Source organism: Pseudochaenichthys georgianus, chromosome 18, assembly GCF_902827115.2.
Source record: "Pseudochaenichthys georgianus chromosome 18, fPseGeo1.2, whole genome shotgun sequence".
Classification (NCBI taxonomy): domain Eukaryota; kingdom Metazoa; phylum Chordata; class Actinopteri; order Perciformes; family Channichthyidae; genus Pseudochaenichthys; species Pseudochaenichthys georgianus.
In genome coordinates, this window is record NC_047520.1 from 7,445,117 (window position 1) to 7,517,205 (window position 72,089).

The 72,089-nt window shown below is 40.6% G+C and overlaps 1 protein-coding gene across 1 annotated transcript; it reads left to right on the forward strand.

Annotated features, from left to right (window-relative positions):
* Positions 1 to 7,152: 7,152 nt before the first annotated feature.
* On the forward strand, positions 7,153 to 9,569 carry LOC117464055 (uncharacterized). Its single transcript, XM_034106582.2, has 4 exons — positions 7,153 to 7,482; positions 7,649 to 7,835; positions 8,113 to 8,240; positions 8,410 to 9,569. Exons 1-4 carry the CDS (start codon positions 7,270 to 7,272, stop codon positions 8,731 to 8,733), a joined length of 852 nt encoding a protein of 283 aa, XP_033962473.2. The 5' UTR covers positions 7,153 to 7,269; the 3' UTR covers positions 8,734 to 9,569.
* The last annotated feature ends 62,520 nt before the right edge of the window (positions 9,570 to 72,089 follow it).

The following is a 72,089-nucleotide window of genomic DNA, read 5'->3' on the forward strand; positions in this document are numbered from 1 at the left end:
ATCAAAAAAAACTAAAAGGGAAGCAATGAACTCATCCAACTGTGCTAACATGTGTTGGACTCACTACAGCAAATGGGAATATACAAATCCTTTGTGACTCCAGAAAGTCCAACGATATTGCTTCAAACCCTAATATCCAAACTCTGGTTAGTTTTGTAGCACCATGGACAATATAGGGCGGCTGGCTCTGCCAAGATAGAACACATGTATGGCAATGGCAGATATCTTTGCTCTGCTGCATCAATGTGGATCCTTCCTTTTTAAAACTGGACACTATGAGTTCCGGCAATGTTAATGGAGTACACTTGTAATGACAAATATTTGTATTTAAAGCTCTGCTCGTGTTTAAGACCCGTCCAATTAGCAGCGACGTACCTATACAATGTTATTCCAACACTGTCAAAACTATGCTTTCTTTCTTTTATCTCTCATTTCCCGATATTACGTTAAAGGAATTCATATTGTAAGGCCGGTCTACGTGTAGAAAGGCCAGGCAGCAGGAAGTATTGAGCAATAAACTAAAACCCTCATGTCTAACGCCTTGATGCTATATAATTCTTCATTTCAGAATTGAATTTCCCTATCCAGGTATTAGCTTATCTACTACCTTCTCCTGACTCAAATCTCAACTCAGTAATCCCCAAGTCAATCACCATTGAGAGTTTTCTCCCCTCCCTGCTCCTCAGTCTTTTATCTGAACCTGTCCAAAGACCCCCGTCACCACATGCTATCGCCTCGGGGTCAAACAAATGGAGGGAATGTAGACAAATGTGAAGGTGGGAACAAACAACTCCTAACTGCCCGAGGGCCCCCCCCCCACTCCGAGTTATTTTTTGCTGGTACTGTAATACCCTTCCAGGAAAGTAATAACTTGATCTCAGGGAGGCTTATGAAGAGGAGGACTTCTGTTGGTGGGTTCTGACAGGTCTGCTGGAACAGGGCTTTATGTGTCCCTTTCATTTCCACACTGCTTGTCCTTGCGAGTGCCAGTTGATTTGTTGTCCTGCAAATGTGCCATGTGGGCGGCACGCAGACAAGTCCTGGGGAGCATTAATCTTCAGCTGAGGTTTGTTGGAACTTTCTGAGGCTATTGTGAATTCAACATCCTGAAGGTTCGTTTCATACAAGATATATAGGCAAGCACTGTTTTTTTTGTTTTACATAGAATAAACGATATCATAACTTCCCTGGCTAGTGGCTAGTTGTTCTTTTATTGTAAATCTAAAAGAGTTTTCATGAAAACACAAACAACATAAACAGCGGGCAGCACTCCCTAATGGAAGCATCAAGTCGAGAAGCTTACACTTACATGTTTGTTTATGAAATTGCCGGTTGTGGTCAAGCTGAACAATCAGAACGGCCTCCTCACAGCAAATTCGCCAGTGTGAAAATCCTGGTGTTAGAGCTTTTCGGGGTAAAGTGTTGTGGTTTTGGTGTTACATTTAACATGATTAACACCGCCTGTTGTTAACACACTATATAGTACAGGGTTGGATCATGGTGTTAAACATATTTAACGACGGATAGTGTGTTCTCTCAATCCGGGTACTTTTACGTGATGTGCCTGAAATTATTTAGATCTCCGCCATCATTTTGATGCAACCTTCAGTCTCGAGAGACCGCAGTCCGTGACGGTAAGTTATCGCTACGTTTCATAATTTGTTCCCCAGATAGCTTACATTAATTTAGCTTGAAAATACAGTTGTGTGTGGTAGGTAGCGTAATTGTAAATGTATTGTTTTCATTACTAGCTTGCTAACTATTACTATTTGACTGTCATGACCAGGTGCAGGTGCACAGACCATACAGTCAATGCTTGCTTGCTAAACTAACTGTCGAATTAGATATGGATGTCGAATTAACCTTAGATATGTAACATAATATGTAATCATTACGAATACTAATGTATTGCACATGTCTATCGTTAGTTCGACAGCGAGCTAACAAGCTCTAGTGTCCGTAAAAATGTTGTTCGATAATTGCCGCCTTTTACTTTTCTAGCATCAGTCCGTCTTGCAGCAAGTGTGATCGCTTGGCCTCGCCCTCGACAGACAGTGCAGTCAGTGAGTGACGGTAAGTTATCTAGATAAATAACGTTACATTTAATTTGTTCCCCAGTTATCCAACATTACTTAATTTAAAAATAATGTTACAGTTGTGTGTGTGGTAGCTAATAATGTTTACTAGCTTGCTAAGAATATTTGTCTGTACTGGCCGTGCACCTGCTTGCTAAATGCTACCCAGTTAGCTAGCCAGTTAGCTAGCTGGCTAGCTGTCGAATTACACACAGATGTCAACTTAGATAACATTAGCTATGTTACATACTATTATGTCATTACAAACACCAACGTATTGCACATGTCTAACGTTAGTTCGACAGCTAGCTAGCTAAGAGGTTCTGGTGTTGGTCCTTATCGGTATAGTTAGTCGACTTCGCTAACAACTTTTATTTTTCCAATTTCCTTTCTATCACTATCTCAGTGTCACCTAAGCAGCCATCAGTCGCCGCGGGTTTCGACCGTGTGGTCTCGACAGACCGTGTGACTGTAAGTTATCTACGTTTCATTGAATTTGTTCCCCAAGTGAAATTATTTAAGTGTATGTAGTACAGTAATACAGTTGTTGGCTAATTGGCTCCTTTTCCTTTCTAGCACGTGTTCTTCTGCTCCGTGCGGAAGCAGCCATCTTGTGTGGCCTCGACAACAGACTGCATGCAGTGAGTTATCTAGATAACGTTACATTTAATTGAATTTGTTCCCCAGTTAGCTAACATTAGTTAATTTCCCTTGAAAATAATTGTAGTTGTTTGTGGTAGCTAATAATGTTAACTATATTTCTAAGAATATTTGCAACCCAGTCTCACGGCATACATTTAATCTATTGATTTGTTTTCACAAACACGATTTTCGCATTTGTTTTGTGACACACAGAACGATTTTTCTTTTCTTGGAAAACCAGAAGCTGTGTGGTTCATAAAAACATGTTCTTACTCAATATCTTACCCTTAGCCTAACCCTTTTATTTTAAATGGTATAATGTCGGAGGAAAGAAATGGCTCAGAATACTGAAATCTGTATTTGTTGTCATCTTTTTTTCCTTGTAATTTGGCGCAGGCACGAAACATATTACCAATACAAATGCATTGCTTCTAAATATTGTTCTGTGTCAGAATACTGAAATCTGTATTTGTTTTTAAAATCTCTTTTTCCTTCTAATTTGTTATTATTTACATTGCTTTTAAAGTCGTTCTGTGTGACACGAAAAAAATGGGGAAATCGTGTCTTTTTTTACTATAACACGAAATGCCGTGAGACTGGGTTGCAACACACCAACACTGTGCTTAATTTGGTCCCGAAACGTTTGTCATGCACAGATAGAAGCCTCAGCTTAAAGATACAAAAATAAAAGAACGGAGCATAAAGTAGAATTTCTTTATCTAAAGACAGTTCCAATTTATATTATGCCACCCTTACACAATTGGAGTATTTGCTTGCTTAAGAAGGGGAAGTTGTGATGCATCATAATAACTTGTGGAATAACAAATGTTGTGTTTCTCCATTTTACCCATATAGGGCTCTTGCTCTTCTCTTCAGCTGAAGATGATAGTCAAAGTGCAATACCAAAACCAAAAGAAGTACATCAAAATTCCAGAAGCTTGTTTTGACATCTTCATCACTGAAGGCAAGTAAACCACTTCAGAATCGGAATACCTTTATTAGTCCCACAGAGGGGAATTTTGCGATCCACCCTCATTAACCTACTGTTACATTAGATGGACATGATGCACTGTTGAGGCAGTCCCCCCCCCCCCCCGTGTGTGTGTGTGTGTGTGTGTGTGTGTGTGTGTGTGTGTGTGTGTGTGTGTGTGTGTGTGTGGTGTGTGTGTGTGTGTGTGTGTGTGTGTGTGTGTAGCTTCTGCTTATATTTGGTCTTCAATCCTTTTAGTGAAAGAGAGGTTTTCCATCCATGTGGACAGCATCTTATCAGTGGAGGATGAGACTGGCACAGAAGTGGACGACTACGCATTTCCAGATCTACTCACTACCAGTGGAATATGCTTTGTCATCAAAGATGAACTGAATGACAGTGGTGGTGAGTGACGACAATAAACCCTTTTCTCAGCAGCTATGTTGACGTCATAGCAGGGTAAACACAGGTGTAATAGATCAAATGAATTTTGGCCCGATCTATTTAGTGTGTCACAGCCATTCCAGTGAGACGGCATATTAGCAGGGCCCTGGCCTGCCTACATCCTAAATTACATCTCTGTTTACGCTGTGAAAAGGGTCGATTTTACATTTCTCAATTGTATTGTATGCTAATTATCCCCATGCAAGTGTCAAGCACACCACACATTTCATTGCTATAAACAATACTATCTTAAAAGGTAAAGTATTGTTTATAGGAATCAAATGTGCGTACTCCACTGATTTGGTGAAAATACATAATTTTGTACTTACTTGGGGTTCTTGTTGAAAGCCTTGTTCTTAAGCTTTTGCTAGACTAAAAAACACCATTGCTGTCTTAAGTATTGGTCCCAAGTAGAGTGCGCTCTTGTGGACAAGGACTTTGGGACTCATACTTGCAATGGAGGTTTTCAGTGGGTCTGTTGTATTTTTGAGAACACTTCACCAGTAGATTACATAAAGACATGACAAAGGAAGACCATATAATTTCAATATTCATATTTAATATCTCTTGTGTGATGACATTATTTTCCAGAGCCATCCTCATCCCCCGCTTCAGGCACAGATACTATTTCAGTCACTTCGAAAAGCAGCAGTGAAATCGATTTCTACAGTGGCACTCTGAAACGCTTCAGAAAAGAGGAGGAGGCTTTGCAGGGTCCACAAGCCAAAGATGTGAGTGCATATTCAATATGTCATGTACACCATTGTTTTACATTTTAGTGACGTCTGTCCATCCGTGTGTCTGTACCAGTAGATTGCTCATAAACCTATACTGCTTACTAGGGATGCTCCCATCGATCGGTCACCGATCGATATCGGCCGATACTCACTCTCTACCGATCGATCGGTGCTCTCTAAACATGCCGATCGTGAGAGCCGATCGCATGACGTAAAATACATGACACTTTTCTCTGTGTGCGGCAAAACAAGCTCGCCAAAATGGCTTCAACGGTCTGGCATTATTTTAAGGTGTCTGAAAAAGACAGTAAAATAGCGGAATGCAACGTGAAGCAGAAATCCTGCAGCTCCGCCCGCCGGACCGGTAAGCGGAGCGAAACACACAAGAGTTAGACCTAACACACTTAGCTATTTTATCTACTTCTGGAACAAGCTAAACTAGTTATTATAAATATATTTATTCTTCACTGTCGGGTCACTCATTACTAGATCAGTGAGCTGCATGAGATACTGACAGGCTGTCAGGAGGGAGAGAGAGAGAGGGAGAGAGAGAGAGAGAGAGAGAGAGGGAGAGGGAGAGAGGGAGAGAGAGAGGAGAGAGGGAGAGAGAGAGGAGAGAGAGAGGGAGAAGAGGAGGGAGACAGAGGGAGGGAGAGAGGGAGAGAGAGAGATTCCGCTCATTTCTCCCGTGTTATCAATATTCTCCAAAGTGAATGTAAACTTGAATAATGTACATCATTTGAATGTAATAATTAAGTTGATTGTTGTTTGTGGAAGCTCCAGTGAATGAGCCCATTAACTGAGTTTTAAACATCACTTTAAATGGAAGATTTAAAGTGATGTTTAAATCTTCCATTTAGGCCCCGCCCACGCGATCGGTATCGGCCGATACTGATTCCGGCGATCGGCCCCGAAATTGGCGATCGGAGCATCCCTACTGCTTACTTAACGGGTGTCATTTTTGTTGCGTTTTGTTTTAAGCTGATAAAACAGGTTCTGCTGACCAAACCAGGAGGAAGTGATGTGCTGAAGGAGTATGAGGAAAAAGGAACAATTAGTCCTGCCACAAGAAAAGTGATGGTGAACATTCTAGTTGCAGACATGGTGCAGAGTGAGGGGTAAGATTCTAATTTGTTATAGCTTTGCATGAAAGTGTCATGTATGTATAGGCTAAGTGTGGATGAAGTTGGTGCAATTGTATTTCTACATAAATTGAGTTCATTAGGTTTATATGTTCTTAAACTGAGTCTCTTAGACTTAAATGAATTAAATGTTGAAAATCACTGTTTTTTCTCTACAGGAGAATCCCTCAGCGACTGACCAAAGAGAAGTATGCACTGGGGATTGTTACCCTGTTTCCCTCGCTCCAAGATCCACATGGGAAGACAGGCTATGTGAGTTATTCTTGATTATGATCAAAGTAGACTGTTTTAGATGGCTTACATCAGGGGTATCAAACTCAAGGCTCGGGTGGCCAAATCCGGCCCGTGACTTCATTTTCTGTGGCCCCAGCAAAGAGCTTGCAAAGAATGATATGTTTATTATATGGTTACATGATGATTTACAGAAGCACGTTGCCCATAAACTACATGTCCCATAATGCATCTCAAATTTGACTTTTTTTTTCAGAGTTTGACTTTTTTTTTAAATGTTTCTTTTTTTATTTCACCTCCCTTTTTTTTAAATGTCACTTCTTTTTTTGATTTTGACTTTTTTTCCAGAATTTGGTTTTTCTTTTAAAATTATTTTGTGACATTCTCATTGAAGAGATTTGCAATTATTTGCCTTAACTTCTACATTCAGACGTAGTTAATTCTGAAGTTATTACCCTATCTGATAATAATCCAATGCAGAGGCAATAATGTAATATATAATACATCATTTTATATAGTCTTAAAGTTACAACCTGCCCTTTGAGTGCAACCATAATGCTGATGTGGCCCGCGATGAAATTGAGATTGACACCCCTGGCTTACATGGTTCCTTGAATGCTGTGGGATTTCTATAACATGCTACTGCATTTAAGAATTCCTGTAGTTGTATACATACTGTAGGGTAGTTTAATTCATTTGGGCGGCTGTGGCTCAGGAGGTAGCGCATAGTCCAATGACTGCAGGGTTGGTGGTTCAAATCCCGTCTCCTCCTGTCCACATGTCAAAGTGTCCTTAGGCAAGACACTGAACCCCAAATTGCTCCCAATGAGCAGGCCTGCACCTTGCATGGCAGCTGCCGCCATTGGTTATGTGAATGTTTGTCAATGGGTGAATTGTCAATTTTGGAGCATTTTTATGACGGGCAGAAAGGCGGTGGGTTTCTAGCGTGGCGACTGAAGTCCGTTCAGAGAGCAACGCGACTTCCTGTGAGGTCCAAGGATTCCAGAATAGAAGAGAATGGAGGCCCCATGCTAAGGAGAGAGATAGGCCACTGTGATGATCATCCAGATGAGCAGAGATTTCAAGAACTCATATCTGTGATGAATCATACAAACAACAGAGAAGTCATCATGAAGAAGATGAGAGACACACTGGAATATAGACGGCGCCTTGTCCACGATCCTGAGAGATCCTCCACTGTCCTTTCAGTATTCCCGCGCCTGCTGGACACTAAAGGATTGGTAATATTTTATTACTCCTACTTTTGCTTATTATGAATGTTATTTTGATAGATGTTTTAAGCAACCTTCAGTTAAATGGAGATGATCTAAATCTGTGAAATTGGCATTGGTAGTAAATTGAAAACCTGATGGTGGTTCTTGCGTTTGTGCTGTATATGTGTTTTAGATTCTCCAAGACTTCAGTCTCCTCTTTGGGTCAGAAACTCCATCCAAACTACTGGAAAAGTGGCCAACCTCCTTCAAAGCAAAGGTCATCCAACAGGCAGAAATGCTGACTTCCACACCCTTGCTGAAGCGCTTGTTGTTGTCTGCCAAGAACCAAAGGGCTGATGAACCATCACTGGAATCACCAGGTATGGTTTTAGGAACTGCATTGTCATATCATGTCATATTGCCTATTGTAAATGGTCTATGTGAGGCTGGAGGGAGTGTATGACCACACAGTTGGAGAATGCCAGGGTACAGTGGGTTTGGAAAGTATTCAGGCCACTTCACTTTTTCCATACTTTATTGTGTTGTGAGACTTCATGTCTTGTATTTTGCTTGTACATGCACTATGAACTGTTGGACATTATACAGATTGGTAAAAAAAAAAAAAAAGAAGTTGATCATTGTTCTCTTTTCTTACAGAGTGGGACAGTGATATGGCATCCATCCTCCTCCTTCTGCACCTCCTGTCACCCCAGCCTGCGGGAAGGAAGAAAACCCAGAAGATCAGTGTAGCTCAGGCCATTGACCATCTGGTCGTATTTCACAAGGTATGTGGCAGGTTTAAGAATGTTAGATCTAGCCACCAGAACTACTACAGAGAGCTGTCACTATGATAAAGTAGGACTAGGCTAGTGCAAATATAAACTATTCCTAAAAACACACACATGCGCATAATTAGCCATGTAAAATTAAAATGTTGCTTGCCTTGTCCTTCAGTCCTGTAGGAGTCTGGATGAGCACCTTCAGAGCCATATGGACACGAGCCAGCCATATCTTCTTGCTTCAGGGACCAGCAAGGAGGCTGTCGGCAACTTCTTCATTCTGATTGCCAAGAAGCTCATCCCCTGTGAGGCTACCACTTCCTTAGCAGCAATTGATGAACTTTTTAAGCTTCACTTTGTCTTAGGCACTAGCTATGATCCAGCACTCAAAAGCATGTACACATTTCTGCAAACAACTGTCTATAACATAGACGTTGACACCACCAGTGAGAGCCCCAAGGTCAAGGAACTGAGAACTAAGTTTGTGAGTAATGTATAAGTGTTACATATGCAGATTATTGCTTGATACGCCTGGATCCTTAACTCGGCACATTAAGCTTGTTCATGGCTTGTATCCAGGAAAACATTTTTATTTGATATGCGCTCAGGATGGCTGCTCATTGCAGTTCAAACGTTTTTTAGGTTTTAAAAAACACTTGAAGAAATACCATGATAAGGATGGGGTCGTTTCAAGCAATAATCCTTAATCACCAGTCCAACAAGCTGTTATTCTCAGGGAAGACATTTTACATGTTGGTGATTCTGACATGGATCAAAAAGGTCATTTGTTGCCTGGCACGGCAGGCAACAAATGACCTTTTCGGACCTCCACGGACCTCCACTGCCATAGAGGGTTATTTTTTATTTTTGTACATATACATTTTTGCTGTTGAACAATATTGAATGTTGGTTGAATTGCATATTGTGAGAATTTGTCAGTCTTAAGAGACATGGAAAGTTTATTTGTTGAGCGTTTTCATGCCTTTAATGTTGTTAAGCAGGATAGTCTTTCAGTCATCAAACCTGATGCACTGCAATTTCATAAGCCTTTTTATCTGCAAATGTCTGCAAGTACCAATGACACCCTTTTTTATATTGTCTTAGACAGCTATGTGCTGTAATTTGTATTTATCCCCCCACCCCATGGGTGTGTGAGGTCCAAAAAGGTTGTTTGTTGCCTGGCACGGCAGGCAACAAACAACCTTTTCGGACATCCCCTGTCAAAGAGGGTTATTTTTTTATTTGTTGAATTGCATATTGTGAGAATTTGTGCATTGTGAACATTTGTCAGTCTTAAGAGACATGCCACCATTCAAATAAAGCACTTGGCATATATGTTATCTGGAATGATTTATTGGTCATTGTAACTTTTAACACCAGTTTGTTGTACATCATAATACCAATACCCAACATTGACACTAGATTAGTGTTCATTTTGAACTCCCAGAGGTGTTGAGGCTAATGCAAAATGCAACACCAGTATAATGTGCATTCAACACTAGCTCAGTGTACATGTTTAACTCTTAAAGGTGTTAAATGGGAGAAGATGTATCACTACTGTAGTGTTACTCTACACCAGGACAGTGTTGAATTGCAACACTATTAGTGTACATGTTTAACTCTTAAAGGTGTTAGATGGAAGAAGATGTATCACTACTGTAGTGTTACTCTACACCAAAACAGTGTTGAATTGAAGATGCAGCCAACACTGTTAGTGTTGTTATTGGCGTTGGTGTTCAGTGTTGGTGTTCACATCTTACACTCTTAGTGTTGGTATAGTAACACTGTGATAGTGTTATATTGTCAACACTTTGGAAAGTGTTAATTTAACACTTTGCTGGTGGTTTCAATATAAACTCTTTCATAGTGTTAAAATTAACTACATGGGTGTTGAATTTTAGATTTCAAATTTGCTGTGTGTGTCAAAGCAAGCCTTTTTTCTTTGACAAATTATAGTATAGCAAACTGTTGATTGGGTTTTTTTAACAGGCAAGTGAACCTGAAATGACAGGTGCGAGGAGACAATTTACAAATCCAACGTAAGTGACAGCTCTGCAATCATTCCGCCCTCGATTCATTTGCCGCCGTTCACGTTCAGAGGGCTCCATTGGTACATGAAAATGAAAAATCTCATAGAGCAAACAAATATATGGCTGTGTAACTGTTGCACTCCATACATTGATTAATAACTCTGAGAGGCTCACCGCCTCATCGGTGCACTTGCAATGATTATTGATTGCCTGTAATTGGACTGTCGAAACGCTCTCTTGTAATATTGGAAATGAGTAAAGAAAACATGTACATGCATAGTGTTGTTTAGTGGAGGAAGTGTTTAGTAAATGTACAATACTACTCTTTAAAAATACTCTATTGGAAGTTAAAGTCCAGTCCTTCACTAATTTCACTATGAAAAGCTCTCAACTGAATTTCTTTGGTCACTTTTTTTGATCAATATGGTTAGACGACTCGATCACAGAACATCCCAGCACCATTTAAACAGTAGATTAATAGAGAGCTTTTTGGATTTGTGTTTTTTCTAACTGGTTTTAAACATGAGAATAATAATAATAATTTAACCTGAATCTTGTTCTTAACTGTTGTTAATATATTCTGCCATAAAACTGTCACTCAAATCTGATCCACACAGTCCTGGTGAAGCTAGAGTTCCTGAACTGCACCTTGATGGTTGCTTATTTAAGCAAACATATTACATTTATATCAAAATACTTCATACCATGTGTTTTAAAGGGGAAATGTCACTCTTCTTTTCAGGTTCATACTTATATTTCAGGTTTCTAATAGAACATGTTTACATGCTCTGATGTTAGAATTTTTCCCATAATGCCGTGTGAATATACCAGTATTCACCCTCTGTCTGTAACCCTCTGTTTTAGCACCCATCTCTTTAAGCCCCACTGTATGTTCTGATTGGCTTGCAGGAAACATTTCAAAGGTAGTTCTAAGACGTTGTTGGGATAATCAACTGGGGTCTGCATACTGTAAAGAGCCTGCATGTGACATACAGTAAAGCAAAGCCAAGTCTGAATGGTTAGTTGAGTGTAGATACATATTAACGATAGCAGCGTAAATATAATCTTTAAAAAGTCTCAACATTTGTGTTAAAAAGATTATAACTGACATTTACAATAATTTATGTCAAAGTGCATTAATTCCTTTCCAATGTGTCCATTCCTTTTTTAAATATTCCACAAAAAACCATCAGACTTTAATGCTGGAGATGAAAGTACTTGTTCCAGCGCTATAAAGTAGTTTGACACCAGATTAATTGCCATCTATAATACGATGTATACTATGATTCATCTGGTCAAGAAGCATGGAAATAGCGTGAACGGACCCCATAGAGCTTCACTGACTGATCTAATGAATTTGAAAGTGCTATATGTGAAGCCTTCCTCGTCTTCCCTCGTGGTCTTTATGCATTTACTCGGATATTACAGTTGGAAATATTTATGGCGTAGAAGATGAAGAAGTATTTATGCAGCGAGAGGTCAATCTGAAACCACAGCATGATATTAAGTCACACAAATGCACAGCAATTAAATCAATCTGGCTTGTGTAGTGTCTAATTGGAAATGCTGAGCATCATTCATGTGTTGACCTTTTTGTTCACGTTTTGAAACGCACATGTGATCACCAACAATGTGCATGTGTGTGGAGAGCACTACGAGAAGCCTGTGAGTTGTAGTGGTCATTTTCTCCTTGACAGGAGCCACAGAGAACAGCCGTCAATGAGAGCGACCCCAATGATAAATAGCCTCTTCTACAGGGGCCGGCGAGGCCATTTCAACCAGGGGACATTCACTTTGAAAACCCCCCAGTTCTCCAGTAGAATGTATACCCGCCACCCTCTCCCAAATCAAAAGCTGTCTGTGTCATTTTCACTCCGAGAACCGTGAGAGGTGCATCTTCTTTCTGGAAAAACAAATAAGCAGCACAACACAACAGAACCTCCCCATGGGGAAGCCTTGAAATGGATTATCTGTCTTTAAACACCCACACTCCTTCCTCCATTTCTCTCTTCTCTTCTTAACATCTCCTGTTCTGTGATCCAAATTATAAATCTCAACTGGAGGGTGAAAGATAAAGGTTCCCACGGGAAAACAGAAGAGGGAGCGCTATGTGATTGTAGACGCACAAAGATGGCTTTAATAATTTACCCTAACGTGTATAATCTAAGTAAATAATCAAATGTTTTCTCTTCCTGCCGCAGTGTAAAAGGATACAATTGACAAATAGGGCTGGACTGTATATGTAATCATGTTATAACCACTGCATAGCAATATGACCAAACCTTTGTCTATATTTAAATTAGAGCTACATATATTCTGCAACACTTATTTGCTTCCAATTGCTTCATAGATGTTTTTACTAAACACTGACCCACTTTTAGAAAGAGTGTGCTTAAAAAGTGTGTTTCTTCTTGGAAAAAAAACATTTATTTTGCAAACTCTGCACTACCTATCATTACCTCCTGCTAATGGTCGAATTTCGGGGAACATTTCTCCACAGGCACAGATTGGCTTCCATGGCAACAGGCGTAGACTGGCATGAACCGAGGCCTGGCCTTGCTAACCTCAGTACCTGACAAGGTAACCAATTCCTACGGTCATAATATGATGTCCACACTCGTGTTTTACCGGCTTCATAACAGTGTTGCACTCTGAAGGACACTGACCTTATTCTTGCCCAAAAACCATGGAACCATATTTGTATTTTTCAAGTCAAACTTTTTACTAGAGGCAATAAAACCTATAACAATATTGCAGCTATTGTGCATCCGTTTCCATTACTCAAAGGAAGTTAGAAATGTTTTTAATAAGAGTCTTAACTTCATGTCTCCGTTTGCCAGCCAACCTTGCTACTCACAATGTTGATAAAAGACACAATAGTCCACAAAGTATCAATTGTTATCAAAGAGTCAGCTTTTAGAAGCAGCGTTTTGCAGTTGATTTGAGTGACTGTCTGGCAGTCAAACACATCAACCAACAATTGATATGCATTGTCATTTCTTAGATTCAGAATCTTTAAAGTCTGTGGTTGAATCGTGTTACATCAGTTGCTGTTATTTTGTTCATATGCTTTGACAAGAAGATGATCGCCATGGTCCACCATTAGTGCCTCATGTCCAGCCTTGTTTTGGTTTGTTTTATGTTTCTATCACAGTGTTACTGCTTTTGTTTACAATCAGTGTTTGCTTGTTTGTTACCTCCCTGACCTCTCTGGACCGCTTGGCAAAAGGAGAACTTTCACAATTCATTATGTCTGTCTGAAATAGTGACTTGCTAAAGGCAGCCAACCAAACTATAAGCTCTGGCTTCAGTTTTCAAACGTTTTGTGCTGACTTTATATCAATCTATAAGTTGGCATTAGTGCCAAGTCACGAAAATGGAGCCAAATGTTAAAGGAGTGGGATCAAAACTCTTTATAGAGCAAGAGTGCATCCCATAAAACTCGACTTTCCTGGCAGACAAGCACTAATGCACCAGATGACCTGGTCTAATTGGCTTCGTTGGACCCCAACACGGATTTTGTACACACTTAAAGATGAGTGATTTAGCATTTAATATTTGATCCAATGGAGCTGGAGACATTAAATTACATGGAGTAGAAACCACAGCAACGACCACATATTGAAATATTGAAACTGTTATGCAATTAACAACATTAACATGTTTTAAGAACAAATAGCAATTGGACTGAATGATTAATGCTATTAATATTAAGTAAAATGATAGATTTTGGCAAGGCGATACACGTAAAATCATATATCATGATGATATTATCAATATCGTGATAGTGTGGGGTTTACCATTAATGCTTTACTCAAATAATCAAAAATTATTTTGATAAATAATCACCAGTTATGTGGCTTTTATGACTGAGTCGGGAAGGGAAGTAATATAACTGCTAGAACAGTCGGATCAATTCAGAGAATGACATCACTTTGCTGTAATGCAGCCTTCAAAGCAAAAGACAACACTTAAAATACCATGTCTAGTATTGTATCACAATATCGATATTATATTATTATAGCCAAGTCTTAATTTGGTCATCCGCGTTAAGTTTGCTGCATTAATACAGGATGTAAAATATATAAACTATTTATAACTTTCAATATTCCATCTAGCTTTGCATATAGTCTGCGGACCGGCCAATGCCATCCCATTATGTTTGCCAGCAAAACCCTCTCCTCCTCCTGCTTCATGACTTGGGAGTTGATTAATGAAACAGATTGCAAGCTTTCAAGCTGGGTTCAATTATGCATCTTGGAATCTCCTTATATCATGTTTTAGTAGCCTCGCTAGCTCGTGGGACCGACGTGTGTGGGAGGCCTGGCCTCAGTAGCGTGAGCTATATTCGTCTCAGCGGTGACCTTTGCCATTGCGACAAATTAAAGTGCAGTGATTGGTGGATTGCTGTCAATTTGCTCTTTGAGAAGGTCTTTGCCGGGGTTGTCACAGTGATCCTGGCAGGACTCGCATTTGGAGTTAATCATGATGCACGACTGAGGCAGGAGAGGAGGCAGCAGGCTCACGCTGTAAACAGTAAAGAAGCCGTTTACAAGCCTACGCAGACATCTGCCCTCATCAGGCACAGCTGCTCCGACTGCCTCATGATTGTTTGGTTGCGTTTGCAGACACTCGTACCCCCTTTCAATATTTTATATTGGAGGGCGCAGTTTGTTTTACAGCAGTCTCTTTAGCTGATATAATTCTTGGTGGATAAAAAGCCTTGGGTGTTGTGCCGGTGGGCTTTGAGAAACACATCATTCACATCTCAGCAGGTGTAAATTGATATTATCTCTCTTATAAGCACAAGTATTGCAGACACTTCTTTTGAATTCAAACTAAACAACCACGAGTTGCCTCAAAGACCTGCATCTTTTTTATTAGTCTAACTGAAACGTCTCATGCCTTTAGAATAACTCCTGCAATGAGCAACAAGCCTTAATCTATTGTTGTATTATCATTTACTTCACTGGTATTTAATATAATGTAACATGACTAAGTATAACAAGTAACAAAGAACACTTAGCAACTGTAGAATTCATTAAATGTTGCTTATTGAAATCCCACTACCACTGCTGTCAATTGTTGGTGAGACCATAATAACACCATGTATTAGTCATTATGATAATAGATTTACAAAGGGCAAATGGGAAAACACTACAGTCGAGACAAGTCCATCAAGTCAAAGAATAAAAATAGTAATCAATACAATGACTCATGTTTGAATAAATCATGTCAGAGTTTCATACAATATTAAGAGGTGACTGCAATGTGTATGGACTAAGACATTTTCAAATATTTTAAACAAGAACTTCATCAAATAAAATCCAGGAATGAAAAGTTATTATCTAGCATACTTTTAAATATCCACCCGCGTTTCTTGGGTACACCACGCACTACATTACACCCCAACATTGTGAAGGTTGAATTGTCAAAGTTCTTATCACATTATTATATGAATGCGTTGATTCAATTTGATGGTTGGTGCGAGAGATACTTTGTGGTACTTTTAAACTGCATTGTAATATAGCTGCCTCTAATATCCAAACTATCTTGTTGATGCAAATGATGAGGACAACATATTGTGTTTTTCAAATAAAAACAGATGAAGATATTATTTGCAGGTCACAACCATCACTTCTCACTCTGGGTGTTTGTGTCTGTGCTTGGTGATGATTCCCTTGTGAGTGATGTAACGGGTGGGTGGATGGACAAAACAAAACATCAAATCAATAGTTTCAGCTACCGCTTAATTGCACAGTGGGAGCCAAAGGTTTTTTTTATTACGAGCTCTGGTCAAACTTTTAATACATCTCCAGTCTCTAGAGTACGGTGTTCCCGCACACATAGCTTTGTGTAGAAAAACAAAAGGCTTGCTCTCCGTTTTTATACAACCCTGTCTTCCAGTCAACCTCAGCAACTTGCAGTTTTCAGCAGAGCAGTTTACAAACAGCAGAGAATGCAATGAAGTCACAGTATCTGAATTAAGCCGCTTATGAGATTAGAGTGTTCAGCCCACCTTCTCTGGTGTGGAAATTATTAGAAAACAAAAGGTTTACCAAGCGAAGAGATTTAAAGTGAACTGGAGATTTTCCTCCTCACTTCAAACGTAATGCCATTGAAATGTGTGTGCTGAAAATTAGTAATGCGGTTTCACTTTTAATCAAATGTGGAGCAAAAGGAATGCACCTCTGAAAATACTCGAGGTCGAGTCTTCCTCCCTGTAAGCGCCACATTTCCGTGTCATGGTCGTATGCGATTTTGAGCCTTGGATAATTTGACAAAAACAATCAATAATGGGAATATCATGGTAAGGTGTTGAGGATGCTTATTGAGGCAGTTCCAATCTGTGCTCCAAATATGACAAATGATCTCATATTTATGATCCAAGATTACACCCAGTGAATGCATCATCGTAAGCTCATACAAGTTACACAGCTCTCACGATGAGGAATGTGAAGCGTGACCCATCCATTTTATTAATCAGGCTCTGCTGCCAAATTAGTAAACTCTCATTAGTTTAACAAATTAGCCAAAGGGTAATCTCTGGAGATGAACCTGTGCTTTATAAAGTGCATCTCTGTTTGTGTAAACAGCTTGTTCCTTCAGAGAGACACAAGTATTCAGGTTGTTACATGAAGAGTTACATGTAAATAATGCATGAGTGTAAAACATGAGCATCGAACGTGTTATAAAACATTCAGCAACACTAAATTGGCATCATGCGACTTTTTTCCTCCCCGCTAAAAGAAAATCAAATGTAGTGCCACAAATAAGATTCATTTGGTAGTTTCAACACTAGAGATTACAGCCATGCTAGCAGGCACAGCTTTGAGCTAAATGCTAATGCCACCAGGGCAATTGTTATTTTAGTGTTCCGGGTTAGCTTGCTAAGTAGCAGGAATCATAAAGCACCGTTACCAAAGTAACTGGTTCATTTCTAATTTAGAGGTAAAGCAAAGAGATCACTGGAATTGTAATAACCTTTCCAAGGGGATCATAAATGTCAATGGTCCATGCAATGGTGGCCGTGGCATTTCACATAGAACCAGAAATGTCAACCTCGTGTTAGAAAAGTGGGGGGCCATTAAAGTCATTATGGTGCCTCTTCTGGGGACCATGAGTGTCTCCAACTAAATGTGTGCCAATCCATACAGGAGATTTTTGAGATATTTCGATGTATTGGTAATAAGTATATAACATTTTGACTTGCCGGTAGTGGAAGAGGAAAAGTCCATTACAAAAATCATTATTAGTCTTAGGCAATCCATTAAAAAGTTTTTGAGGCATTTCACTTAGAACATTTAAAAAAGGCCTACCTTGAGATGGCACCAGTTGAGGGAAGTGTGCATACTATCATCTGGAGACCATGAACGTCTGTATAGGCAGTAAGTGCGGAAATAATGTGCTGGAAACAATGAAACACAATTTGTCTAACCTGGAAGTTAATGAACTACAAGACAAAGTATTTCCCTTTCAATTTGGAAAATATGAGGCTTCCAAGGCTATCATTACCAAAATTGGATGATTTAAATTATGTAAATAACAACGACTGGTTCAAAGACTCCTAAGGAACATTTTGACCTTAACAGTATGACTTCATGGATCTATTTTGAAACAAGTGATGCTGCAGCAACAGAGGTCAGACGGTATATTTAATTAAACAATAACTCCACCCATGTCAGTCAATCTGGGACCCCATGAATTATTAGTTAGGAGAAATCACCTCCCAAATATTGCATGGATAACTACTTATCTATTCTCAGTTCGAGACTCTATTCAACATTTAAATTGCTGGATTAAGTACGGTTTATCTTTTTAAAGCTCTTTGTGCATTATAAATAACAAGAAGTGCAATGTGACCCCAAAACAGGCAGAGCGTTATTATATTCTCGAGGGTTCAGCCGATAAATACTTAGCAAATCTCCCGGTTCAAGCTGTTTACTGTTTGCTGTTTATTGTTAAACTACAATACAAACAACTTTAATTTAAAGTATTTTTTAAAAATAAACATATTAGAAAACAACAAAAACATATAATCTAACAATTCAATACAACATTTAAAAAAAACTACTCGGCATTAAACTTGAGCTAGCGAATATGCAACTACTGTAGGTTAGCTTGTGATTAAGTTAGCTAGCAACTAGGTCAGCTAGCACTTTCCCTTGTTTATGATTGTTGTAGGTTATATAGGAACTTAGCATCTTAATGATACTGAAAATGTTTTTCGTGGCCTGAAAGTAAAGTTAACAGCAGAAACGGCTAGATTTTTAAGGATTTTCGAGCTACGAGCAAAACTACAGTAAGTCAGAAGGGACAAAAGGCACAAACATAGTCTTCAACAAAGGGGCAGAACAGTGACAACAGCGTACAGTACACAACTATTAATATAGTATGGTAATTTGGCAATAAAGAAAGTAAAAATAGGATAGCTATTTTTCCCTTTGGCTTTTCAAGCCGAAACAAGATCACTTTGTAACTGCTCTCATCTAGCCCACACACTCTCTACAAAAACAAGAAATCTTTTCAAGTTTAAAAAAAGGACAGAAAGCTATTGTTCCCTATCAACCTGCTTTGATTTGGATTTGTTTCATGCCAGCCGCTCGCAGAGTAATGTTGGATTCAGAAGTCCTTGCTGTCCAGCCTCTTTCCCCTTCAGCAAACAGATGTGTGGGCAAGGCACAAACAAGCTCCTGAAGCATTGGCTCGCTCCATAAATAACCTGTTTGTCTTAATCCATCAAGGCTGTGGAAGTAGGAAGCGGTACCTTTGTAGCATGTGGGGGCTGAGTATTAGCTGGGTGTCTGCATTATCATGATGTATAAGCGTGTTCTTTGAGCAGGGGTCTGGTCCACTACAGAGCTATTATGCCAGGCTAGTGCCACCAATCCATCACGCTTAAGCACTGTACAGCCTATTGCACTTGGCTGCCTGCCACCGCCACCCTCCGCTCACCTATTTCCATACTCCAATCTATGGATGTGACTTATTCATAAGGTTGAGGAGTTCGGAGATATGGTCAGAAGGTCACAGGGACACATGGGATTTTCAGCATAATCTCTTTCCTGAATTTATATTGGCACCCAAGAATATCTACATTGGTGGAAAAGTACTTCAATATCTTTTCATAAGTAAAAGTAGAAAAACGATGTAAAAATTGTCCTGAATTAAAAAAGATAGGTCAGAAAAATGTAAAGCTTTAAAACAAAAAAAGTAGTTGTTTTGCAAAAAAAACAGCACATGACATTTATATAACTGTATTATGCAATTTGTTAATATGGATGCAATAGTGAATAGATAGCCTTTTCCTGATGTAGCTTGTTGTGGAACTAGTTTTATACTATTTTAGTAAATATGATGATTAATTGGGATGAAAAGAAGAAAAAAAAGCTACACAATCTTTATTTTTACGATAAAAAAAAAATTGGCTCTTGGGCCTCAAATGTAACAAATGGCACTAAACTCCTATTCATCAGGGGTCACAAGACAACAAAAGGTTGTGAATGGCCGGTTAAATATATAACTCCACATATTATCAACTCATCATATGCATATGTTTGACCTATCCTAATAATAAACAAGTAAATGTTGCTTTCAATTAAATGTAGAGAAAGTGTATTATTTCCCTCTGAAATGTAGTACAGTTGAAGAATCAAGAAGTACCTTCAAAGTGTATCTATTGCCCCTTCGTCGAAACTACCTCTATCACAAAATATGCCACGCCAAACTATACATTGAGTGCATTTGATATTAAAACTAGACACATTTTTCATTACATATGCCACAAAACTAGCACATCTTGCTCCACCCAGAACCAGTATCTCTCCAAGGTATGTTTTCTTGGCCCGCTTTGTTACCGAGACAAAAACAAGCGACGTCCCAAAAGGTCCCCTCAGCAGTCATTTTACACTCTGAGCAGGAGTGTTATTTTTCCACTTTCTAATTATATCCTTTTATCAGGCCACCCAGTGATTGGTTTTAAGTGATAAGCAGGGAGTCGGAATGAAAAAAACAAGCAATCGTAATGCTGAGAATTAGAGGGAGAAAACTGCTTTCTTGTTATCTCGCCGGGGAGTAAAACGGGAAGTCGAAGTCGATTTTGAAATGTGAGCATTAGTGCAAGGTGACACGGTGTGGCCTGGCAATCAGCTCCTCGCTTTGTCTTCCAGGAACTTGGGTTTATTCATCTCTGCAAAGATTTTCAATGCCAACAAGAACTTTTTGTGAAACCGAGGTTGTCTACTTTAAAAAAACTCTTCTCTGAAGTCTGCTCGTTTCACAGCAATCCCTTCCCTGATTATCGCACTCAAAGATCAAGACGAGCGGGTCTCAGAGTCTGTGTTAGCAACCACTCCCACGGGGGAACATTTATGCACTACTGCTCTTTTTGAGGACATTTGGTGGATCTAGGTGGGAGGATGTGAGCACAGGTACATTCTTAAAAGCGAATCCCTTTCACATCACTAGGGTTACATTAGCATTGCTAATAAGTGGCGGATCAAAAGGGAATATGCCCCAAAGGGAAATGTTAAAAGCAGGTAAGAGATTCTTTTTTTTATTTCAACTATTAGATACTTTTCTATAAATTCATTTCTGCCATGTGGCAAGGCTGGTAATAGAACATGTGAATTATTCTAATATAAATGTTAAATATTGTTCTCTTTTATTTAATTAGATCTTTTTATTGAACATTCCTATTTTAGTTTGTTATTTTTTATTAATGTATCTTTTATTTATTTCATCCTTAAATGGAACAAATGCTACACAACCTAATGTCCTATATTACAATTGTGTGTAATATATGTCATATTATATTAGAAAATGCACAAATATAAATATTTTCTATTCTCGTTTATCTAACTGTTTTCTTTTCATTTTTATATTCTCAAAAGGAGCAAATGCCTGAAAACCTAATTTCCCCGGATGGATAAAGTATTCTGAAAGCAGGTAAATACTGATTAAAAACATAGTGCTTTTGTCTAATCCTCATAAACAACACAGTATGGTGGGCAGAGAGTGACAGAGAGAAAATAAGAGAGAAGGAAATGTGCCCGTCAGAGACCTGCTGACACTCTGGAGCTCCAGTCTATTTGTTTTTGATTCTCCTCAAGAAGAGGCTCCAGATGCTCCGTCTGAAACAGAATGAAGCTAAAAACAGCAGACGCGTGTTTTGTTTTTTTCTACCCGTCTGTGAAATAGTTGCAAATGAATTTTAGGTGCCAAGGCACATTGTTGATGGGTGCCAACTGCTCTGGAAAATTGGCGAATAAATGGCAAAGACAAACATCTGAAGCAACGTCTGGGAGAGGGCCGTTTGTATATCAAAGAAGCGCCGTCTAAGTAATGAGAACAAATGAGATATTAAAATGTAATCCAACGACTTGTATTCAAACAGGTTTGTTGTTGCATGGCTGCAGAGTGTGGACACACACACACACACACACACACACACACACACACACACACACACACACACACACACACACACACACACACACACACACACACACACACACACACACACACACACACACACACACACACACACACACACACACACACACACACACACACACACACACACAATTGTAACCCTATTAACAACACAAGTCTCTTCTAAATCAGACCAAAGCAGATGATGTGAATCCATGAGTTTTTTTTGTATGGGAGCCTTTGGCACAAACATGATCTTGACAACTATTGGCAACAAGTAGAAATGATTACCCCTTCTGTTGCACGTGCCTTATATATCGGGGCCAATAGAGCTTCCACACATGGAAACATGCAACTTAAATTGACCATATTGTGCTCATTGTCAGGTTTCATATGTGTATCTCTCCTGTGACATGTTTCCATGCTTTCATGTTCAAAAAGCTCTTTCTCATACCGCATGTGCTGCAGCACCTCTTTTCACCCTCTGTCTGAAACCAGAGCACAGTCTGCTCTGATTGGTTAGCTGATTGAAGTGCTATCCAATAGAAGCGCCAGTGCAGTCAAATTGTTGAGGAAGTTAGCAAAGTGAAAGGAAAACCCAAATAAGCATTTTCATAATAGGGCCCTGTCATCTTTAAATATTGGATTTGTTTTAACTACATGCAGAGCACAATAATAAATCCACAGAAAGTACCATTTCAATTGCCAAAAAAGCTCTTTTGAACCAACTCCACTCTACTTGACTCTTCTACATTGTGGCACACTGTAAACAACGTCTGTATTATTTATTTGTCAAGAGGATATATGCAAAGTAATCCTTGCATATTGTACCATTTCTATGAATACTTATGTCTAGTTTCATCCCCAGTAAGACATGAAAGCCCACATTCTACCGTGTGTATCAGCACAACAAACATAACATGAATCCCTGAAGAAGAAGATGCCTGCTTTGCACTCATCACCGGTCTTTTGTAAAATAAATATGCCGCTCTCCTCTCAGAAAATGGTTTGGTAAAGCAGCTCTTATAACAAAAAGCCTTTTGAAACACTCCCAAACAAGTCTGTTCAGCATTTAATTGCAGAACAGAGGACTGTGAATGCTTGGAACATTTTACTCAGAATATAACTGCAGGAAAATGAGGGCTATTACAGCTCGATGGAGGAAAAGTATGAATGCCCAAGGAAAGGTTATGGTGTCCCTGCTATCTTGTAGATTGATAGCTGTAAAAATAAGACCTTGGATCTGTTTACCAGGCAATCATCGTGGGACCTCGTTTGCACAAACAAATCTGAAAACAGCTTCTGAGTATATACTAATGGCTCATGCTTGCAGGGCCCACACAGGTCAAATCGATGGAATGCTTTGGCTTCGAATCACTCTTCTGATGTATTGCCAAGGGTTTTCCCAAGTGGCCCAATTTACAAGTTGGGAGATTTGTGTACGCCGATAAAGCCAGAGCTCAAACTTTGATTTGCTTGCCCTTTCTCATCCTAAAATGCTCCATAATCGAACATTAAAGGCAGAGAAAGATTAGAAAGGTATGTTTTCATGTCGGGCAAATGCCAGCAGATCTGGCATCTTTACTTTATTTAGTGTCGAATATGATATTGTAGACGGACACCATCAACAAACACAGAACTAACACATTCTTGCCTTAGCGAAATAATTCAAGTACCAAACCTCAAACTGATTTAAACACGTCTTTTTGAAGAGATGTGATGTTTAATTGGCACCAATGGAGATCCACTTTGATTATCAAGAGCAAGAAAATAGGTCAGAGAAGGTTGGAGATTTAATGGGAATCAAAAGAAACATTGGAAAGCTATGTTTTGCTCACAGTACATTTGTGTTTTCCTGATAAATGTGAAAATGACTGCAGTGATGCAATAGCTAATTGATTTCCCATCATGCATGAACCTATTGCTACACCTGACTAAACAAACAGGACTTGTGGAGATGTGATTCATCTTTGCTTTGGATTTCAAACTTTAAAAAACATGGGGGATGGGGGCCTTCAGGAAAAGGCTTTAAACTATCCATCAAGATGGCCAAATAAAGACATCCGAGGCCAAAGATAGGCCACACACACTTGCTGTGTCATTTTAACACCTACAGTGGTTTCAATTATTTACAACAAGGTTTTCCGGTGGTGATTTGAAAAAAAGAAATAGGGCTTCATTAAAAATACATTGAAGCTGCTGTAGGTGACTTTTGACTACCTGGGGAGCAGAACTATTCCATACTCACAGCAACACACCTATTTGTATAATTGATCAAGTTTGTAGCGATACATTTAGCAGACACAGAACAAAACAGACATTCTTTTGGACTTTTTTGTATTACCAACTGTCTGGCTGAGAGATGCTGGTTGTATCCTTGGCTTGGGGTGCCAAGTCCTTAAAATGACATCTAGATATTTGGGTCGCTAAAAGTTTAATGGGGTTCACTATTTATCTATTTTTGGACAGCCAACAGTTTTCACCCGGAAGCGGCATCGAGATGTAGATACTAGAGAGGTGAAGTGATGACATATCGTTAAGGCCAACACGGTAGTTAGCATTGCGAGGTTTCCCCTGACCAAAGAGTTGGGATTTTTCACTGGATTTTGAGATATTGCATAAAATAAGCTCCCAGTCGAACCAACGTTTATGATAATTACATGTTTTATTCAAAAGGATCATTTTCACTTTTGAAACCGCTTTTATAATTCAGAAAGATAAAACAAAAAATACTCGAATAATATCAATTGAACAATAGAATAAGTTATTCGTCCATCCTCTCTAGAACAACACACAGAAGCATTTTATAATCCGTCTCCTCTATCAAATGACAAATGCACTTTGTAGTGATGTTAAAATAGTAACTAAGCTGGTTAGATGCAAACACGGCCATCTTTGAATATTTGAAAACATTACATTGTAATTTAAATGCTGACTGAATCCCTTTCCAAACCTCTCTTTTTATCTTTGCTTGGGGATTAAGGAGATTAAAGACAGTTTTGCTGGTTATGTTTTATTGTGGTCTCTGACATAGTCTTAGTAGGACAGCACAGTCTTGTTTGTTTGGTGGCTCGGGAGTTATAATTAAACATACTATGTTGGCATCACTCGTAATCACTTATTTGAAGTATATTGAAGTAACATATGCAACAACTGTCATGAATCACGCTTTGAAAAGGCTCTAAGTAGTATGTACATTTCTGAAATATCAGTCGTAAGTAAGTGGTTTTGACCATTACTTCCATCAGTGTTGCCCAGCCCCGGTCTTTCCTGCAAGAGGAGCATTTGCTCAGTGATGAAATATTCATAGAACGTTAGGGATTCAACTTGTGGAGTAATTTGATATACTTCAATTGAAGTGTGTCTTGAATTTCTAGATGCTTTGAAGTGAGTGTAAAGAGAGTGACAGAGCGCACATATGGTACTTGAGGGTCTCTCAGCGGCCCCATTCGCTCCTCGGTGTCACTCATTTCCCTTGCTCTACGAGTTTTCTCTTTCCCTGCGGACCCCGGAGGATCTGAAAAACCTGTGGTTTATGTACACTTCATATCTCAGCTGCAATCGTCTGAGGGGGACCTGGACTGTTATCCCAGCAGAGAACAACACATCATTTTCTCCCGTCAAGCCTTCTGTTAGGCCTCATCACAGAGAGCAAGCACTCAGGATCCATGATATTATTAGTCTCCAAGGGAGGGTTCATTCAATTTCCCCAACATTGCACAGTAGCAGGTCCCTTCAGCGTGAACGAGAAAGAGAGAAATAAGAGATAGTGCCGAAGCACAGCTTGTTTTAACCTTCGTGTGGAGCGGTATATCTTGAAAACAAGGTGATCCAATATCCCCACGATTTGTGTGGACAGAGCTAAATGTATGGAGTGTTGTCCACAGAGTGTTATAACTTCCCATTTCTCAGGGTTTAGTTACGGGATACTTGTGCTTTCAGAGCAAGGCTGGAGTGATCAATTGAAGTCTTCCATACAATACTGTGACACGGTCAAGGAGATTCTTGAGCTTGATACCAATATTTGCACCTCAATAGACGCAGGAAATGCCGGCGCCTGCCAACGACTTCAATGAAAAGAGAGTGGATCTTTTTTCTCCGACATACACCCGATCCAATCTGAGGCATCTGGAAAATGCAGAAGAAGAAAAAAGTGCTTCTGCTGTATTTCAACAGTTCAATCCCACTCTAACTTTCAAAGCCCAAGGCTTAATCCCCTCACCGGTGAAGGCGTTTGTTTGAGGATCGCCCTCACCGCTGGCGCCCGCCTCTATGTCCTTGCAATGCCCTCCAAAGGCGTACTGGCAGATCTTCACTCAGGATTCCTCTTTTAAAAAAAAAAAAGTCTTCCCTTCCAAGCCTACATTGAAACTTCAATCTTTTTGGTCCTTGGTTTGGTTGTGTTGTCAGTTGGCAAGTGGTATCCCATTAACGCCCTGTTCAATGTTGCTGAAAAAAGGCTTAAATGTCAGTTTATTACACAAATAAGTTATGATACCAACGTAGTTACCTTATTGATAAAAAGTGGTAATATAAGTTATTGATGCAGACATTTTTTTGAATTATTTGGCCATTTGACGACATAGACTTGTGGCCATAAACAAGGAGCTATTATTAAAGGCCAACGTTCAATAAGGAATGACAGTATGCCTCTAAACTGTGAGAGGTTATTAATAACAGGCCAAACAGAAGTAAATTATATTGACCTTTCATTTTTTTAGATGATATACCGTTCGTAAAAACACATATCTGCTGCATTATTCTGCCCATAGGTCATTTATGTCATATTTTTCTTCATCGTAAGTGACTCATGATTAATGATTTTTAAGTGTTTTTGAATGGCCGTTACAGTAGCAGTTTGGTCTCGCTTCATGTGTCTGTGCTGCTGGTATCAAGAAGAATAGTGGTACGGCATTGCTTCACTGTTTTGTTCCCCTGTTTCCTTGATCACGGGGCACCCTTTCTTTTTTCAGGGACATCATCAGTGACTTCATTACCAGCGCTCGAACAAGTGCGTGCCGTTATAAATCTCGTCTGAGCTGTCCACCAATCCCAACCAGCGGATATGATTGTTATCCTTTGAGAAATTCCCCCGATGTCTAACGAGGCATTTAAGCTGCTGCGGTCGCCCTTCGGAAAAAGAAAGTAGGGCTCAGGAAGAGGAATAATGTCCTCGTTCAAATTTGACACACTTGAAGTAAAATGCTGACCGTTTTCAAGGCATAAAAGTAGGAAGTGGGTGAGGGAGCGGCAGTCTTAGAGATGATTTTCACTCCTATTCAGCACTTTCGGACCAAAGGGGACGGGGTATTAGACAGAGGACTTTCCTACTGGATTTAAGCCTAGCTTCTCACCAGCACGCTGAAAGAAATCCCCCAATGGTGCGTGGAATCAAGAAAATTATCTCAATCCTTGCATCATTTTTCATCACTTTTACCATTTGACATGCCTTGCATATGAAATAATAAAGTATCTGAATGCAAATTAAAAGGAAACACATGTAGATCTTTTTCATATTCAGTTCACCACTTTCTCAAGGTGTTTTTTTAAATAAGCAGCAAATTCAAAGACATTTCTTGTGCCGACAGAACAGATAATATGAATTTCTAATTCTTGAAAATCTAGGCTGACTCACACACGATAGGGGATGGAGACGAGAGGAAGGAGGAGAGCTGCCAGTGATTGATCGCTGAGCTGTTGAGCGAAGCTGCGGACGGGGGATTGGAAAAGATCAGATTTGAGAATATGCCAATAACTCGTTTCCAAAGAAATAAACATCAGCTGCATTTACAGCAAATCAGAGATGCACATGAAAAGCAACATCCATTTTTATCCACAAATGCCCGACAACTCCTACATTGCACGAGGCAATCAAGTCATAACATCACACATCTGCCTTTATCAATGTGGATCACAGCTATAAAGTGGTGCTTGTTCTCGCTCTGTAGTTTGGATTGGATGTAATGATTCATACGGAACATAAAATACTCTTGTGTTGTTTTGTACAATCCACATTGATAACCGTATGCACTTACCAGAGTGATGTAGTGTGATATTTGCCCATAAAGGAGGCCTCTGGGGTTGTAATAATCATATTCAAGCTGAACGTGATGGGTAACACTACTTCAGGAGCTATTGAATCACGTTTTAACCCTTAAAAAGGGGCCCTTTTTTTGCTAATTTTCAGGTTTAATCATTTATTTCTGATGTCACTATGTTACTGAAGTCCAATCAAGGTGTTTCAAGCAAGCTTTGCAGATCATTTAAAATGCACAAAAACCCATATAATAAACTACAGAAAAGGGAAACCACAAAAAGCACAATAGGGCCCCTTTAATAATTAACATATAAATACCTGACCCAAGATCCTATGACAGCAATCTACAATCGGTCTACATTTAAACAGATAAGCCAAACCTGGTACTTGTAAGTGACAGAAACAAGAAATGTAAGCAGCTACCTTATTAATCTGACTTCTAAGTCTGCTATTAGAAAGTCTTGGAATCTTGTTTCGGAGACTAAATACCCCTTTGCTGTTAGTGAACATGATGAAGTATTTTAGTGGGCATAGCATGGCTGGAGGCAAAATAACTGCCTGAACATGTTAGCTGAAGTGGGCTGGCAAGTTTTGTTGGCTGTTTCTCTGAATGAGTACAGCCCATCACTCGCCCTTACTTAATTAGTAAGTAAACAGTAAGAAAATAAACTAAATCCTCGCTCTTTAAAAGCACTTACGGTAAATAAGACTCAAAAACTAGTAGTTTGTGAACTTAGCGTACAGAAAGGAAACAGCTATCATGGCTCTTTTTGAAGACAACACAATTCACCTACAAGCACATCTCAAACTCACTAATTACCATAGTAAATCACTATTTAATATTAATGGGCAGGCGCCATCTTACCTTAAAGAACTCATTATACCCTACTGTCCTACTAGGGCATTGCGTTCCAAGAATGCAGGGTTGTTGGTTGTTCCTAGAGTCTCTAAAAGTACAATGGGAGCCAGAGCCTTTTCCTATCAAGCTCCACTTTTGTGGAATCAGCTTCCAGTTTGTGTTCGGGCGGCAGACACCCTATCCGTTTTTAAGAGTGCGCTTAAGACCTTCCTTTTTGATAAAGCTTATAGTTAGGGCTGATTAGATTCAGCCCCTAGTTTTGCTGATATAGGCTTAGTTTGTCGGGGGACATCTTACTTCTTCCTTCTCTCTGTCTATACCCGTGTACACTCATGTTCCCATTAACCCAGCTTCCCCAAATGTCTTTCTTTTTGGTGTCTATATACGCCGGGATCCGGAGTCATGGATGATCCTGCGGTCCTGTGTCCTGGATCGCCAGCGCTGGATCTTGAGTCGTGGCTGTGGTCCTGGATCATCGGTCCTGAATGGATATCCTCGTGGATTCATCTTCCTATTATACACACATGCATTTCCAAACATTTGGACTACCTATGTTGCAAATGTATTATCTTTTCAATTTACACACGGCATCTATTGCACGTCTGTCCGTCCTGGGAGAGGGATCCCTCCTCTGTTGCTCTCCCTGAGGTTTCTCCCATTTTTCCCTTTAAACTGGGTTTTCTTTGGAAGTTTTTCCTTGTACGATGGGAGGGTCTAAGGACAGAGGGTGTCGTATTGTCATACTGATATTCTGTACACACTGTGAAGACCACTGAGACAAATGTAACATTTGTGATATTGGGCTATATAAATAAACATTGATTGATTGATTGATTGATATTTATGTTGTTTACAGCTGTCTCCCCCGTGATTCCATTCTTTATGCTAAGTTCACCTGCTGCTTGCTGGAGCATCGTATTAAACATACAGACTGCAGCGTAGCATTGATCCTCTTACTCTCCTTGTGGGTCGGTCGCTGAACCGCTGAGCATTTGACTGTAACAGTATGAGATACAAGTCAAAGCTTAAGAAGTGTGTCCCTGATGTTTTTCTTTTTCTTTATTTCCGTTTGCCTTTAATTCCCTCTTTTCTTGCCAGTGATCCAACTGCCTTTTGAATTGTTTGTCAAGCAGCAATCTGAGAATCGGAGCTGGTGCTCAGTGGAGCAGCTCAGTGTCTGCCTGGTATCAGAAGCAGCAGTGTGGCTCTGAGAAACCTTTGTTTATGCTTGGCTGGAGTCTTGACACCATACTGTAAAATAGCGTTATGCAATCATACAGGTAGCAAGGGTTGTGTTGCTGTCTGCTAACTTCTACTAACCTATCACACTCTTTTGACGAGAAAAGTTTTAATTGTCAACTTGTATCAATAAAACTAACTTCCTCATCTTTTAAGTAACGTTATGATAATGTATGTCTGTTTAAAGACGATCCTGTCAACTACTGCGATCAGCAGTCAACATGGTCATAAACATGGGGTTTTCAGAGCCCTCTGATACAGGACTTCCTTTTTTGAAACTTTATAAAAAACGGAATCATTGTTCTATCATTGTAATCACTACCATTGATTACATCTTGGCTAGTGGTACATCTATTGCTACACAAAGAGTTCAAATTGTGGTTAAAGCAGGGTTTTATAATTGTGGAAAACCTGTGGTCACAACGTACAACACACCCTTAAAGGTGGGGTAGGTACGTTTGAGAAACCGGCTCGAGATCGCTAGAATTTGAAAATACACATTGGTTGTACTTTTTACAGTATTACGGCTTCTACAGATGACATTTTTTTATGGATTTTTTGTCAAAGCACTTCAGATATTCATTGCTATCGGGATGTTAAGAGCATTCCATGGAATATAACAAAAAGTGTATCTCGAGCCGGTTTCTGAAACTTACCTACCCCACCTTTAAGTATACCTCTTAGGGGTGTAACGGTATCCGTATTCGTCCCGTACCGTCACGGTTCGGACGTCACGGTTCGGCACATGCAGTCACATGACGAATACGCCTTTTTTTTAACGAGTGGGAAAAAAGTCTCATTCAGGGCAGCATCCAATACACTATTTATAATCCAGGGGGCGGTATTGCGCCTAAAAGCTGTTTGCCAGCCGCCCTTAAACAACAAATGAAGAACAAGAAGAAACACAACAACAAAACGAACTAAATACAAGAAAAAGAAAAGTTAGTATGGCAATTTCAGATAACACACAGGAGCTAGAACCCACCTGCTTCTTTTAAATCAGCTGTGGGAACATTTCGGGTTCTGTGGACTACAATAACGATGAAGTGTGCGAGTGGTGGACCATCAGACGAGGACGGTGTGTCGGTGTTGTTCGATAGCGGTGCGGTATGCTAATGGTAACACACGCCAAACATGCTAATCATATCAGAATCACCCAGATTTGCCAATCACCGGAGCCTGGCAAAAGACAACAGCAGTTCAACAGCTGATCCCCGCTGTTTTTAAGAAGCCAATAGACATGAGAGCCGTGAGACCAAAAATAAATAACGGAAGCTTTTGGCATATGTTTTCCTCTTGAAACACTTTCTTATTATTTATGATGTAATATTTCCAAGACATTCTTTTTAGTTTTACAGCTGGATGAAACCTTTTTGTTTGACATCAGCCATTATAGATACTATGGCCATCTGAGTGTGTGTGGTACTGTTTGTGGTTTGTTTTTAACTGTTTAATACAGTTAATTATTCAAAATGTCAGAGTTCCTTATTTTGAAACTGAAACTTGCACTCCTGTTCAAAAGTAAATAACAACAAACCTGGAATTATGCATTTGGGACTTTTTTTTGCTTTTTCTTGTTGTACCGAACCGTGACCCCCAAACCGAGGTCCGAACCGAACCGTGACTTCTGTGAACTGTTACACCCTACCTCTACAAAACTGCAGCACAATGGAGGTCAGCAAAAACTCATTTATGAATTTACTGATATGATATTTGTCCTACAAGGTAAACTCTGCTGGTGAAAGTTTTAACATTTTTAAAGATGTAATTGGTATGAAAGGTATATAGTGAAGCTGTGAATTCAACCTTTAATAAGAAAAGCTTAAAGGTGGGGTAGGTCATTTTGGAGAAACCAGCTCGAGTGCACTAGAATTTGAAAATACACCGCCGTAAAAAATCTGCCTCTTCCTCACAGAGCCCCTCCTCCAACACACACGAACGCGCACATGACCAATGAGGGCACGAGATAAGCTTGTGCCCAGATGGAAGGCTGACAGGCAGGGAGGCCATCCAGTTACTTGAGCCGGGCCGGCTCAAATGATTGGTCGTGCTTTTTACAGCACTACAGCTTCCACAGATGACATTTTTTATGAAGTTTTTGTCAAAGCACTTAAGATATTCATTGCTATCTGGATGTTAAGAGCATTCCATGGAATATAACAAAAGGTGTATCTCGAGCCGGTTTCTCAAACTTACCTACCCCACCTTTAAGTATATAAAAAGAAAAACATACAGAAAGTTATGAATAGTCATTGCTCTAATCATTAATGTACTGACATTGTCTATTTGTACCTCTGCATTTACACATGTATATTTACTATGAGCCAATATTTACTATCAGAGGGATTTCATTTGACAGAAGTATTACAAAACCTGGCAACAGGAAGAGACAAACACATTAGATTTATCGCCATGCAAGAGGTCGTATTCCAGCAAGCAAATAACACTTGGTAATATGTATCACAACATCTAACGGGTGCATTATTTACAATAAGGGGAGATGAACAATCTGTTGCCGATCATGTTTGTCTGTCACAGTGAAAGACTCCCATAGTGCCGGTCTACTCCTGGCTGCATATGAGCCAACTATAGAGAACAACACCAATATGTATTGCAGTATGACCATTCTCTATAACATCATTTCATATTCAGATAGGGTTAGGGTAATACAATCAGACATTCTGCATTTCCTCAACTGGAGTAAATGATATCAAAGTGGAAATAGATTGCATTTGACTTGAAAGAGGGATCTTCAGAGCCTTAATTCCTCAGAGAAAAAAGGAACATCTGTATTTGTATCCATTTCATATCTCTTTAAAGGCCCTTTCCACTTCCCTCTGGAGGAAGAACAAAACATGTCAAATGTGATTTGTTGATGTGTTCCTTCATTTCATCCTTTAAACCTTCACAGCTTATATATTCCGCGCCTTCAGGCTGGGTTATGGGAACTGACAACGTGGTGAGGGTAATTCCAAATATAAAAGACCATTCATAGTCTGTAAATGCACACAACAATGCAACTTGTTGAGGCTTTTATGATTTTAAAAGGTTAAGTTGGGTTATTGCGTGGCTTTGATCATGCCTGGGGTTCAACAGGGTACGTAGCGAGGACATCGGGTTATGGGGATGTCAGGACCGCCAAGCAATGAAGGGCACAATTACAGTTAATTTTATTCAGGGAAAGTTTACTCCCATGGCATTGTTACTGTATCTCCCTCCCTCCCACACAACATCGCTGCATAAACCCGATAGTCCTCTGAGTCAGAGTTGATGTAAACAACAAGAGAGCTTCATGTCCAGCCAGAGCCTAGCAGGAGAATGGATATCAACCCAACGACATGTGATTTGCATAGACAGCACAGAGGGATTAGGGTCTGATCTTTAGCGTCTCAGAATAAGCAACGGAAATAGATAAATGTGTCGCAGTAATTCATGAGCACCAAAAGCTTGCAGATTTGTTTTCATTTGATTCCAAGCAGCACATCCCGATCAGACAGTTATCCTGATAGGAGAAAAACATCCCGTCCTCACATTTAAATATCTGTGGTCGCAACTTTTATCAATGACAGACAGACAACGGCATGTCAGGCGAGCATCATTTGGTATTATGTCCTCCTTCGCTTCATATCTGTGAAGGCGCAAAACAAACAGGTCCCTCAATTTCACACATACTTTGGCCTGCTTTTTACATGTATTGGTGAAATGTGCTGTTGTCGCCCTTTGACAGGCCTGACGGGAAGTCATTTCAGGAGAGGGAGACGTAGTGTCTATCAGCCTGAGTGTATTTTTAAAGGCGAGGCTGACATTACACCTGCTCCTGCTGTGCGCACTGAAGGGGAATCCCCAGTGGCGCCTTGTCGAGCAGCCATGTCAATTGTTTGTTTGCATACTGAAGAGCTGCAGGCAATATGTTATCTAGCTCGGAGAATAAGCGGCTCATCACTACCTATGGTCCATCATGACTTCTGTATGCCAGGAGAATATACTGGGATCATGTCAATACAGATACAGACATTTGGGTTGCAGATCATTTAAAAGAACCCTGATATTGGCACATTTAGAGGTGAATTAGTGGAGAGAATGGGCATTTCATCTTATAAAGAACGCGTCGTAAGCTCTTCTACCACAAACACGGGAGAAAAGTTGTTGCTTAGCTTACTTAGCAATATTTATTCGCTTGATCACAACTAAGAAAAGCGGTTAAAGAAGATGAAAAGCAACTTTTTACTTTATTGTTTCCGCCGCTAAGGTCAGAGATTGTAGAACCTGAAACATGAAAGTAGCTTCGGTCCTTTAATATGATAATACCCTATTTTCAATTAGTGTTTACCCCGAGGCTTAAAAGCCAGAACTTTCTGAAAGGCTTGAAAAGGATGATAAGTGCGCGTTGAATGGCTAAATGCGAGGTGCCGGATCAATCGTAGCGCATCTCTTTCTGGTTTGGAAATAAAAGGGCCTTTTGAAAATCTGTGATAGTGATGAAAAAAGACAGATGTGGACTGGACAAATGTAACAACACACTTTCTGCAATGCACTTTAGAGACACTTGAATCGAGCTCTTTGTGAAATGAATCAAAACCCTTTTCTATTTCATGCCAGGTTAAGCAAACACAATATTGACATGTGTCTAACTACTAAAAAGCCCTAAGAGCCACTTAAGGCAAACTAATGTACAAAGACATCATAATAGGGCCTCCTGCCTTTATATACTGGGGTTACAAATATTTGGCCCCCCCTATTTTATTTTGCATTCAATTGAATCCCATGGGTCGGATGGGTTATCTAGGACACTCACATTGACTTTGAGGAACTGCAGTGAGCATTTGATTGATTCCCTGACGACAAGAAATATGATTCTGCCCTCACATTGGTGAGCAAAACTAGGCCTTAGCATGTTGACTAAATAAAGATACTTATTCTGAAAATTCCATCAAAAAGCTTGCTAAGACGCAGATCAAAATGTAAGCTCCCGTAAATCTTGCCACGCCAATATGATGCATGACAACCTGACTTTAATTTTGTGTTGTGAATGCACCGTGTGCTGTGACCAATTTGCGTGTCTTGCACAGCTATTGCATTTTTTGGACAGCTCCAGGGAGAGTGCTATATGGTTGGTCCTCCGTGCTGCCATATAGCACCCCGAGGGATAAATCCTGGTGCGTCTCTTCTCAAACCGCTACTTAGATAGGCCCTGTGGGACGTTAGCCTCGGAGGGGCCCTGTCTTCTGGAGTAAAAAATAAATAAATAATCCCGCTTCTCTTTTTGCTTGGCTGCCTTTCAGTAGGAAGAAAAATGACAGGCTGGACCCGGCGCTGTTCCTACACTATATCATCTTTACGACCATTATGTGAATGTTTTTAAGCATTATTTGAATTTATGGCTCAATCAGCGTTCCACTTTTTGGCATGGGAATGTCATTCTTTTCTTTTTTTACACATTATGAAATATTATATTCACGGTATGGTATTGTAACTTGTAAACTATTCCTTTACATGTTGCCCATCGCCACTGCAATAACTGTTGGGTAACTTAGAGGCTACACAAACAACCTTTGCATTCAAATGTCACATATTTTCACCTTTTAAGTTGACATGAACAACTTTTTTGTGGAATAATTATCTATTCAAAACCCATAGACTAAGAGAAACATCATTTTGGAAGGTTTTTTTTGGGCAACTAGCAAATGTCTGACATAGTAATTTGATCAATTGTTGATATAAAATGAGTCTTTATAGCCACTTTAATTCCATAAATAAATACAAGGGTACGACGATGCAAAATACCAGAAATAAATGCTGGCTTCCCTGCTTCTCTCTTTTAATGCACACTATTTCTATTCCAAGAACAATCATTTCAACTTTCTTCTCTTGCCTATTGAAGCTCAGCCTTCCTCTGCAGTTCAGTGGCTTGAAATCTCCCAAGATAATTAGATGGGAAATGTATTTCATTTACACATCATACCACACTGGCTATAATTAATTGTTCTGCTGTTCGGGGTGCGATAGTTCACTGACTCCTTTGTGGGACTACAGGATTGCTACTGTTCCGTGATATGTGGTGCCACGCTGAAAACCGCTAACAGCTGCTGCTGTCACCGAAAAGCATCCACCTAGGTGACTCCAAAACAAACAATCCCTGCAATGAATAAACAGCAGTTCAATGCTTTCCGACAGGTACGACATTATTATTCGACGGTTGCCAGTGGATAGATGCATCGTTGTATCTTTTAAGTACTTGGCAGCTCTTGGAATAGTGGCCCGAAATATACTTTTTTCTAAATGTACCATGTTAATATTTTCTATCTTTTTCAGTCGAATGTCTGAAACAAAGTCCCTGGCTGATTACTTCAACAAACCGTATTTCTGAGGCTCTTGGTGATGTGTAAACTAAACCACCATCGTACACCCTGCATTAACAGATAGCATGTGAGCGAGGAGTTATTCTAATGGTTGCAAGCTATTTTCCACGGGGCTACAGAAAAGCCTGCAGGGTGTTCACCTTGCCTGCAGTGTTTGGGAGGTGGGAACACATTGCAATTTGCAGCTTTAATGAATCTAATTCCATTGCCCTTCATACTCCACAGCTCCCTTTAGTTGAATCTCTTCCTCTAAATACTTTGCCAGTTTATGGACTGATGCTGCTTTGCAAAAGAAACACACTTCTTCCTGCTGATAAACACACCCACTGTGTTCCTAATGGGAATGGTTAAGGGACAGATATAAGTGCAAATGCCCTGTCTAAAGCATACATAACTTCATACAATTGGATAGAAATGCAAAGTTGAAAGTCATAGCTTTATCTCCAGGTGCTACACCCCAAGCCTAACTCAGAGAAGTCGTACAATGTGCCTGGGAAAACACGTTTTAAGTGATGTATTTTTGATGTTACAGACAATAGGTGCTACTCTGTAATAGTCTTGACGCTACAGTGTGTCACAGCATGCATCATTAATTTCTTCCTTTGTAAATGTTGACACCCTAGTAGCTCTCACCAAAGGAAGTTTCACAATCCCGTCCTATAAAAAGTAGTATGAGTAATACTTTTAAATCCAGGCTGAAGACTTTTCTTTTTGTCGCTGCTTTTAATTGAATTCATATTTTAAACTGCACTGTAACTTTTATCCATGTACTTTTTCTTTAAATGTTTAATTGAACTATTTATATTTTAGACTGCACTGTAACTTTTATCCATGTATTTTTTCTTTTAATGTTTATTTTATTAGCTTTTCTTTTTCAATGCTTAATGTCTTTCATTTTTTGTAAAGCACTTTGAATTGCCTTGCGTTGAAAAGTGCTATATAAATAAACTTGCCTTGCCTTGCCTTGCCTTGCCTTGCCTTGCCTTGCCTTGCCTTGCCTTGCCTTGCCTTGCCTTGCCTTGCCTTGCCTTGCCTTGCCTTGCCTTGCCTTGCCTTGCCTTGCCTTGCCTTGCCTTGCCTTGCCTTGCCTTGCCTTGCCTTGCATTGCCTTGCATTGCCTTGCCTTGCCTTGCCTTGCCTTGCCTTGCCTTGCCTTGCCTTGCCTTGCCTTGCCTATGAGCCCCTGATTTGCCTTTTTTATTTTTATTTCGATGATAAAGTAAAATAATTGGATCATGGTTTTTCAACACAAAGCTGTTTCTATGTAACATTGTGATACCACTCTATGATACATGGATGACTAAAAATATACCATATGGACAAAGAAATACAGCAAAAATAAGTACATAGATAAAGCAAGATAAGCACTGTTTCGGAGGTGATGAGACTGCAAACAAACAATACAAGCCCAACAAACAGCCTTTGAAACGGTAGCAAAGACAAATCATCTGGGAAGACATTAAAAGATCAAATCACAGTTATTTAGTATCACGTATCAAAAGACTTCAGCAAGCCAAAGAATATTAAGCATTTCATAATAATACTCTAATTGGATAAGGCAACTATGACTTCTAAAAGACAGATTTGTTATTGATTTGATCTGTAGATAAAGGACATGTTGAGTTAGATTCCTGATGTTTTCCGTCCTTGTAATGCACTTAATAACGGATCACTTAATTTGACTGAAATTAGACATCATGGGAACAAAAGTTGCAGCGCCCTTGGGCGGACACGTAAAGTCACTTTGTCACCGTCGGTGCTGAGCGGCACATCCATTGCTCATCGAAGCTAATCCGACAAAAGAAGAGGAGGTCAGAGGAGAGACGAGCCGATGTGGGAATGACGCATTATATAAGGTCTGTTCAAATCTTAATTTGACTTAAGTGACACAAATTATTAAGAGGGCCGTCTCATCAGTGCCTTCCAATGCAGGCAAAGTTCACAACAGGGTTTTGGTCCGCCGCTATTATGGACTGTCATCGGAGCAAAGATGACGAGAAGGGACGTCTCTAATTAGCCCCTTGTCAGCGTTGATGACATTCTAATCACGTGTTCTTGTAATTACTTCACTTTTTACGATCTCCCGGCTCATCTTAGGTTGACACCGTAGCACTAAAGCAAGCCTCTTTGAATTTATTTGGAGCTCACTGGACAAATTGTAGAAGGAGTGGATGTTAAAATGGAGGGAATAACTGCCTCGATCCTCCACTTTCAAGCCCTGAGGCGCCTTAACATGGGGGGGGGGAAATTAAATGTTATCATCTTCAGTGCATAAAATTGAGAGGTGTGTGGTGTATGTACGTGGACTAACAGAGTCTCGACGCCAGCAAGTCTGTACTTATCTGTTTGCACACCTTTTAGTCGGCTAAAAGCCCTGCCTTCCTGAACTCCTACCAAGTGAGCTGGTTATATGTGAAATAAAAAAAGGGAAATGATTAAACAGCCGGCTGAAGCTAAACACGGTTCCTGGACACAGGACCCGGCGAGTGATTCATTTTCATCCCATCTTAGAGTGCAAAATTGATTCAGGCATTTATGTGTGTTCACATATTTTAGTGTATCTATATATTTAGCAGGTAGGGTAAAGAGAGGCGTTTAAAGAGAGAAATGAGGAGGTTGGCTGAACAAAACGGACATGTACATTATGGATGTCCAACAAGGGGTGTAAATCCAAAGTTTCATCATAGATTCTTTAAATATAGATTCTCTGTGCAAAGATAGGATGTTTGAAGATGTCACAAAATCTGCAGCAATATGACTTGGAGTCCATTACATTCAGAGGCCTGTGATCGATATGAAGCCCATTTCCATTCAACACAATTCATTTATCATTTATATTAACTCAAAGGACAAATATAATCTGAACATTGTATTACTGCTTCTTCCAGATCTTCTTCCAAATCTTCAATATATTCTTATTTATGAAAATAATAGACTTGTATAAGGACTGGTTTGTTGGTCAATGCTGCTAAGGACACTTAAATGAGAATAGCTGGTTTACCTTAAAGCTCAACGACCTAAAGTGAGCACTGCAAGCTAACAGCGCTAGCACTGTTTGAATGTTTAGGAAGGAGGTGCGCTTTGTTAAACCAAATATTGAAACAGAAGTGCCATGGACATTTCAAATGCACCAGACAAAACTGAACCAATCATTGGTCCAGATGGATGGATTGTTATATCCAACCAAAGAAAGTTTAAATATTTGACCAATTTACTTTTTTTCTCCACTATTTAATAAGGTTCCTCACAGGGAGCCCAACAACATCTCAGACTTATGAGAAACACGTCACATTGCTGATATGGAGGTGGGACATTAGGAAGTATAACAGTTCAAGTCCCGAAAGACCAAATGCTACCGAGGTGTCCCCGAGCAACGCAGCGTTCCCTACACTGCTCCCCTGACGCCGTACTCAATTAACTATGTGCCAACCAACTATGTGCAATATGTGCAATATTACATTACATGTCACTTGTTAGACGCTTTTATCCTAAGCGACTTACATACTCAATACGGTGGACAATCCCCACAGCAGCAATTTGGGGTGAAGTGTCTGGCCCAGGGACACAACGACATGCTGACTGCAGTGGGGTTTGAACCTGACACCCTGATGCCAACACCAAGGCTCTATCCACTGCGCCACACGCCTATATATGCCGTTAATAACGGTGCAATATACCTGGCTGCTAAATCCTAAGAACTGTTACAGGATGCGTATTTTGTAAATTGTGTAACTTTTTGTTTGTATTATATTTTTTATTATATCATAACTTTTGTTTTTACTTTAATACTTTTTAATGCATGTAACATTAAGCTGTCTGTGGCTCTTTTCCTGCTGTAACTACATACATTTCCCCTCTGTGGGACTAATAAAGGTATTCTGATTCTGATTCATAGTGGCAGCCAACTGCTCCTAACACGAGGATGGGTCAATTGCAGAATGTACATTTCCCCTCTGGAACGATTAAGGGTATATCAAATAAATAAAAAAAACAACAGAGTACGTTCTGAATCTCCATATAAGAGAAAAGTCCATGAACTTCTTGATTCTACCAGATGTGCTGTACCCTCCACTGGAACACAACTCCCCAACAGTTTCAAAAACCTCTCCCTGTGGGGAATCATTAGTCGGGACACATGTGACAGCATTTGAGTCTGTGACCTTGCAGGCCTTACGGGACCACTGGATCGGTAGACACATCATTGAATAATACACAGCTCTTTTGCTGTGTGAAGCATGAGGGACGGCAAGGGGGAGGCAGCGGTGCATTATGCTAAAATATGTACCGTTCCCACTGTGGTCCACTGGGCCCCGGCGACTGTTGTTTGTGCGGCGGTAGCTGTCTCGGTTTGCTCCATCTCAAACTCGGGCCTCATTATGTGTGACAGCGTTTGGAGGAAGCAGGTAGAGGCTGGAATGAAAGGCGGGGGGGGGGGGAGCTTGCTGTACAGAGATACAAGCCTTCTCCTCCTCCTGATATCATGGAAGAATCAATTGATGCTGTTTTGTGCACTTTTTCTGCTGACCCAGCAAGAAGGAGGGAAAATATTCAGCCAGTTGCCTATGGCATGGCAGCTAGAGTTTGAGTTTAGCTCACTCTGTCACTATTATACCCCCATCCCCATGCTTCTTGCCACTGCAAGCACACTCGCACGGGACAAATGTGTGCATGCACCCACGCTCACACTATCCCCTTCGTCTAAAATGCATTTGTCGCCTGTGGTGTTATGGCATTGGACTGTCTGATAGATGTTAGGGTTGTGGGGGTAAATCTAGATGATGGATGATTTCTGTGGTGCTGTCAGGACCAGCGCTTGATAAAAGACACGGGACAAATGCGCAAGACAAACAAATGGTGCAGGAAAAGCAAAACTCACATCAATATCTGCACTTTCCAAATTCATAACCGGCAAAGCAATTTGAACCGGTGCCTATATGTGGCATCATGGGACCTTCCACTTATAAAAGTGTTTGCTTACAATGTCACAGTGTCAGATGCTTTTTAAATAAGCCAATACATTAAGCATGCTGTTCTGCATCTGCAAGGTAAACATTATTATAAGTCCTCAATCAAATATTTTCTCATGCACGTTGTGTTAACTCACCAGGCGTCTTCAGCCGACTGTGGGCAGAACAAACGCGCCTCGCTGTCTTGTCTTTAAGACGAATAAATATTGATATGCTCCAGTGGCCTAGTATGTTAATTAAATACATGCTTATTGAAATTCAATGACAGATGGAATTTCACAGTGAGCAGGGAATCTTGCCTCTCCCCAAGAGTGTAAAACATAATTGGTTGACAGCAAAAAGTAACACACAATTAGTTAGGGAGGTTTAATTAATATTATTCAGACGAGGTCCTCAGTTTAGATGCGTCCTACAGCGCTATGCCTCTCCGTTGTACAGATGCAGCAGATGTGGCGCTGGGAGCTTTAGGCGATTGGTTGACGCGTACAACAGGGGTCCATGACTGGAGATGTAACCCCTCAGCGGGAAAAGACAAACAATATGACAACATATTGTGGAATATCTATGCGTCGAAAAATGTTGTTTGCCAACCCAAAGGCTTGCTTTGTTTGCTATTAGCAATGTGTTTATTAAAAGTATCCGAGTGTGCTTTAAACAAGACCACAAACATGGTTTGGGCTTTGTGAGGCTGTGTTAGGTACAGCGGGGCCTTAAATGCTAACCTACATGCTACCATGCTGTAAACACAAAAGGAAGATGAATCTGATAGAAATGTACATTTTTGCAGATATGTAGACAGAAACCAGAATTGGACAAATATTGCACCCGATGGTGGTGCTAGAGTAAAAGTTTGCCGGAGAGAACGCAAACCCCCTTGGCGGTTTATATACGATATTGTGGTCGTGTTGTCTGTCCTCACGAGGACATGATGTCCTCTGAGAAAAGGCAGAAAGCGTTTCAGGGTGAGGATCACCGCTAAAAGCTCCAGATAATTTATGTGTGACCGTTGGAGGTCTCTGCTCCAGAGACCCCTCACAGGTCGACCTTCGTATATACCCTCCCAGCCCGTCAGACATGCGTCTGTGGTGGCCACCTTCCGCGATACGACAGCACCCATAGGTACTCCCCGTACTAGAAAAGTCGGGTTTAGCCAGTGGCACAGAGCCATTACGCATTTCATAGTGACCATCACTCTCCGCGCGCCATGACGCGCGGGTTCCAATCTGAGGGCAGCTACCCAGCGCTGAAACTCCCTCATGTGTAAGCGTCCCAGTCGTACCACCAGAATGTCTGACGCCATGAGCCCCAGCAACCGCAGACATGACCTGAAGAGAACATATTTGTGTGGCTGGAAATGAGCGAGGCAAGCCCTGAAGGCTTTCACTCTCTCTGCTGACAAGCGGGCTGTAAAGGGCACCGAATTCAGGCGTAGGCCCAGGAAGAGTACAGTCTGGGCTGGAGACAACATGCTCTTTTCTGTGTTTATTACAAAACCCAGGTCGAGCAGGTGTTTTACGAGGACATTCGTCTGCGTAATAGCCTCTTGCTCCGACTGTGCGAGAAGGAGCCAATCGTCCAGATAAGTTGCCAGGCGAATACCCTGTTGTCTCAACGGGGTTATCGCGGCTTCCGTACACCGTACAAACACTCGCGGGCTGAGAGACAGGCCGAAGGGAAGTACTCTGTACTCGTAACAGACACCCTGAAAGGCGAACCTCAGATATTTCCTGTGTGGGTAATATACTGGGATGTGGAAATACGCATCTTTCAGGTCGACTGATGTGAACCAGTCGTTTTGGCGCACGAGACGCAACAGAGATGTGTGAGTGAGCATTCTGAATTTGTATCTTTTGAGATATTTGTTCAGAGCTCTCAAATCTAGTATAGGCCGAATTCCGTTCCCTCCCCGTTTGGGAACGAGGAAATACTTGGAATAAAAGCCGCTCTGCTCGGCGGGTATTATCGATATAGCCTTCTTTTCTAGCAGCGAGAAAATCTCTTGCTCTAGAATATGGGCCGACTCTCCCCGGGCCTGTGAATACAGAATGCCCGAGAAGTGAGGGGGGGTGACAGCGAATTGGAGCCTGTAGCCCCGTGTTACTGTCTTGAGAAACCTAAGCAGAATCTGTGAGCATCCTCCACTTGTCGCTTCTCAAAGCGAGCGGAGATGTCACAGCTCTGTAGTCTGCCCTCAGTGTCTCTATTTGTTGTGTTATTGGGCCCTCTAGTGTCTGAACACGGTGGTACCCCAGGTTGACAACCCCGGCCGACACTGCGCATGCGCGTGGCGTTGGTACCTTCACAATCCCGTCTATTGTCCGCCTTTTGAGAGAGGCCGTAGCTGCTCTCAAAAGAGGGGGAGACGACAGACTGTTTATTGTTTTTATTGTTTTTCTTTTCATTTTTAGTGACTGCGCCCTTGGCTTCAAGCCTGGAAACGACAGTGGAAAATGATTTATTTTGAAACAACAATGATGACATGTGTTTGTGTGACTTAAACAGGCAGCAGAACTTGTTGTCTTTGATGTTAAGTTCATTTCCCTGATGGCGCGAATTTGAGGATGACGTTCTGGCATCACTCGAGGCGTTGGGGAGATGGGGGCATGGCGGCACCCCAAAAACACATGAGCATCCAACACTGGAACGTGCTCTGGAGCTGGGGAACAGGGAACTTCCAGCTCCTTCATCGAGGAGAGGAGAAGAGGCTGTCAGGCCGCCCGCTTCTTCTTCCTCGCCTGGTGGCTGAAAACCTGGGTCGGCTGCGCCTGAGCGGCCGCTGCCGTGGACCGGAGATTTTCTTGGCCAGCTCCCTCTTACCTCGTGCCTGGGCTGGGGACCCGGGAGAGCCTCCCTTCCTTTTTGACTCGCACCTCAGCTGCATTGAAGCTAGAGCAGAGCCAAATATGCCCTCGGGAACAATAGGCATGTCCAGAACATCCTCTTTTTCCCGGTCTGGACGGTTGGTCAGGTTGCGCCACCTGACTCTCTCCTGTACCACCATCATTCCCAGTGCTTTGCCCACTTTGCTGGACTGCACAGCGCTGCACACAGAGGCAAATGTCCGTGATCGCTGCGATCTCGTCCCACACGGCAGGCTCAGGTTTGCTCGACATGTCCTCACAAAGCTCCGCCTGGTAGGCGGTCAGCAGCGAGGAGACGTTGAGTGCCCTGGCGGACAAAGCTGCGGCTTTATAGGCCCGTTCGGTCATCGCTGACTGGAACCGGTCTGCCTTTGTTGGTAGCATGGGGTTCCTGCTTGGTGTCGAAGCCAGCCTCGGTTGGAGGTGGGCTGTATGGAGTCAGATTTGGGTCAATATTCTAGCGCGTAAAAACAAATACTCACGAGCGGAAAATGTGCTTTTACACACGCATAAAATGACCCTCGCGCGCAGATTAAACCCCCGCGAGCGGCTCTGCGCTCGCTCGCAAGAGAGACAGCCCTCTTGCTCGCTCGCGGGAGTGTCAGCCTCGCGGAGTCTGTCTACGCGCGCGTGAAAAGTTTCTGGCACTTTGGGGCGGAGCCACTGGACTTTGATTGACAGCTGCAAGGAAACCCGGAGTTGCCAGGTTTGATAAATGCCTGAACTACCAAGAGCCGAGGAGTGACAGCTGCAAGATCAGTTGGACTAGAGTTGGATCAGCTTGTAGATGGTATTATAAACTCGATGCGCTCTGAAACTACGGGGCGTTAATCGCGTTAAAATAATTAGTGCCGTAAAAATTTGTTTGCGTTAACGCTTTAACTTGACAGCCCTATTAAATACATATAAGTATTTTTACAACTTATATTTAGAAATACTCTATAATGGGGTTAATGTATGATATTACTTAATAATACAACACAATATAATACATGATAATGTATGAGTTGATTTACTTCGATCTACTGTACTGTGTAAAAACACCACAACAATATTATTATTAATTATCATTATTTAATATATAAATACTATAGATTATTGAATTACAATTAAGATAATAAGATTAGATATACTTTATTTGATCTAAAATTGATGAATTGATCATTATAGTAGCCTGTGAAAACCATAACAAATATGTGACCTGCTCGCATTGACCCGAGGACACATTTTGAGTCGTATACACTGTTGGAAAGAGGAGATTCCTAGCTTTCTAATGATATCAGGATTGTTTTTGTACTCCTAATATTAAGCAAAATATGTCACATTATATAATGACTATCACCGAGTCATCATTTTGAGAAAAAGGCCTTCAAAGTTTCCTCTTCTCTGGAATCTGATTGATTATTAGCGGAGCAAATGATCAAAATACTACGGAGGGGAGATATTTTCATTTGGATTACTGGTCTGGGGGAAGCTTGTGCGTGTGTGTGTGTGTGTGCGTGTGTGTGTGTGTGTGTGTGTGTGTGTGTGTGTGAAACTCGCAAGAAGCACCGGCTGTTGTTATGCCTGCTGTGACGTTACGTTACTCCGTTCTCCGCTTGTAATTATGCCGTTACAAGCTTCAAAGTTGTATTTATCATCTGAATTTGCCGAAACAAGTTTAATATTATGAAAGCCAAGACTTTGTTTATTTAAAATCTGATGATAACAAACTGTAACGGACCCTGCCATCTTATCTATGATTACTATACACCTTACATGCATAATTTCAGCCAGAGGGAGGAGAGGCGGCGCTACGGAAGAGCAGATTGCGAGTGAGAGCTGTCATCTTCCCTTCAAAAATGTATTTATCGTGTGATTTTGGAAATAACAGTTTCATATTCTGAAAGCCAAGACATTGTTTATTTAAAATCAAACAAAACACCCGAACCCCGAAAAACTATTTTTGTACGCAAATCCACGTTTATTTTGAAATGAGCCGCTGCGACTTCCGACTGATTTAGATAGAGCGGGTCACATGTATTTAAATGCTCTTCAGCAAACATAACTGCAGAGCTGCAAACATTACTGAAGTACTGCAAGTCCATGAAACAAACTGAAGACCAAAGTTCACCCAGTTGTCTTGGTGTATTTGTGAATGAAGCGCCATCTCATGGTTAAATCCTGAAATTGAACAAATGGGGAAATCTGGCAACGCCCTCTCAGGAAAAAGTGGGAGGGCTTTAAAATCCCAGCCACTGGTAAACGCTGGGTTTTTGGTTGGAATCCGCTGGGTGGAGTAATTTCAAGAGTACTGCATCTATACATGGCCCTAACGTGTACAATTATAAAAGCATTTGGACCAGTGCTTCTCACAAGTAGACTCTTGCAGGCCAGAGTATAGGAGTGATTCAACAACAACAAAAAGACATATCTGAGAAGTGATGAGGATGAACAGAAAGAGGAAAAGAGAGACCAGGAGGGTCAGAGCAGGAGAAAGCCAGGAGGAGATGAAGACATTAGTGAAGAAGAAGAAATGTATGTGAGGAATAGATGAAGTGTCAGAGAGAGGGACAGAGGCAGGGATCAGGAGGCAGATGAAACCCCAGCTGGACCACATGGTATGTTTATATTCTCCTTGCATACATATTCCATTACAGCAGTACAATCTAGCGGCTCTTAGTATTGACAAATATGTATTGAAATGTGTTTCTGCACAGGTCACCGTTAGCTCTCTTAAGAGATGGGTGATATAATTTGTGTACTTCATTATAACCAAGTACTTTTACCGTACTTACAGTAAACAGAATTCTAGGGTATCATGAGTATTGAGCTGTTTTATACTATATTTGTGTTTGTTTGTCTGAACACCTTGTTTCTCTTGTACATTAAGAACACTTGTGTTAGGGCATGATTTAACAATAAATAGGTTATATATACAGTATGAAATACCACATACTGTCCGCGCTCCCATGCCACCCTGGCATGACCTCTTTGCCACTCCATGTAAAATGTTCTAGAACCGCCACTGATACCAGTCCACTCATACCAGTCCACTCATACCAGTGTTATTATTGACACATTTCCCTCGAAAACATAAGTGTTCCTCATTGGAATGCTTTAGGGAAGTCAGCGGCTTACTAGAGTCTCTGGGGACCAAAAATGTTTGCCAAACTGGCCAGCTAAAAAGTTTAACCTGCTGGTTACGCGAAGAAAAGCTAGGAGAATTACCGAACTTAATAGGATACATCCACTGGGAACCATGCATATCTGTACCCAATTTCATGGCAAACTCCACAATGGCAATTAGGGCAATATCAGGCGAACATCAGTCTGTATGATGTATCCTTTGGGATCCATGAATGTCCATGCAAACAGCAAAACACACACATTTAAAATGTCAGGTTACACAAATGAGACTAAATTTGACTAAAGCTCATTTGCACAGCTCTCAGTAAAGCTTCAGTTTAACAACATTTGTATCAGTGTGGCTGCTCCCTCAGCATTTATCCCACAGTCAGTCAATTTAACATGAGGATCCCGAAACCCATACACTTAATTAATGTTCGCCTTCCCCTATCAACGTTGCTGTCTCCTATATCTTCCCAAAGTGTCGTTGACACCTAGAGTCCTTTGTGACTCATGTATCACAATCACTTAAATGGCCTCACATGGCTTTTGGACAAAAAGCCGCTTTGTTTTGGGCCATTGTGTGAAACATTAAAAAACAATTTGCTGGCAGACCTATTGAGTGGACCTGCAATCGCTCCCCCAACATCACTACCCTGGTGGATTGTTATTGTCATTGAGTGTACGGGGGTGAGGGAGATCTCAGACAGTAGGCGGTTGGGAAATGTCAGACTTTATTGAGCTGGGCTGGACAAAAGGCAAAACGAGGAATTGGGTTTAAAGTGAGGTTCACTTTGATACTGTAGCACTAAGGGACCATAAACAATGAAACAACCTGGCTGATAATTACGATTAGGAGACATGCTTGCTCTATAGGGCCCTATCAGATGCTTGGCTTTACTTGGACAAACTTGCCAAATCAAGACTACGGGCAGTATTACAAGGGAAAGGGATTAAGGTATGTAACCTGAAGCCACATTTAATTGAAATAGCTAAGATCAGGGCTCAGCTGTAGCTTGGGAAGCTACTGCCAATTTCAGGAGGAATACGTTTGACAAAATCCCTGCATTACCGTTCAGGAAATAAAAATATACTTTATTTCGACTATAAAAACTGGATCAGATAAACTTACAGTAGAAGATGATATAAACTACAGTAATACATGAATTCACAATCCAATTCAGTCCTCTGTCTCTGTCTTCCCTCCTTGTGTTGTTCCCCAGGATAACATCTAACAGCATCCCAATCCAAAGGGAATTCAGCACATCGTGTGAGGGTACTGTTGGCCTGCCTCAGCCACACTCATTGTTTATTTCCCCATACAGCAGAGCTCAAACAGACATGACCTTCACTCTGTCATGCCTTCATATCACACCAAGCGACCAGATATGAAAGCAAACAAAATGTGAGATGGGACATTCCAGAAACTGGGCTGTAAACCACACATCTCTGCAAGTGAGGCCTCAGCCACACAAGCTATCAAAGTAACACATGGCAGATCAGTGGAAAGCTGGATGGCCGTGTTTGAAGGAATGTGGGTAAAGAAGTGCTGAACGGGGCTTAAGCTCTCTCTTCATTAGTTGCGCCTTGTTCCGGATGAATGCCCACCCCTGAAAGGCGCAACAATCTTTCAATGACACTGTACGCTCCTCAGTCCAGGCACTGATGAATGATCCAGCATGTGTCCAACATGGAGTAGCTGCGCAACATGAAACAATGGCAGCTACACTTTAACATGTAGTGTAGTAGTAGCATAGGCTTTCTCCAAACAGCAACTGTCCGATTTGGCTTAACTCTTAATAGGCATATCACCAAATGTTGAAATAGTGTCATTATTGGTCTGAATATCAAATGTACTGTTAATTAAGAGTTTGGTATTGATTTTGAGTCTTACCAACAAAAAGATAACACTAATTCGGAAGCACACTGTAATTGTTAGCATATAAGCTAGTTTTGCTACCCATAGTAGTAGCCAGACCTATTGTGAATTACAAAACCAATGAGATAAAATGCTTATTTTCTACCTTTTCAATTAATTAATTATTAGAAATTTGAAGTGTTGAATTATTCCCGTCATTATATTTGTAAAACAGTTATAATTCTGACGCTACAATGCGAAGAGCACTGCTAAAATAAAATTGTCCACGATGTATTCCAATGAGTAGCACATACAAAAGCTTTGCTGTCTATCCTCATGTCAGAAGCTGCTTTTCTACCTCTAATAAAAAAAAAGCCATGTGAGAACCGTAACCAAGGATTTTATGTCTTCATATTATGATTAATTTCACATCTGGTCACAGAAGTGATTACATTATTGATGTAGTCATTGTGAATTTGCTTTGGCTATAATACTCACAACGGTTCTTGGCAAATAATGACATTATTAACGATAGAAGGAACAACGAAAGATTAGTGTTTACCAAGGCTGCCCAGCAATATGAGTGGTCCATTACATTAGTGTCTCACTTGAATTGTCAAACTTTAATGTGTATTTGCTTGGGGATACATGTACTGCAATATCATTTAGCCAATTACTCGAACTAACCAGAGGACGTTTTCCCACAAGCAAGTCTAAGGACACAACAGCTAAGCATACACCAATTACCACACATTTTCTCTGGCTTGGCACTTCATTTCTTGGACAGAGTCATCACAGTGCCGCTACGGAAGAAATTAAAACAATGTCTGAGCTTGCTTTTCGCAGCACAGATGATAATTTTCCAGGCAATTAAGACGAGCTGCGCTTTAGAAGGTGGGGTCAGTGCATGCTCATGGGAAACTGGTGTGATAAAACCAGCACAGCGCTGTTGTGGGCAATGTAAAATGCTGCTCGTCAGCTGTCCTACAAGCTGGGGTAATTGACCCAGCTTTGAGACAGATCACTGATATGAAAGAGTCATTAAGTTCTTCAGAATTAGATTCCCTATGTTTCCTTAATGCTGCAGTATTAAAATCGTGTCTGTAAGTTAAAACATTATCTATCTTTACTTTACTTCTTTATCACTTACTGACTCAATGTTAGGGATTAAGGAAGAGTCAGGGCAAATGTTTTACTGAGTTAGCATTAGAAGCATGTTATGCAGCTCAGTTTGAAAAGGGGGAGGCCACAGTAAAGCCAACTAAGGCTATCTTTTATATTAGTAAAAACAAAAGCTTTCTATTAAGTGGATTTTATTCTACTTCTTCCTGCATCTGGCACAGATATTTGCAAGAACCATTAACTAATCAAAATGGTCCCTTTTGTGTTGCATTTGCAGATTTATACTGGTTTCCGATGATCATCCAATGTGCAGCACCGCCCAGCATCGATCAGACAAGCACAGTTGTCAATGTCAACTAAAGATAACACTGTTAAAGGAAACACAATTTTTAAGGTCCGGAATAAGAAAACAGCACCTTTCTGTTTTTTGTGTTAAATTCTTCACAACTGCGTCCAAACTGATGGACAGTGCTCTGATTATTTTTGATCATGGATGACTCAAAACATTAAACAGTGTCCATTGTCGAGCTTATTTGTGAATTGTAGCACTTCCTTTGGGACAGAAATAAATGGAGCGTTTATTTCATGTGCGGATGTGATGCATAAAACAAAGAACCTGCTAATACGTATCAAAGGAACCATAAAACAACATTCACTGGGGCTGGCTTCTGCAAGCACACACCATCTGTGTGATGAGATCCAGCATCGGCAAACCAAAAAGCCACAAAGTCTCTTACCCAGAATGCAACAGTGGAAATATTTTACTGTCTGGTATTAAATAAAAGAATGTGCATTGCTCCCTCCTGAATATTTACAGAGTCTATGGAAGACTTTGAAAAAACAAAACAACATGTTGGCATCAGTTATAATGACAATAAACAGTATCACTGGTTTCCAGAGTAAGAGTTTTCCTCTAGCACCAACATGTGGTTCACATATCTTAAATAATGTCACAACAAATGAAATTATAAGGACTTTGGTGTCAAGTCTCTAGACTTTCCTCTATTACTGTCAGCAGGTCAAATATTAATTTTAAAAAATGGTAAACATACCAGCTTAACATCAGTATGTTAGCATTGTCATTATGAGCATGTAAGCATGTTAACATTAGCATTGAGCCTAAAACCACACTGCACCTGTTCTGCCTCAAAGAGCTTCTAGCATAATTGTTGTTTTATTGCTTAATATGACATTTTGTATAGAGAGTATACATCAAGTTAATTGCTGCACTACATTCACTTGACTTATTACAAGTGCACACCATGACAGCTTTAACATTGTTTATTAATTCTCCAAATATTTAATTGAAATCATGAAATATAATGTAAACCCTAAGGCAGGGATGGGCAACTTGGATGGTGGTGGGGGCCACATAATGCGTGTACTGGCCACCAGGGGGCCGCAGATTCACTTGGAACACACACACACACACACACAAATTCCATGTATTGTATGTAATTATTAACAAAGTCTGACATCTTCATTGACATTTTACAATCTTTCAGGGAACATCCTCTAATAAGCTCACGAAACAAATATCAGTTCACAGAAATGTTATTTAATTTTTACAAGTGGCATGTTTGTATTGTCATGACCGAAAGAACGAGATCGCGGATACAAGCGGCCGAGATGGGTTTTCTCCGCAGGGTGGCTGGTGTCTCCCTTAGGGATAAGGTGAGAAGTTCAGTCATCCGGGAGGGACTCGGAGTTGAGCCGCTCCTCCTTCGCGTCGAAAGGAGCCAGTTGAGGTGGTTCGGGCACCTAGTTAGGATGCCACCTGGGCGCCTCCATAGGGAGGTGTTCCAGGCACGTCCAGCTGGGAAGAGACCAAGGGGTAGACCTAGGACCAGGTGGAGGGATTATATCTCTTCTGGCCTGGGAGCGCCTTGGGATCCCCCAGTCAGAGCTGGTTGATGTCGCCAGGGAAAAGAAAGTTTGGGGCTCTCTGCTGGAACTGCTACCCCCGCGACCCGACCACGGATAAGCGGGAGAAGATGGATGGATGGATGTTTGTATTGAACAGGTTATTTAACAGTGGAATACAACTATTTTAAACTATTGGAAAGCACGGAAAATGTGTGTGCATTAAGATGAACCATTAATATGACATAAACATGAAGTCATGAACACTAACCCAGACATTAGTTGTCTAATTTGAACCTAGCTAAGACACTTGTAGCCTGTCTCTGCTGACGCACAATAAGGGGAATGTCAACACAGACACCAACCCGCACTCTGCTGTTCCTCAGCGCCGCTCCCCCTCCCTCCCGCTGAAATTATGAATGAAAAGTGTAGTAATCATAGATAACACGGCAGGGTCTGTGACAGTTTGTTTTCATCTGATTTCAAATAAACAAAGTCTTGGTTGATTTTTAGAATATTAAACTTGTTTCGCCAAGTTCAGATGATAAATGCAACTTTGAAGCTTGTAAAGGCATAATTACAAGCGGCAACTTAACGTCACAGCAGGCATAACAACAGCCGGTGTTTCTTGTTTGTGTTTCCCGGGAAACAAACACAATACACACAAACGCGTCACATATTAAGTTGTTTGCTTACAATGTTTAACAGTTATTTGTCATTATTAAAATTGCTATTTGGGAAAAAACAATGCACTTTTAAAAAATGAATTCCTTAATGTTATCAATATGTGAGGAGCAAACAAACACAACTAAAACTCTGACATGCTAAGAGTGTCACAGTTTTCAAGACATAGCTTGATTGGGTGAAAACAAATGTAAAATGCAGGGGTTTCCTGGTATCATATATTATTGCTTTCTCCAGTAGACTTTTTACCAGAGTAAAGATAAGTATCTTACCCTATTGTGATAATGTGCAACCATTATCTTACTAGGTTCCATCTGGTGCTTCCTTTTGCTTGTATTCATAACCCAACACATTTCACTCATCTTCCATGGTAAATAATTTAGCAGCACTAACCACATTAATGGGAGCCATTCATCTCTCGGGTGAGAGGTGGGGAGTGGTTATTTATGTGCAAATCCATCTGGGGAATTAAGCCTTGTGTTTCATTTGAGTTGAGACGAAAGAAATATAGGGCGGGCCCGTGGGTTCGTTTCACATGTTCAAAATAAACATAGGGACATATTATATGAACAGAATGTGATATTTAATTCGTCGAAGGCCTTTTGGGACAACTGACATAAGATCAATCGCCCAACTTACATAGAAAGTATTTCTATCAGAGCATATATATAGCTTATGTTGGATCTAACTCTTCACAAAGACTTAGTTTTGCAGAGACAATGATTTGAGTGGCAACAATGACCGCTCTTCAAATGTACAAAATGTACTAGCCTTTTGATTTCCTAGAAATCCACCTGATATTCAGTATTCACTTTAGAGCAGTAATTACCAACTAAACATTCAAAAATGCACGACACGTAGCAGACTATTCTTGTGAAATGTTCTGTAGCATTGACAAGCAGGAATTCATAATTAATACAGATAGGAATAACGCACCAAGACGGATGGCAGCAGCATAACAGCAGAAATTAGCATCCAGCAAATGTCATGATGCTGCCCACATGCCGAGCAATAAAACAGCCAGCAGCCTCAGCACCCTCATAGATTTCAGATATTGCCTAAGCACACACAACAGCAAGAGTGTGCAGCTGTTTTACATCTATTTACTGCAGAGTTTGCAATCAGCAGAAGAGTGGGGTGGGCATTGGAGGCTTAATTAGGCCCGTTTATTGCAAAGGGTGCTTTGGATATTTGTTGTTTCAAACTGAGGGTGTCATGCGTGACAAAGGAGACAGAGGCAGGAATCGAGCAATAAAACCGCTTCCAGCTCTCGACCATCCAAACAATAAACTGTCTGTATGCAGCACTGACTCGGAGAATTACGATGGAGGAACCACAAGTTCCCACGCAGTTCTAAGAGAAACCAGCATTGTTGCCGTTTGCCAATGTGGGTGTGGACTGCATTCTTTCATGATGAGTGCGTAGTTAGCATTAGTCAGTGAACTGCAAGTTGTCTACAGTCTACTCCGAAGTACACTCACTAACGCCCTACAGAAGCATCAAGGAGGCACCCTTATTAGACTCTTCATCTGTAATTAACCTAAGACCCTTCCTCTCCCAATTACATGCTAATGAGCAATCTAATACTCTTGAGTGATTTGTAATGTGCACAGGCCATCAATCATAGAGCTCAGATAGTGTCTGGGTCTAGGTGGTCCATTGGCCGTCCATCACAGCTCTGTTGGTGCCTTCAAAGACCACCGTTTGTTTAGCATGCGCATCAGCTGACCATCATTATTTCAATAACCCAGACTTTATTTTCCAATGAGTTGCTCTCCTCACTACCAGAGTACCCCATGTACCACAGACAGACAGGAAACAGAACTTCTTCATTATATCCGCACAAAGATTATTTTGACTAATGTTAACACATCTTAGTATGATCCAGATGTGTATAAGTGTTGCACACCATACAAAAATGATACATTGCCTAATGCTGCAGACAAGCAAAGCTTTGGTTTTCAGCTGCATCGGCTCCTCTATCATCCAGCAGCTGCACACACTTCAGCAGCAGCTACATTAAAGTAATTGATATTTGTATCCTGAGACAGTTAAGTAAAACAACCTCTTTGGCTCAAGGCAAGAGGATTTCCCTGAAATGTAAATGGAGCTCGGAGAAGGTTGGGAGTGATTTAAGAGTCAGTGACATCCACACTGTTGTGCTAAGTCAGTGGAAGTGCTGAGTGCAAGGCGCCGGGTCTCTCGCTCACACTCTCTCTTTGGCTCCCTCCATCACTGTCTCTCTTCCTCTCTTCGACCCTCTCCATTTCCCTCTTAAAGCAGTTGCCATAACTCAGGCTCTATCTTAATCCATTCCGAGTACACACACACACACACACACACACACGCTGCCACAAGCACACACAGGAAATCACAAAAGGCATTTGCCAGAAGTGTGATCCTGTTAATCGTCTCTTGGACTTTAAGGTGGGAGCTCAGACTGAAAGCCGAGCAAAGACCAAGCGGGATGCTACGTAGGCAGACAGAGTTATTAGAAGGGCATGTAGTTTAGCTACTGTATTAATCACCGGAGCACAATGAGGAATTCAGTGTTATAAAAAACACCCTTTCAGCTTTGCGCTCCAAATAAGAGAAAGGGTATGATGGAACACGATGGCTTATATATGAATATGTGTTTGTACATCACTACAAGAAAAGTAAAATACAACTGTACACATTAACCACACTAAATGATCTAAAATAAATGAATAGTATTTCAAACTCGATATTTTAAAGCTGTAAGCAATGCCTGGCCACTAAGCGGGCAACAATACACCAAAAACAAATCTCTAACATACCATGACATTTTTAGTACAAGCTTAGGGTAGGTCGGAAAGAAGGGGAAACAGATTGCCTGGTTCGACCATGAGTCTGAAAAGTTAAATTACATTTTTGAGCAGTTACAGGTGCCTTTGGACAAAGGTTAGCCTTAAAAGCCAGTGAAATACTTTTGGTTCTTTTTTTTTTTTTGTGTCTATTTTGGCATTGAAAAAAATACACTGAACAAAAATATAAACGAAACACTTTTGTTTTTGCTCCCATTTTTCATGAGATGAACTCAAAGATCTAAAACATTTTCTATATACACAAAATAACCATTTCTCTCAAATCACAAATCTGAAAACATCTGCGACAGTGAGCACTTCTCCTTTGTCGAGATAATCCATCCCACCTCACAGGTGTGGCATATCAAGATGCTGATTAGACAGCATGATTATTGCACAGCTGTGCCTTAGGCTGGCCACAATAAAAGGCCACTCTGAAACGTGCAGTTTTGCTTTATTGGGGGGGTCCGAAAACCAGTCAGTATCTGGTGTGAGGGGTAGGGTTAGGGTAATGTTGTGAATCGAGTGGCCTGTGTTCGTCGTCCATAACATACGCCTGCCCATACCATAACCCCACCACCACCAATTTATTCCAAAAACAAAAATCTAAATATTGGCCTCTGAGTGCCCTTAATACCACAAAATAACACACTTCCTGTAAATGTAGTTCATTTATTTCTATTTCTAACTTCATTATAGTCAAGAAACCCAACACAGTGGTTAGATGTCAGAGGGTAAACTCTCATATTGTAAACGAGAAACGTGTTTTCCATTTCAACCAAGAACAGAACTCATAAGTGGTTTTAAAGGTTCATGCAATAAACTTTAACTAATGAATCCTATACTGGAGTATAGCCAACGACTGGGTTATTTGTGCATGCAGAGCAAATGGAGCCATATGGTGTGTGGGTGAAGAATCTTATGGATGCTACAAGTGTGACTACAGTTTACAAGAATGCATCTTCCCTTTTATTAAAAACTCTGTAGTGTTTGTTTCTCATTTGGTTTCCGTCAGAGTCGGCGCCCCAATGAGAGATACAGTAAATGAGGTGATTAAGCGTGGCAGTCAGAGATAAATAATAATGATGGCATTCATATCCATGTATGGTGAGATGGAAGGAACATAGTAATAAAAAGGATAAAGATAGACATGTGATGAAGGGGGGGTGGTTGGGGAGTTGACACTAGCCAACTGCTGTAGAGTGAAACTCAGCTCTTGTTAACCTAAAATCTGCTGAACGCTTCATTCTTCAAACAAACTTGCATCCTTTGATCATTTTGAGGTCCTTGGAAGTACACAACAACAATAGTAAACATGCTAATTTATTCCAAAGAAAAAGGTGGTATTTACAATTAAATGTGAATTTCTACGGAGAACACCAGCCTACACTGATGAATTACACTGTCTTCGTTGGTGGTTAAACAGAACCGGGCCGAATCGGAAATACGCTTCCTGTAATGGAACAAAGAGCCATTGGTTTGCCTGTGTGCTTATCGGGCCATGGCCGGCTTAACGTGCGGGGACTGAGCGAGAAAGAGATCCAGTGTATCACATCTCAGTGGCTGTAGGGAGTCGGTATCGCACCAGATCTCCAGGTCATTTACCAGGGCGGGTGGCTTCATTAGTCTTCTATGCAACAATACTCGCTGATTGCCATCTTGTTTCACAGTGATTTATAATTCTAGCCCCTTGGAGTTTGCAGAAATACCTTAAGCAACTGCTCAAATAAGATAAGAAGGGTTCTTTATGTACGCTGTTGTCTGTGGTGTACATCGGAAAGAGAAAGGGAGAGAGAAAGAAGCCTCGGGGTGACGGTGGGCTTTCTTTTTTGCAAGCATTTACAGTTTTTTGCCGGAGATGCAAGAACGCAAGAGGCTGTAACTTCTGAAACAAACATTGGCTGCAAATGAATGAGACAGTTGTCAGGTTCGATTTGGTTAACGCGCAACGTGATGCCACCTTTAGAGGATCGCAGAGCATCTATGAGAATAAAGCAAATCCACAGACAAAAGGGTGGAATCGTGGCAGTTTTGTCATTTCAGAGGGAAATATTCTGTCTTTTTATCAACGTGCCATTTACATAAAACTGTACAACACCTCGAATAACAAGAAACGCAGATAGAAGGAGGCATACAGGTATCATACATAGAATGCAAAACAGAACAATTAGGGGGACGGAAATAGGAACCATCTTCACAGAGGTGCGATGCTGTTAATTGGATCCTGGTGGAAAAGTTAAAGAAACATTCTGTATCAGAATATTCACCTGGATGCAGTTAATGTAACACAACACACAGAAGTTCAACAGACAAATCAATCTTTACTGAAAGGCTGTTTTAATAACTTACTTTAAATCTGATATGCAATACACTTCAAGCTGCTATTCCTTTACAGGATGTCAGCGGTAGAGAGCACACAGTCATGAATTATGCACAGGAATTTTTATTACTGCTGCAAAAACAGCTAATGGGCCATGCATTACCTCAGATTAACACAGGCACCGCTCAGTGCTTCCATGTTTGGGTCTGCAAGTACAAGCAGACACATCCCATGCAATTCGGCTTTAGATAAAGGTCTATGATAGCCATTACATTAACTACAAATCAAATACAGTTCAATGAAAATAATTTTAATTGAACACATTCCATGCACACACAAAATTAAATGAGAACTTGTGTTTTTCTTTCATTTTAATGAGATTGTCTTAAATGTCTCTAGTTCTGCACCGGTGAACACATGTCTCTGCTTTACAGATACAGCAAATTCACTGATAACAGACGAACACTTTTATTTCACAAATTAAACTTGAATTATTCCTAAAGTTTGTTCAAATAGTGCACATCTATCGTTATTTGTATATAACAATAGATTATATAAGGACCGTTTAAACTACGACATTAGCTTGCACATACACTATTTATAAAAATTCCATTTACTTAAAATAACATTACAAAACAAGAAGGAACTTATTATCGTAAGCATATCCCAAATGTATCTATTGACATTAATTAAACATTTGGATTGAGTATATTTAATCCATACTTGCCGTTAACTTCCTGTATTTGTATGACAGCGCTCTCCATGTTCATACCATGACGGGCAAGGACATCATGAGGTAATCAGGAGACCATGTGGAGCCTCATTATTGCCCTTGGATGTGCCCCTGGGGCACTAAATCTCTTCCCATTCACTCACTGTCAGAGCTCTCAGAGGAGATTAGCAAAAGGCCCATCAATACCCTATCACATGCCACTCCCACATCCCCACGTTTGCAATGGATCCCCTAATAACTTAGCCACATGTCTCGCCCTGTTAGCTCACTACCTACGTGCTCAGCTCATTACGGTTATGTAGGCCAGAGTGTTTCTCTGTCCCCCCCGATCACAGGGGACGGGGCAGGAATTATCTTGGCCCTCAGCTGTGTGCGGAGTCTATCTGGATGAGGAGTTTAGCCCGAGGCACCTCTTTGGAGAGAGCTTCCTGTCTGCCTCGGCCTTTGCAGATGACTAAAGAATGGACTGAGTGTAATGTGTACTGCGACTGAAGTGGACACTAACTTGATACCCTGATGTGGCTCGGTCCGACTCTGCCCCCATGACATGAAATTATCCTTGGATGAAAAACAAGGGGGCATGAACTCCCCGGCCCTCAGTGACTTCTCATTAACAGTAATTTGTGTTCTTCTTATCATGGCACACAAACTCTAATGTATGAACGCAGAAATATAAATAGAAGAAAAAACACACGGTACGTCTCAGACAAGTCCTTAAAGGGAAACTCCTCTGAATTTACACATCAAAGTCTGTTGATGGGTCCTATAGAGCACTGTTGCAAAAAAAACGTTTTGCATGCCTTTGAGGTTCCAGAGGGACCAAGTAAAAATCGGAAAAAAATATGTCAGTTTTGGCTGGGGTTAAAAACTATAGGTTTAAAAAAATACCTACATATGTACCTAATACTATTACAACATTTCTATTATTTTCATAATTTACTTGGATATGCAATTGTTGATTGTTTCAGATTGCTATGGTAAAAGGACTGTGGTAACTCCCACTGTTTCTCAGATCAGAAAAATTGCAATATATTAAATCGTATAATGATCCTTATCATATCGCCCAATACACAAACCTACTATACCCAACATATAGCTGAGGCAGATTGAAATGTCATTGATTTGTTCTTGATTTTACCCGAATATAGCACTAGATGAAAAAAGCATTATTAAAGGGGCCCTATTATGCTCTCTAATGTGACATGTTTATATGTTTTAATGTTCAAAAAGCTATTTATTTTTCTCATACTAAAAAGATGTTGTTGAGATGAATACATTCTGTTGTCCAAAATGTGTGTAAACAAGTGAGACCTCCAGACCATTAAAAGTAATGTGGTTTAAAAACAACGCCTGAGACGTTTAAATATGTTAGCTCTTCTTCCTTTCAGTATAACCTCGCAGTAATAATGTGGAAACCTTGGCATGTTGTGTACAACATCGCTGCATAATAGGGGACTAAGGTGCCTTATGTTGACATGCTGTCTGTGGCCCTCATCGACGCAGCCATTGCTTCATTAGTTAGACTCCATAATGCGACAGGTACATTTCATTTTAGCAACTGTTTCTCTGTGCTTTTCCAGAAGTAGCATTATTAGCAGTCCCACTGTGGTGTGGATTTCAACATTCATAAATGCTTTCAGTGTAAATTGAACGTTATGTGTGAGAATAATATTGTAAGAGAGGTGCATTGTCCTTGCTTTAACCTCTTGCCATTGACGTATGCCATGCTAGGAGTTAATGCGTCGTTTAGTAATTAAAGTATACTTTGCTACAAGCCACCTTCAGATTGGATTTTCGGCTTAAAGGATCCCTTTTTGTTCAATCTACCTAAGCCTCTAACTGATCCTGACAGCCATTCGGCGAGAGAGGCAGGATCTGTCCACAGTTTAAGTTTAAAAGAAACCAGCCAACCTTATTTCACTGTACATTAAACCAATTAGAGGGCCGGGGGGAGTAGGGGGTTTGATTTAATGTTTCAGCCAAGTGCTTGACAGCAACATGTTTTAGGATGGTTCACACGTACTTAATTTTTTTGGAGTGAAAACCAAAAAGAATCTGAGTGTTGCATGCTGATACTAAAGGCCGCCTACAGTTTGGCACCGGGAAAATATTCATTGAAAGAAGGCAGACAGTTGCAAAATAATGATGTTCATGAATAATGATAGAGGGGGTCTCGGAGGCTTTACACACGTTTTAGTGCCAGGCAGCGAGGAAACTGGCAGGAGGAAGCTTATCGGGCGGATGCCACAAGATTCATGAGGGAAAATACTACAAATCCTGCTTGGCGGGAAAACAGTTGTGCATGCGTGTGTTCATGTACATGAGTGTGAACGTAGGAATTCCCAACAGCGTGCCCTGAGGGTTTATGGATACGATGTGTACGTGCGAGATTTGGGACACGGACAATATACGGTACGGTGGTGTGTGAACGAACGAGAAGGAAGGGTAAGAGGAGAAAAAAGAATCCTCTGAATACTCTGGAATCGCAAGGTAGAGGACAATCACAGCCACAGGGTTTTCAGATCCTAGACGAGGGCGCCACAAAAGCCTCGGACAAGCTCCAACACCCAGGGCGACGCATCGAAAGGGCATCTCCGTAAAGCACACCAGAGGCCAAGCAAATCAAAACAAACGTAGATAGAGGGCATGGAGGAAGGAGGAGAAAAACAATAAACAAGTCAACTCAGTTCTATTCCACAAGGAGATAGCGAAGGTCACTCAATCACTTAGGAAACGTCTATTGTATAAGATTGGGCTATTAACCTCTGCGGCTGCTCTGACAGGCATTACTTTGATGGGATCATCAAAGTAATGCAAATCCAAACAGCATGTTTTGTTGAATACATTCTGGACATGTGAAGAGCAATTTTCGCTTGAACCTGCCGTAAACCCAATTTATTTTCGTGGAACAATTCCAACCGATAACGGCCCTATTGAGCGTTGTTTCTATCCGAACAGCGAAGATGAATTTCAAGTTTCATCACCACCTAACTTATCTGGGAGAAAATATATTTTGCAAAAGTACACATGCAGGAATTCTAAACATATATAGCTTATCTGAGTGTCCCAGATTTCATGAAACCTGTAAGGGATGGAAGTGAAGAAAAAGAAAGGGAACTGAGCAGACACCAGGGATCACATTTCTTATTCCTCTGTTTTCTCCCCCTCTGTCTGAGGAAGTATTCTGGGTCTGAATTATTAATTCTATCTCTGCATTCGATTTGTCACATTTATGAATTATATGTGCATCCTTCATTCTTCGGAGCATATTTTTCTTATTCAATATCTGCATGTCTCCTTTATTGAAATTCAACATCTTTGGATATAAATCTGACCCATACTTTGATCAAAATGTTAATTCTAAAATATCTGAAGGTTATGTCCTAAATAGAATTAACTTTTCCAAAACGAAAAAAGTCAAAGTATTGCGGCAAAAGCTGCGAACACCATCTGGACATCCAAATATATCAACGGCCATCAGTTCAATATTCACTTATTCTTTGAGCTCTGTGTTTGTCGCTACCAACTCTCAAGGACAATATCTGGCTAGTCGTTAGTTAGACTAGTCTGCCAATTGGATGTACACTTATAAAATTACTCCTTGTGAATTGATCTTTAGTAAAAAAAATATATAATAATATTGAGATTTTAACATTTTGCTGATGAACTATTATAACCGTTTCTAATGACTGTATTACTGTAGGTACTTATTCAAACTATTAAGGTTTAATATGTGATAAAACTTAAAATGTGTAGTTTCTTGTCAAGCTGATGATTATATAACAACTTGAAAAGTCTCACCTGTCAGCTCCAAAGCTATAACCCTGGGGAACCTGACCCCTGATGCGTGACTTGTCAAAGGGAAGCAGTGAAGACCACTTATTTGTGCAATAATGTCAAGTGATAAAATGACTCGCTGTCCATCCGTCTTTCTTATCAAATTGTCTTATCTGAGAAACGAGTGAAGGCACTTGAACCCTGTCACCTCCCAGTTATTACATGTTTTGAAAGTGATGACAGTGAAGTCCGTCCGCTATTTCCTCACCTTATCTTTGGTCCTTACCTCATAAAAGCAGGTGGTGCCGACAGTGGTGGAAGGTGACTCGGCACATTTATTTAAGCATTGCACTTTTTTGTTCCATCGTCCATCGTTTGACTCTATTACATTAAAGAGGCAAATATGGTACTTTTACATGTATTACAACTATATTTGATATGATGTAATGATAAGTTTAACAATTACTGGGCTTTTGTTTTTCTCCTAATTTAATTTCACTGTTTAACAGTTTAACAGTTCACACACAAGAAGCCCTGAGGTAGGTTTCTACTTCTACCACCAGCAGGATATCTCCATTATGTGTGTCCATTCTTATTTCTCACTTAATCACATCCTATTGCTTTAATGACCAGAATGTTAATAATCACACTGTAAATTACTCATTAATCTCCTCTGCAACATCAACTGTCTGCGCACTACAACAGTATTTTCTGCTGTGTTGGCGTGCCATAAGTACTTTCTTTGATCGAGTGAGGGATGGTCACGTCTTTCAATTCAAATCCCCCTTGCTGACTGCGGATTTTCGGAAGAAGAGAATCCATTCAGCACTCCTGCTAATGCATCTTTAGCGCTGAGGCTCGAGGAAAGGATTGAGACATCCCCTGCCTGTACTCCACCTGCCTGTTTCCCAATGTGTGCTCTCAGTTTCCCCCTATTATGAATATTGAAACGCCTTTTCGGCTTGCCTCTGTGGACCCTTCCCCTCCCCCCTCTCTTATAGGCATACTTAGAGACCTGAAAGACTTTTAGCACTAATGTGCTGTTCATTGAACCGTCACAGTTGCCCAGATTGACACAATTTTTTACGCAACCCCCCATTAGTGTCACTCAGCTTCCATCATGGCACATTAAAATAAACTAATGATGTTTCTTCACTAAATGTCTAATGGAGGATTAGCCCAGAGAGTGACTGCTCTGTAGCTACTGCACTTTCACCTAAAAAAGTGGTCTAAAACAAATGCCTTACTGTGTCGGAAATGTATTACAGTTGTTTTTTATGCAAATGCTGGTGGGTAAATGATTTCTGGCAGAGGAAGTCGATGGCTTTTTGCCTTCAGAGCAAGTCAAAAATCATGGAGATGACAAGGCAAAATGACCCTCTTTTTTCAACCCTATGTTCCCTGTGTTTCCATTGCTTTATTTAGGCAGTGTAGCAATGCAATGGAGGCGGATCAGTGTCAGCTAGGCACCATGAGGCTTAGTCCCAGCCTACGGCCATCCCTGCTGCTCTACTGGCCTGCACAGAAAGCTACTGAGGACTCTTTGTTCGTGGACAGCCGTCTACCCAACCCTCTCCGGACACCACTCTGAAACTACTGAAGGGGAAAGTGAAATATGCTGCCTTTCCGCAAGGTCAGGCTTAGGAAGGACTGACACCTGCTGCTGGCCATGTTCGACATGGCATCCAAAGGCTTTGTGAGTCCCGTCTCACCACTCTATTGCGTAGGGAGCACAGCGTTTATCATATTATTCTTGTTGTATGTTGTATTCATTGAACCACAGCAATAGAGCCAGGCTAGAATGTAGCATAAAAGCATGTGGAAGACTATTGATTGGCATGTATTTTTCAGTTAGAGAAGATTGATTTCAGCTCATTACATCCCTGCTTGTGGGAACATTCTTTAAAAGACACACAGAGAAGATAAGTCCAAGATGATGTAAATGGGGATGGACATAAAACACTAAAAAGCACAAAGAAGTCCGGAAACACCTTGGTACTTTTGTACAGCTGTGGAAGGGTTTCATCTCTAAAGAATGCTTTTTCTCTGATCACTTGCCTTCCTCTTTACAATTCTCAACATGTTTTTTTTCAATTATCCATGTATCTTTTCCCCATTTTCTTTCATTCTTTATATCATCAGGAATATGTGTTGTGATTTCAAAAGATGACATGTTTTTTTAACAGACGCATGCAAATTCTCTGCAATGTTATTCCTCTCAGAAGGACTTATTTCTCCAGCAAGACAGTAAATATACTCCTCCAAACTTTTTTTTAAGATTCAAACTAATCATTGCATCTTATCACTGTACAATTCTCAGCCCCTATTGCTTTTTCAAATGTGTTCTGAATGACAACTCACATTTTTATGTTATGTAAATTCCAAATAGTGAAAGTATCCCTACTGTGCATTCAATTAATCTATCTCGGGAGCCATGTTGCAGTTTACTACTTCCATTTGCCATGCACACATGTTCTGACAGGGGGGACATTTCATGAAATCTGTGGATAATATTATGGTTTTGGATTTTATAGGACCCTCCCGCCTTATCATTTAGTCATGCTGCTGCATAACAAGTTTCCAAGTCACTTATCAAATGAAATGGTGGCTCAATGTAGTGAGCCATTACCATGGAAACCAATAAGGACTTAAGGTGGGTACTGTATTTAATGAAAGTACATTACCTATAGCTTGAAAAAGTTTACCGGGAAAGGCTCTTTTAATGAGAAAACAAGCTTCAGCTCGTGTACTCGCCAGGGCCTTCCGTGTTATGAATAGCTTGGTCGCCTATACATTACGGCAAGAAATTCAACATGTCTGCCAGCGGTACTTGGGGAAATCACATTCCTTGGTGTGTGGGAGTGTTGCTTTTTATTACCTGCCTCAGAGCTTCAAATCCAATTCCATCTCCTCACTTCTCCCTGGGCCTTCCTCTGTCAGTGCAGAGAACATTGGAGAGGTGATGATGCAGCCTTATGGATAGAACGGCTATAGCCTGCAGGTGACTTTAAATTAACACCCTTCATTAAGAGCATCCATCACATGGGATCCATAGGGAATCACGGCCCATGACAGGCAAGAAAAGAGCCCAAAGAAAATGGCACTAATTCTGAATACATGCACATTGGTCCTCAGCGAGATCATCTCAAATAGGTGTCCTCAATCGGATATTCCTGGTATAGGTGGAAGAAGTCAAACATTCTTCCTGTGCTGGTTTTCAACTGTGGCTGCCGGTTAAAAAAGGCTCATTTTCTGACTGCAAGGTAAGTGTGACAATTCTGCGCTGGAATGGGGAAGGGCATACATTCTTCAGTTTTTTTTCATAGGGCACAGCTGCATCCTTTATGAGGTAGAGAATGCCTAACCAGCCATCCGAGACAGCAGACAGGCCAGGCATCCAGGGTGACAGCAAGGGGTTCTTCGTTTACATTCAGGGGGACTTAGTGAATATTCCCCCGGCCAACTTATCCTGCTGAAACAGCGGCCACACTTGGCCGACAGAGCCGTGATTTTCCGGCGGCCTGGAAGTCGCGAGGCTAGCGGAGGCTTTATCGAAAGGGGGGGGAAGAGGCAAGGAATCTGGGCTTCCGAGCACACCACTGGGCCGGGATCCCCGAGTTGAATTTCTGAAAGGCTCATTATTCTGGATTGTGGAGAAAGTTGCATTGAGGGGTAGAAGGGGTGAACAGGAGCTCAAGGCAGTGCCGATCAGAACTGCTGTGGTGCGTTTAGACCCATCGCCACTGGGGCAAATGGGGATCAGGGGTTGGAGCGAAAGCATGCGACTCACAAAAGTCAGTACCACTGTTTCACTGTACAGATGGCGTCATGCTAAGGTAAATAAGGCCCAATACATTTACTGTTTTTTTCTCACTCTCAATCAACTTAAAAAAGTCTTGAAGGATAAAAAAAAAGGTAAAGACTATCATCATGCACCTGTGACATGATTATGTTGGAATCAAATTAAAACATGAAAGAACGTTATTTATTCTCTTTAATTTGACAAAGAGTCCAGTCTTAGTGCGGCGGAATACATTACTATCTCGGCTTACCACACTCATAGCAGACATCTCACCAATCTACATTCAAGGGCCTCAAAAGGGAATAAAATTATGAGGAAATTACAAGGCAAGTGAGTCTTGGTCCCACACGGGGAATTAAAACATATTATCTGTGACAACCTGTCAGCCAGCGAGAACTCAACACACGCACAAAGCTCTGTAAGCCACAGAAGGGAGTTGAAAAAAAAAAGACTGATAAAAGAAAAGGGGAAGGAAAAGAGAAAGGGGCAGTGAGAGAAATCATACTCGCACCGAAAAAGTGCCTCCCGGTCGGCTGAAGTAAATGTTTTCGACGACTGTGATTTGACAAGCTTGATCTCAATGTACAATATGGTGATATACATTTTCAGATCCTATGTTTGTAGTACTTGGGAGTGAACTGATCATGGTTGGGAGCTTAGATACTATTCTTTAAGGAAGTAACTCGAATGAAAGAGGAAACATCTACGCCCTAGAGAGAACATCTACGCATTACATTTTTACATATGATAAAAAAAATGCTGAGGCTAAAGAAAAAGCCAAACAAAGGATAAATCACCTGCCATTAAACAAGTTCAAGCATAGCCTATCACAGTCACTTTAACCAGTTCAAGGGAATTACAATTCTCTCTGGAGTCTACAGTCAGATGCAATTAGATGGACTGATGGCAAATTAGACTAAATGATCATGCTATCTGATGTAATGGGCCTGGAGTGGTGTTCGCTCGCACTTCCATAGTCATGATGTCATCAACGCGAATCCCTCTGGGACGAGTCCAACATTTTACTTTCATGTCCCCCAAGGAAATCCACTCTGATTCGGTCCACCCACCCCTAAAATCCCACCTGGGAATGCCCGGAGAAATGAAAGCACAGCAAAGCTTAGAGGAACACTTCAGAAAGAAAGAGCTTCTTAGAAGTTGGTCAGAAACATCCAAGCATTACCAAGTTTAGGCAACTTCAGAAAAGCCCTAAAGCTTGGCTACTTCTTAGAGATTTTTTTTTTTTACTTTATAAAAGACAACTAAATCTTTGGTGAGCGGTAGTTTTGACCAGATGTATGCTTTGCCCCAGCATGAATATGTGAACAGAGTTAGTACAATGAGCCAAGCTTCCCTGTTAAATAATACAGTTGCGGCGGGGAGGGGATGAGGAGAATTTTGGTTGCTCATTCCTCGGCTTTGTGTCATCCTGCTGACATCTGCTACATTTGCATGGCAGCTGGAGATCCTTGGATTAAGCGCTTCCAAGGGTATTGCCATATCTCATTTAACAACATAATCATCTTATGAGGAAAGCGATGTTTCATCCCCGGAGCTTTACATAGCTTGGCATGCAGTTTCCACTGACTCCCCCTTGCTGCCTCTCATCTCTCTTGCCTTGTCTCCATCTTCCCTCCAAACTCTCGTTTCACTGTGATGTCTTGCAACTTGGAGTTGTGAGTAAGCTTGTTCAACAGGACGTAGAGTGTGAGTGTCCCAGTGTAGATCACACTATTTAGCAGACAACTCTTTAAAAACATGTTTTTGTTTTTCTCCAAGGCTTTCTGGTCCTCTAAAGCTCAATCAACATTTCCCCAAGGTCTCCGGAACAACCGTTGGAGAAAGGAAGAGCCACATCAAATCAACATTTTCAAGAATGTCTGGGTTCTTTCCAATTTGTTTTCTTTGGGCTTCTCTTGATTGTACACCCTTAATTGTTGGGAATTCAAACTATGTTACTTACAGTAGATACCCAACAACTTGAACATTATTTTAGACTTTTTTTGTAAACTTTACCTTTTACCAAACTAAAAAAGTTATCTTTAAAAATGTTACAACAGAAAGCTTAATAACCAGCATATTAGGAAAGAAAGAGAACGCCCAGACAATAGTTCCTTAAATCAGTAATGGTTTGAATGGAATCACAATGAGGCTTTATTACTGTGACCTTTCCAGGCTTGAGACAGGGAGATAAATGGCTCTGTGAAAAGTCAAATTATTTTGTCTTAGCCATCCAATCTGGTTTGCTTTTTTTGCTTTTCCCTGAGCGTGGGATCAAATCTGTACCCGCTGCTGGATTCTTGGCTCGCACCATCTCTCCTCTCCACACCATGTTTATTTCATAAAGAAATCCACAATATCAGAATCATCAGATGAGTGCATGATATGAGATAGCAGCACGGCGCAAGAATGTGCTGATGCTGTCGGGACCCTTTTTCTTCTCTCTAGTTGCAATTGTAAGCGATTCATATTTTGCTTTTACAGTGCCTCACAGTCATGATTGTGTCTCCACAAAGAACAAATCAGCTGGACGGAAAAAGCTCCCATGTATCTGTGCGGTGTAGGAACGAGGAACGTGGCACTGACATGGCTCCCAAACAGTCTGAAGTGAATCCTCAACTGTCTTGTGTTGTCATCTGTTGTACGGAATAATACAAATGTTTGTTTCCATGTGACATGAAGGTTACTTTCTTTAGCTTGGTTTGTTTAATGTTCTCCTTGCTAAAAGGATCCGTCCGATTGACATGACATTTAGTGGGAGGGTGTAGCGTAGGCCAAGGAAAACCCATATTATTATTATTATTATTATTATTATTATTATTATTATTATTATTATTATAGGTATAGCAATAATACACAGAATATTATAAAACATCTATGCCCAAGGGTCTATCTGCAAGTTTCAGGATATCTCAAAAGTAACCAAGCAAAAGAGGCCAGGAAATAATTGACTTTTGAGTCTTTAAAAGTTTAGCCAGAGAAAAGGCATTCATACTTCAGTCTGAACAAATAAATGTTTTTCCGCCTTCTTTTCCCTTTTCCCGTCTTATCAAGTCTCGACACCTGCTTTACATCAAATCTGTATATTGCGAATGTAGTAAATGTCAAATTAAATCTGTGAACTATTGCACACTCCTTGTCGATGTTTAACACATTCCATCAACTTCTGTTCAGAAAACAAAAACGTGCCCGATGCAGTGAACCGTCTAGTTTTCCTATTTGATCACTTTAACCATGACTGATGTCCACCATTAGATATGCAATATGTTATTCATGAGCTATATGTTGTTTGATAGCTGCAGCTAAGCATATGGCGGTGTAAATTAACATGGGTTGAGGGGAACGGGTGGTCAGGATGATGAGGGGTCTCTGAAGGAAAGGGAAAGGAGATAAAGACAGGATAAATACATAAATCCTCAAATCCTGATTTATAAATGTAGTCTTTAAGTACGATACTTAATGAATGCACGCCATTGGAAATGATTTGAACGTTTTGAGTCATCCAGTAGAAGAAAGTGATGTATAAATAAAAAACACATTTCTCTTCGTGACACATGTTGATTTTGAATCTTAATTATTGAGTGGGTTGATGGATTAGGTGGCACATGTCCGCATGCGTAGAGAAGGCACACTTGATTTGTTTATGAGTAAACTAATTACCACACATGTACGAAAATCACCATTAAATGTAAGAGTCATCTTGAGTATTAGCGCTGCTTTATTCTTCCTCCTGTTCACTTCCCCCCCCTCCCACACCACAACCCCCTATCATCTCTCCCGCTTATAAACTTCTTTCCCTTTGTTCCAATATCTCCCTGCGAGCAGCCATGGGGATGGGATGTAGCCCGAGGGCATCGATTTCCCTGAGCAAGCAGCCTGCGATTGCACACGGCCTAATAAACCTGAAAGTATATATTTCCCCAATTTATCTTCTTCCTTTTTTTTTTATCTCTCCCCATCTGCTTCCCGTATACCTTAAAAATCTGAATATATATTTATTGCAAATGTAGCTACGGCTTACACAAATCATATCTCTGGCTTACCGTTCCTATGGAGAGAAAAAAACAACCCTCAAACTAGTGTGTGTGTTATTTTTCTTCCTTGAGCAGTATTTAGACTAAAGGCAATTTCACGGTTGTCTTACAGTGTCTGCTTAAATTAATTACATTCTGGTTTATATTACCCTTGTATTCATATAAAGCAAGTTCACAACACAACGGAAAAGATGTACATGATGTTAGTGTAAATCCCGATAATCTACTGATGTTAAAAAACGAGTTCTACTGTCTAACTTGAATGTGCTAAATGTGCATGTTTCATTACCTGTGACTGTAGATTGTACACAAAGCAACAGTTGTGCAGGACATATGGCAGGCAACACGTGGGCACTCTAGTGTAGCACTGCTTTCTGGTACACAGATGTTTGACTAGGAAAATATGTACGAATTAAGTATTACTTTAATCTGTTTACTTCCTAGATTGATAAAGTGAAATATTGTCGAATTATTATCACCCATTTAAGTATAGCTATGATACACAGAATATTATGAAACATCTATGCTCAAAGGGGTGCCTCCGAGTTTCAGGGGGTCCAACATGTAAAATGGCAAGACGGATCGTTCAACCAAAGCCAACTAAATTATTATTTCAGTTTTTCAAATAACAGCTTAACAGTAGGGGTGTAACGGTACACGTACCCGTACCGAAATTATTCGGTACGGGCCCTTCGGTTCGGTACACATGTGTACCGAAGTGTACCGAAGTGTACCGAACGAATATAACGTTAAACGTAAAAAATTGAGAACGTGAACAACTTCTTAGAAGTAATCTCAGGTGCTGCGTCGCAGCATTCAGAGTAATTTGCTCCCATTGTGTTCAACGCATAGACCGAGCAAGTCATTTCATTGGACGAGCTGGTCAGAGGGATGTGTTCAAATGTAGTCAGTCATTTGAGGAACTGTCGAAATGGCGAACGCAGATAAAGTTGAGCTCGAAAATCCTCCAGCATCATTGAAGTCTCCGGTTTGGGAACATTTTGGTTTCGCAGTTACGTACAAGGATGACGGACAAAGACAGGTGGACTGAACCAAAGCTGTTTGTCGGCATTGTTCAACTAACATTGGTTACGCGGCTGGCAATACATCAAACTTGCACACTCATTTGAAAAGGCATCACCCGAACGTGAATATCACCGGTACCAAAAGACTGAAGTGCAAACCCAACTCCCGCTAGCATTTAAGCCTCCACCACTCGCAGAGAGTTCAGACCGAGCCACAGCTATTACAAACGCCAAATATCCTTATGTTGCCATATTAGCAAAGCGCTACCTGGCTGTATCTGCTACCTCTGTCCCTAGCGAGAGGGGTTTCTCCACAGCAGGAGACATTGTTAGTGCCAGCAGATCTGCCCTTTCAGCAGCCATGTGGACAAGTTCATCTTTCTTTAAAAAAACATGAAAATACAATGACAAGCAAGTCATAATGTCAAGCTGGCTGCTTAGGTACTAGTACAGTACAGTTCAAATACAGATTATTTCAGTTCATCGAAAAGCTGCACCTTAATGTTTATTTTATTATATTTTATATTTATTTGAGTGAATATTCATAGTTTAATAATAATTAAAAACCCAAAACTAATAGTTTATGTTTTGTGAGTACTTGTACAGTAAAGTTCAAATACAGATTATTTCAGTTCATCGAAATGCTGCACCTTAATGTTTATTTTATTATATTTTGCATTTATTTGAGTGAACACATTATTCACAGTTTAATAATAATTAAAAAAAAATATGTTATGTTTTGTGATAATTTTTTCTGCTGTACCGAAAACGTACCGAACTGAACCGTGACCTAAAAACCGAGGTACGTACCGAACCGAAATGTTTGTGAACCGTTACACCCCGACTTAACAGTAAAACAAAATGTCATCTCACCATTTGGCCTTCTGCCATTCTGAATGAGACATGTTGTCGTTGCAGG

Coding starts and splice junctions, on each gene's coding strand:
- LOC117464055 (XM_034106582.2), top strand. CDS start 7,270: ATGCTAAGGAGAGAGATAGGCCACTGTGATGATCATCCAGATGAGCAG. Junction 7,483..7,648: donor TGCTGGACACTAAAGGATTG/GTAATATTTTAT, acceptor TATGTGTTTTAG/ATTCTCCAAGACTTCAGTCT. Junction 7,836..8,112: donor ACCATCACTGGAATCACCAG/GTATGGTTTTAG, acceptor CTTTTCTTACAG/AGTGGGACAGTGATATGGCA.